This window comes from Trachemys scripta, chromosome 24 (assembly GCF_013100865.1).
Source record: "Trachemys scripta elegans isolate TJP31775 chromosome 24, CAS_Tse_1.0, whole genome shotgun sequence".
NCBI lineage: Eukaryota > Metazoa > Chordata > Testudines > Emydidae > Trachemys > Trachemys scripta.
Genome location: NC_048321.1, coordinates 7550423 through 7610681, shown reverse-complemented (window position 1 = coordinate 7610681; position 60259 = coordinate 7550423). Strand labels below are relative to the sequence as shown.

Genomic DNA, 60259 nt, shown 5'->3' with positions numbered 1-60259 from the left:
CCCAATCTGAACATAAAGCCTGCAGAATCCACCACATCCCTTAGCAAGAGGACCCGCTGCTGTTTTGCAATGACATGTGATGCATCATTCATGTCAGCTGAGATTATGAATGGTAAAGCGGGATCAAGAAAGAGCTGGTAGGACAGGCCTTCTGTCTGAGCACTGGGGCTGCTACTCCATCGATTTCTGCTTTTCTTGAAGGGCCAGATCTTTAGAAGCCCACGGGCTGTGCCATCTAATAATAACAGGTAATCAATAAAAGGGGCTCTCCCTAGCCACTGAGGCTGCCCATGTGCCCATTTGAATCACAGACTGCTCTTTTCAAACTCTCATCACGCTACTTATTAAAACTTCAATCTCGTCACTAAAGCGTCCGGTGCCTTTTTCAGCTGGTGAGATGCTGCAGCTCAACGTAGTGTGGCTGAGAGGGGACTTTGCAAATCCCGCAGGCCAGGTTCTGCCCTCACTTGTGCCCGTGTAAATCTGTGGCAGTCCGTGGAGTTGCGCCGGCTTCACAATGGTGTCCCGGGCAGCAGAATCGGGCCCTGTACATTTCATTTAGTAGCGGGACTAAACTTGCTGCACGTCACGAGTGCCAATAAAAAAATGAATGACGAAGGGCCTCGACCTGAGCTCATTTTACCCACAAGGCAGCAGGAGGGGGCCCTCTGTCTGAACAGACTTAAAACTGGGGTCTTGAACAGCGGCAGAGGGTGCCCAGTACACTGTCAGCAAGTGGAGAGGAGTTATCTCCAGTGCCTTGTGGATGACAAAATTCCTATAGACTGTTTAAAGGCCTGGTCCTGTTGGTGCTGAGGCCCCTGCTGTGATGTGCTGAGGTCAAACGTAGGTGAGTGCTTGCAGAGTGCTTCGGAATCCTGAAAGCACCCTACAGCTGGAAGTTAGTGTTGCGGGAGGGTGATGATTGGTCCTTTCTGTAGGCGGGGCCATGCTGGGGAGACACTGACCCACATCCTCAAAGGTGTTTAAGCTCCTAGCTTCCATTGAAATCAATGGGCGTTAGGTACCTACAGACCTTTGCGGATCTGGGCCCCTGTGCTTATATAGCTTTATGATTTCTATGGGCTTGTCTGCACTACAACAGGAGCCTCTTACAATGAGTCTGGGGGGCCTAATTCTCATTTGCACTAAACCCCTTTACCAGAGCTTAATTTCTGCCAGGGCTGAGTCCCGTCTCCTCTAGGCCTGGCAGTGCGTCGCCCCGGCATCTCTGAGCTCGCTGCATCCGTTCCGAATGTAAAAAAATGACTTGAGTCCCGGCACCGAATGGCTTGATCCCCGGCACCTCTTTCATTACGAATGAAGCGCTGCCCTGGTAGTGTCAAGGGGCCCATAAGTGGGCCTAACTCATTCACTGCCAGAACTGTGTAAAGGGACCCAAATGTAACGGAGACTAATCGTACGAGATATAGACCCAGCCTGCTGTCCTGACTCAGGAAAAACTCCTGCTGACGCTGAATTTTGCCGGCATGTAGGATTTTGCCCAACGATCACGCTGCCCCTGGTCTGGTTTTGAAGGCGTGATCTAACGCACAACCAGCCAAGGAATGACCCTAAAGGAACTGCGGTTTTAATATCAGAAGCAGAGTACAGTATCACAGAGATGTTATCATTATCACAGGCAGCAGCAGCTAAGTAACCCTGGCTGCTTTCAGCCAGCGGCAGGTTTGGTGTGTGTACAGAGGATGTACAGCCCGGGGGGGTCCAGGCTGGGCTGCGAGAGCCAGTGCTGAAATGTCACCTAGGCCGGGCGTCTGTGACACAGAGTGTGCAGCGCCCGCCTTTTGACGAGTTTTGTTTTGTTCAAAGAGCGAGGTCCATTTCATGGGAAACGCGCTGTTGCTCTTACAGTGGGGTGAGGTAGGAAACCGCACAGACACAGGCAGTGAGCTCAGGCAACTTGTTTACACCTTTGAAAAACAAAATATATATAACGCGTATCTAAAAATATAAACGAGATATGCTCACGCCACCCTACCGCCGCCAGCCCGTGCAAGAGGCCTCCGCATTGTCACTACGTCCCTCTGTGCCGCGCTGGTGGCGCAAAGGAGCCTGAAATGAGCGTATATCTAATTAACCCGCATTTTAAGGCCCCTTTACACGGTCCGAGTGATGCAAAAGGACCTTGTTGTAAATGGCGATCGACCCCTACAAGTGGCCCAGCATGGATTTCTCGCATGGGGAGGGGCAAACCTGCACCCACCCATGTTTTAGAGCAAGCAGGAATTAATTGAGGGACATCTTCTGGCCAGATGATGTCAGTGGTCCCTCCTGGCCTAATGATCTATGAATCCACGTTCTAGCTTGGTTCCTTAAGCCCACTGTGGAGAGCTCAGCACAATCTTATAACCGTGCCAGTGAGAATATTTTCTGCACTGATAGCCGAATGATCAGGTATGGTGACAGGGATAAGCTACAGTTTTCATGTGTGGATTGACCACGCACCGAGCCAGATCTCCTGCGGCTGTCAACCGGTGGAGTTAGGCCAGGCTCTGACCCTCCGTCGTCGACCAGAATGTCTGTTGTGAAAGGCGATATCTGGTAAAGAAGTGGATTGTCCTGTCCACGTCAGTGATTCAACGTGCGTGAGGAGAGAGAGGCCCCTCCAAGTGCCGTATGGCTGTGCTAGTCGTTAAGCTTGTCACTTGGCTCGGCCCTGCGTAGGGAGAGTTACAGGGGGTTACCAGTGTTGGAGGTGAGGAAGGCTGCGGTCAAAATGGATCAGGCTGTGACTCTGAGCAGCAAGGTCATGGGGTGACTTCCTGAAGGGGCCGACTGATTAAAGAAACAGCAGATCAGCTATCCAGAACAATTCCTGCAGTGCGTGAGCAGCTTGGGCCGCTCTCCAATGCAGGAGGTTAGGTCAATAGTGGGGCTAGAAGTGAAAACCGGGCAGAGGCTCTGGTGCTGCTGATGACAACATTCTGAGCTGTGAATGTGAAAACGCACGGCCGCCAGATGCCATGCGTCAGAGCCCACTGCACTGCACAGCCCAGCTGCAGACCCCACGTTGGCAATGACCGTGTGAGAACAGCTGAGCTACTCCTGTTCCCAGAGTCCAGACATGCACTGTGAGTGCTGCATAGTCGTTCTGCATGACCAGCACATGCAGTAAGTGCTCTCGGATGGCCGCTCCCCTCCCCACGGGTAGCAGGCCGGGGCTGCATCCATGGATGAGCAGGAGACAGGCAGACCCCGGAGCAGAATTCAGTATGTAGAGGAGCTCCAGCTATGAATGTCACCTGCGTGTGTGATGCCCAAACAGACTGGTCCAGGGGATACTTACCCCCATGCATGATTTGCCAACTAACTGCAAGGAAAATGGAGCTAAGGGGCCAGGCCCCCAGCTGGTGTAAATTCTCATTGCTCCATTGACTTCCATAGAACTATGCTGATTTACGCCAGCTGGGGATCTGGCCCCTTGACTCCAATGGAACGATGGCAATTTGCACCAGCTGGGAATTTGGTCCCTTGACTACAGTGGAGCGGCACCGATTTTCAACAACTGGGGATCTAGCCCCATTGATTTCAGTGGAGCAATGCTGATTTACACCCGCTGGGGATCTGGCCCGTTGACTCCAAAGGAGCTCTGGCTGATTTTCACCAGCTAAGGATCCGTTCCAGTCTTTATTCTTGACCAAGTACATTAGTGAAAAACTGCAGCAAACCAAACGTATTTTGCTAGTTGGAAAATCTACACTCAGAAGCTGTGAGTCTGTGGGTTAAACAAACCACAAATACGTTACAGCTAAAGTCTCAGTAAACAACAAACTTCCGGCTGCTTTGACCTTTCTGACCACTACTGCTTTCTCATGCTTTGCAGAGAGAGCTCTGCAGCGTGGTTTAGTCTTTTCGATCATTCATCTGAGAATTTAAATCTTGGGGGGGGGGAGAGGGGATTCTGCCATCTATTTTCACAAATGCTGTAGCCCCCTGAAGAGTTAAAAATTAACTTGAATTTAGTGTTAGGCCTGATCTAAACCCTTAGATCTGAAGCTCTGTGAGCAGTGTATTGAGGAAGTTCTGATTTAGATCCTGGCTTGTGTGATGCTGCCCCCACCCGAGTGGGTTGCAAGCAGCAAGAATCAAACCTCGGGACCTCTGGCACTGAAATCATGAGCATCTACTGTAGGAGCTAAAAGATACAGTTTTACTACCGAAAGTTGGAGTAGGGCCATCAACCTCTATATGTGGCCCAACCACCACTAGGGGGCGGAAGAGCACACTTATAGTCGGACTCATTTCAACGTATAGTATTGTATTGTCCAATACATTCCCCTAAATTAGGATGTCCTTTAACTGGACCAGTGTAGCATCGTGATAGCGAATGCAACATCAGGTGCTGACATGGGACAGTTTTAGCAACACTTCCGCTTACTGGGCATGCAGTTAGAATCATAGAATATCAGGGTTGGAAGGGACCTCAGGAGGTCATCTAGTCCAACCCCCTGCTCAAAGCAGGACCAATCGCCAACTAAATCATCCCAGCCAGGGCTTTGTCAAGCCTGACCTTAAAAACCTCTAAGGAAGGAGAGTCCACCACCTCCCTAGGTAACCCATTCCAGTGCCTCACCACCCTCCTGGTGATAAATTTTTCCTAATATCCAACCTAAACCTCCCCCACTGCAACTTGAGACCATTACTCAAGTTAGCTAGAGAGGCCAGTTCGAAATTCCAGAGATGTAACACAGACAAAGATATAAAGAATAAGAAGAAAGACCAAGTGCCTGGAATAGCATTTTTGTTCAATCTGGTGTTTCATTTCGTGTCAAGTCTTTCCAGAATGTTTCTCTCCCCCAACAGCTTCTTCTCCTGGGGCCTGTTTCACCATCATCCTGCAGTTTGTGCCATCAGAGTGTGTGAAAACTCTTTGATTGCGCTCACTTTGCACTGGGGTATCTGATTGCACAAGGGGCAGGGCAACCGTACATCGGATCCTTACTGGGGAAAGCTGGTCAGTTGGTGCAAGAGGGCTGTCCTCCAGCTGTCTGAGTTGAGAAGCCTGGGTTGTATTATTTTCCCCTCTACTCCAAGGGTGAGTCCAGTCTGGGTTTAAATATTCGCACTTCCCTGGACAGCCCATAAAATGGATTAACATTTAATAGGAGTTCAGCGTTCTCTCATTGTAAGTGGGGCCCGTACGAACTGATAGGTGATTTCCAGTCAGGGAACAGGTAGATGGCAAGGACAAGCAGCCAAAGGGGAATTGTGGGAAGACACTGGAGGACTAGGAGCACTCAGGAGTTGAGTTGCTGCCCTAGCCTGTGTCCACATTACAGAGTGGTCATGTTAGCAGATGACAAAGTTGTGCTCAGTCGGACATTAGCCTGTACCCCCAGCTGGGCCAGCCAGCGCATGTCACTAGCATCGCCACACGGGAGAAAGGGTTCTTTGTGTGTGGACGGGGGTTGAGTTAACAATCGAGTTATAACACAAGTGAACTTTGCAGTGAAGACAGGCATGGCGGGGTGCACTACCCATTGAAGGAACTGTCTGGAGAGGACTGCTGAAGTCAGGCTGGGTACAAGGATCCCCCCTACCCTACCTTGCCCTGGGGGTGGGCTATTTACACAGGAAGAGGAAATTGAGCAGGAAGGAGGGGACTACAAGTTATGCAGGCTGTAGCTTCTCTTAGGTCCTGGGAACCAGCCTGGATGGGCCCAGAGACGTTGTTTGCTGACTCTTAAGTTTAGAAGCTGTGAACCAGGGCCTTGTGAAATGTATTCAGGCTGCTCCTTCCCTGAGACCTTCTTAAAGGGGGCGTGTTTGTTTTGGCTTCCCCTAGCTTGGATCCTTTACAACAAGGCTGAGACTTTGCAGCACGGCTTTAAAATTAATCTAATCCCAGTAATTATAGCTTAAGGCTACTATTATGTCACGGAGGTCACGGAATCCATGACTTCCAGAGACCTCCAGGAGTGACATTTTCTGCCCCAGGGCTGGAGCTGTCAGCAGCTCCTAGCCAGTGGACGGCAGGGGGACCCCGGAGCTCCCAGTCGCCATGGACAGCGGGGATCTCTGCAGTGGCCCAGCCGTCACCGACGGGAAGGGGACCCCACAGCGGCTCAGATGCACTGGGTGGCAGGGGTTCCAGAGGCTGCAGGTGCTGGACCCTCCTCCCTCCCCATTTTGTCAGGGATATTTTTAGTAAAAGTCACGGACAGGTCACAGGCTTCCGTGAATTTACTAAAACTATCTGCGACCAAATCTGAGCCTTAATTATGAGATTATCTTAATTAAAGATGTGTGGCCAAATCCCAGCCAGGCTTTTGAAGCAAGCGTGGCTAAAACGCAAGGTCACAATGATACGCGACACATAGAGACCCCACGCCAGTAGTTCTGTGGCTTTGCAGGCGTGTGTTGTATATGACACACAACCACATAACAAACCCATGGGAATTACTAGTGGTACAGCAAGAGGGTAAAGGCCGGCTGGCTGAGTTCCCAGCAGTAGTTCAAGACTGAAAGAAAAAGAGGTTAATTTACAGGCAGGGCCGGATCCCCAGCTGGTGTGAACTGAGAGCAATGGAGCTATGACAACTTATACCAGCTGGGCATCTAACCATCCCATTTCTGAACCAGTTTAACTAAATCAGGGGAAACGACTGTGTTAAATCTATGCAAGCCCCAGTGTGTACACAGTTACAAATGGTGTTTATTGGCATTGCTTGTACAGGAACAATATAACTAACCCCAATACCTTTGAATTAGCTGTAAAGCCGCGTCCCTACACGGGGTTTACGCTAATGTAACTAACTTGGTTTTGCTCGATTGGTGCAGAGATTGAGCCCAGACGAGACCTGGGAGCCAGGAAGGATTCAACTCATCCCATTCGGATCAGCAGTCAGTTTGCCAGTTCAGATCCCCCTGTACCAGGTAGGTCAGGATTTTTCACTCTTCCCTCTCGCTGGTCGCTCCATCGTGCTCCGGCCACGCTGCCTCGAATCAAAATCCAGCTGACAGTACACAAGCCCATCCTGCACGGTGACAGTCAGGAAAATTAACCCCCCGTCCTGTATTGGTATCAACTGTGACAGGACTGACCATCAAAATGAGCTTACCCTCCCCAGGCCTTATTAAAAACTCCCTCTTCCGCCTCTGCCTTCCCTATCGATGGTGTTTTGTCAAATTGGAAACTGTCCCTGGAGTCTAACTTTAAGAAGTTGGTTAGTGACAAACTTTGCTCTGACAGGGCCTTTCCTGTGCAAATTTCAAAGAGCTTTAAAATATTATTTCTCTCTCTTTATGGTCCTTATCTGGCCCCCCATTATTCTAATATCTGAGCACCTCGATTATTAATGTCTTTATTCCCGCCCCCTTGTGGGGCAGGGTTATTTTCCCCATTTTACAGAGGGGAACTGAGCCACACCGAGGCTAAGTGACTTGCCCAATGTCACATGGGGAATCTGTAGCGGAATTGACACCAGGTCTCCCAAGTCCCAGGTTAGTACCCTACCCATTGGGCCATCTTTCCTCTCTCTGTTAAGGGCTAATGACCTGCTCATATCATGAGACAGACTCTGCCCTGAAGATCTTATAACTGGAACCAATTAATAAAACCTCCCAGAATTCCCCTGCTTCTCCCTATTTTGCAGATGGGGAAACTGAGGCACGGAGCCATTTGGGGACTTGCCCAACATCACACACAGAGTTGAGATAGAGCCCAGTTCCCTCCCCCACCCCCATTCTGCTACTTTTGCCATTAAAGCCACTTTATGGATCAATCCATCTAGGCCCCTAAGTGAATGGGAGCATTGAAATGTCTGAGACGGGCAGCGACAGAGACAGTTGGTAACACGCCATACCTGGTGCTCCTCTGGGGCTGGCGGTGCTGAGCTGCAGGCCTGGAATCCTGAGACAGAAAGAGACATTTGTAAGGTCCTGTTCCATTGGCATTTCCCCAAAAGGAGCATACAGACTCATGGGGTCCCCGCGCCCAGCACAGGGCAAACAGACAGATGGTTATATTCAGAGATTTAGCACCGATAAACTTGACAAACTATGGACCAGGAATAACTTGATCAAAAGCACCTAAGGGACCAAGGACCGGATCCTCAGAAAGATTTAGGTGCCTAACTCCCATTGGGACCTACATCCTTTAGGTGCTTTTGAAAACGTTGTCCTGGGGAGAGCTGGTCTCATTGAAAGTCATTGGGACTTGGGCCAGGTCTACACTAAAGACTTCTGCCAGCCTCGCTGTCGGGCAGGGGTACAAAGAGCTGTGCTGGCAGACGGCCCAGTGTAGACTCAGTTGTATCAACAAAACTGCACTTTTCCCGGTGTAGCTTTTCTTGCGTGGGGGAGCTGGAATAATCGGTCCTGGTAAAAGCACAGCTTTGCTGGTATCAGCTGTGTCTCCACTAGGGACGCTTTGCCATAGGGATGTGACTGCACCAGTAAAGCCTTCCAAGTGGAGACCTGGACTAAGTCCCAATGCTCACAAGGGCTAGATTTTCAAAGGTGTTTATGCAGATAGGTGCCTATTGGGATTTCTGAAAGCACTGCAGCAGGTGAGGTGCCAAACTCCCATGGAGGTCAATGGGATTTAGGTGCCTGGGTGCGTTTGCAAATCCCACGAGGCGCCTCTCTGTGTCTCTAGGTGCCTAAAGACCGTTGAAAATCTGGCCCTCGGTCACTTTTGAAAACATTCCCCTCCACCCACAGCAGCTCCATGGGTCCATCGCCTCCCTTCGTCGCCAAAATCAAACCTTTCTCCAGAGGCGGGAAACAACTTCCAGAGGTCGGGCCTGATTCGGTTTGCCCTGCACCCTGTGCAGTCAGCGGCACTGATCGGAGTCGATCAGCACTGCTTTGATCCGGTAGCGTTTCAAACCCGCCTTGCACAGTGTTACATGACCATCCCAGGGGCCCAAATCCCCCCCCACCTTTACACCCGCATGTAATTTCAGTGACTTTAGCGGGGTTGACCGGATTCACAGCAGGGGAGTGAGCGGAGAATCAGACAAGCTGCAGGGCAGTGGAGAATCAGACCCTCGGAAAACAAAGCTACTGAGATCAGGCAGCGTGACAAATAGAATCATAGAACTATAGGCCTGGAAGGGATCTCGAGAGGTCATCTAATCCAGTCCCCTGCACTCGTGGCAGGAGTAAGTATTATCTAGACCATCCCTGACAGGCGTTTGTCTAATATACAGTGTGTTCAGTCATCCCAGGAGCGAATAATGCCCTGGGGTGAAGCATGGGAATGGGACTTCGCTCTGCAGGAGTTTCTGGGATGAACTGTGGTCATTACCTCGAGTGGAAGGGCAGCAAATCCAAACAAGGCTCAGAGACACCATCAACAGCACCAGGGCTCCCCCTACTGCCAGGGGAACGGCGTACTGAAAGCATCCATCGTCAAAGCCTGGGGAGGAAGCAGACACAACTGACTCACTTGAGTAGAGACGGTCATGACTGCACAGCGTGTACGGAGCTGGGCAGGACACGGTTTGCCAGTCCCCTGAATATTCTCCAGACATTGAAAAATGTTCCCGTCCCAAATCGGGAGAAAAAGTCGATATCTCAAAGTTCTGTGACCCAAAAATCCAAAACAAACAAAGGAACGAACACTGGGTTTGGGTCACTGAGAATATTTTGTTTCAATTTTGACCTTTTCTTCTTAACCTATTTTTAGTCTGAATTTACAAAAACGTCTCCACAAAAAGGTTTCACCTGAAAAACTGAAACTTTCCAGTTCAGCAACGTAGAAAGAGACATTTCCACGATTTTGAAGCTTTCCTCCAAAAGTTTGTCAAGACGAGAGGTTCGTCCAAACTGACCCTGTCTCCTGAACTGTTTTGGTTTTGACAAACTGACACTTCTTGGCACAAGAAGATTAATTGAAAAATTCCCCACCTCTGCAGAACAAGCCAGCAGGAGCCTTCGATCCATTTCACTCTCCCTTTTCATTAGGCCAATGAATAATATTCCCTTGGGTCAGTGATTTAGCCTGTTCCCAAAACCTACTCTGCAGTTTCTGCCACTCCTCTCCCTTCTGTGCCCCAGGAGAGCACCTCTCCCAGGGATATTTGGTACTATTTCACCGTGGAACCTACCTCACACATGGGCTTTTTGTGCACATTGGTTCAGACCACTACAGACTTTTGCCGACCTAACTACTCCCGTCGAGATGTGAAGAGGTGTGATCCCTCACTGACGGGTGCTCCTACTGTAGGCTTTTACCAGTGCCACCTATTTCCCTCGTGGGAGTGGCTTTGCTAGACCAGTACAAAGCACAGCTTTCCTGGTGTAGCTGCACCCACATCGGAAGCACTTTGCCAGTATCCTATCCTATCTCCTAGAACTCAAAGGGACCTTGAAAAGTCATCAAGTCCAGCCCCCTGCCTTCACTAGCAGGACCAAGTACTGATTTTGCCCCAGATCCCTAAGTGGCCCCCTCAAAGATTGAACTCACAACCCTGGGTTTACGCAGACCAATGCTCAAACCACTGAGCTATCCCGTATAGCAAACTGCTATTTCGACACCAGTAAAGCACTCCTAGTGTAGACATGGCCTCAGAAAGAAGAGTGGCGTTTTCTTTCCCTGCCTCTTCTTTCCCTTCTCAAAGTTCCTTGCAAGTCTCTCTGCACCTAATTAACTGAAAGGTTCATACATTCCAGCTTTCCGTGATGACAAAATATTTATTTTTTTAATTTATCATTTCAAAGCAGCTTTGACTGAGAGCGCGTCCCATGGCTATAGCTTAGATCTTACTCCCCTCTAACTCCAGAAGCAAATATCAAATCACTCACGTTCAATATACCTGGCACTTTTCTTCACACTGTTGCCAGAAGAGTTGAATTTGACTTCACAGGTGAGAATTTTCGCACTGGTCCAGGCGTCCTTCGGGATGCTAATGTGACTTATGAGCATTAAGGATCCATCCTTTGCTTTCAGTGATCGCATTAGTGCTTGTTCCTGCCAATCCCCAGAAATATTCCAGGAAATTTGGACTGGGTTGGAAACTCCATGAACAAGGCAAGCCAGATCAACCGTCCCAGTGGAAATAAGACCAGGGAGAGATGGAGCCAGAAGCAAAACCCAGCTGCTGGTGGTGTAGCTGTCTGAGCAGAATAAAGCAGAGAATTTATTGTTCCATCCTGTGTCTGACTCACAACAGACCTACCATCTGTTTATTATCTAATTAAGGGCACCGATTTTACTTTGTTACAATTGTACACTTCCACTGAAATCAATACAATTACACGGGTGTAACTGACCGGATTTTAGGAATGTTCATCTCATGAGATGGGGATTGATTCAAAGTAAAACATTCTGCAAAAAGAAAAGGATAAATTTGGCTAAATGCATTCATGGCTGTTAGGTCAAAAGCATCCCCAGTCTGGCAGCTATAAATAGTGATGAGAGTAAAACTAAAATGCTTTGAGATCTACTGGTGGAAAGCACTAGGTATGTGCTAGGTGGGTTTATTATTCTTTAAAATAAACCCTGTCATCTTTGACCACTGAACATTTTTAATTGAATCCCCCAAAACTGCAAAATCGGCTTCTTAGCAGCTCTGTTTAGTTGTCATTTTTCAGCTTAGTTTCCCCTTTTCAGCCATTTCAGCTTTGAAAATGGTATTATGTTGTTCCATTTTCCAGGGTTTTTTTTAACATCTCAGCATTGCCGATCACTTTTCCCCTTGCATTACACCATTATCTTTCCTTACCTCCAACAATCAGTGTGGATCCATTGCCGAAAATCAGATAGCTGCTGGTTTTAACAGCACAGTAATAGTCACCAGACTCGTTCTGCTGGACGTTGTAGATTTCCAGTGTCATGCCGTGTGTCTCGGGTTTGCAGGCAAACTTACTTACATTTTGATCATCTAAGCATTTCTTGATGCAGGTGGGCCCCTCGCCTTCTCTTCTCCTGTACCAATAAACCGAAATGCCACCTCCTTCCAGTTTTTCTTTGGAAGAACAGGGGATCTTTGCCGTAGCACTAATTCCGACAAACAGGAATTGCTGAGTCGGGTACAGAGATAACTGTGCTCCCAACACTGCAGAGATAAAAGAGGGTATAGTGATTAACCTCCATTCGTCCTCGGCTACAAAATAAACTGGACACTTAGAATTCAAATGAATTAATCTTCATAAGGTTCATGCTCTGTAACGGTGCCTTGTTAGAGATCATGCTAAGACTATATCAGAGCATGGGGATCTCTTAAGTTCTCTGAGTCTATAATAGGAGATGTTCCGTTTTCTCAATTCTAAAGGTAAATGCTCTAAGAAATGCTGAAGGATTTTACCCATGGAAGACAAGAGCAGGTATCTGACAAGCGGCATGTCTGTAGGAGTAAATAATTACCGTCCTGCAACCCCAGCTCAAGGGCTGCTGTCTACTAGACTTCAAAAGAGTCCAATAACATGGGCAGTGAACGCCTCCCTGGGGGATGGGCTGTGGTGGTGATAGGTACCACTGGCAAGTATTTGCACAGAAATCACGCTGGATGGGGCATGTCTGGTATTTCCAAGAGTAGATTGCCCCATTATTTGAAGGTGCTGGATAATTTCTGCTAGCTCCAAATTGCCCTCCTGGTTTTTAATAACGATCAGCAGCAACTGGGACCTAGCCAGGATGACCAGACAGCAAGTGTGAAAAATCGAGACAGGGGGTGGGGGGAAATAGGAGCCCATATTAAAAAAAAAAAAAGCCCCAAATATTGGGACTGTCCCTATAAAATAGGGACATCTGGTCACCCTAGACCTAGCACACGATGTCTTTCTAACACTGCAGCATGTTGATTCTCCCAGACACACACATACGCACACACACACCACCCATTACAAATATGTCTTTTGCTCACATCAGATCCATAACTTCGAAGTGCCTAGAACTGAAACCGGCTCTGGGAGGAGGCAGACGGTGGGGGCTGAGGACCCAAAGAGACGGACTATCCCATTGGAACCATCACCCACCTTGTCTGGTTCTCATTGGTGTTAAATGAGCAGAAGCCGTGATGGCCCCACGCTGCTGTCTGCTCGTTTTAGGCCCTGAACCTGTACTGAGAGTTGCCTGGGTAAATCTCTGTTTGCACAGAACCCCATTAAAATCATGGGAGTCCACCTGGGTGCAGGAGTCTGACCAGGCGGTTTTCAGGGCAGGATCAGGGCCTTAGTTTGTGTGTCCAGCATGAAGTTATTGCTTGTGTTATGCTGACGTAAGGTCAGAGGATCCTGGTTCCTTCAGACTCACGGAAACAGCACAGGGGCGCTGAATGTCCATCACCACCCTGATTGACCTACTCCTAGTGCCATCACTTATGCCAACGCAAAATGGTTGCCCCGCTTTATTTGACTGGAATGGTAGGGTTCTGCACCATGTCGCCTGGGGACAAAGGACTGCACGTGCTGGGGACTGAGGCCCAAGAGGGGGGTGTCGTGAGTGAGGCTGGGTGAAATTTTTCATCCAAAACTTCTGGCTGGTGAACAATGCTGATTCAGTGACACCGAACGTTCGGCAAATTTGTGCCTGTTTTGCCAAATGGTTTTGATGGAAAACAAACAAAGACATTCAGAAAAACTCGAAACGTTTTGCTTTTTCGGTTCAAAAACGACTTTGTCCCTTTTTGCGTGAATTTTATTTTTAAAAAAATCAAAAATGTATAAAAGTGGTCGGAAACAAAATATTTCATTCCACCCACAATGATTTTTTTTTTTTAACTTTTTGATTTGCAGAAAATTTTGAAACATTTTGTGTTTAGTTTGGCTTGAAACAATTTTTTTCCCCATATTTGCCAGTGAACTGGGAAATCTGTTAGACTTCCCGCTCTAGTTCTGAGCCTATTCCACCAAGCAAACAGCTGAAAATGAACCGGCTTTGCAAAATTGCTTAGCTCAGGCCCAGAATTGCTTGGGTTGCTTTGACTATGATGTAGATGAAAAAAGGAATGACATTTTACTCATCCATCAAAAAATAATGACTGGCTTCTGGTGGAAAGCAGTTGGAATTTTGCCAGCCTGTAATAAACAAAGAAATACAGCAGTGACTATTGTAGTAACACACAGGGGTTCCAGCTGAGATTCCATCGTGCCAGACGCAGCACAGACACACAATGAAACAGTCCCTGTCTTAGATACTCGTCTGGCCCCAATTACCGTAGTATCTGAGCATCTCACAGTTCTTCATGTAGGGATCTTTACAACCCACTTGTGGGGGAGGGCAGTGCTATTATCCCCATTGTACAGATGGGGAAACTGAGGTATCGCACGACTAAGCGATTTTTCCAAAGACACCCAGCAGGTCAGTAGCAGAGCTTGGAATAGATCCCAGGTCTCCTGAGTCCTTATACAGTGCCTGGCCTACTAGATAATGCTGCTGCTCCATGTGACGCTTTCTGAAGGAACAGCGGGACCAAGGAAGCATAGCCATCCTTATCTGGTTCGTTTGCATCATCTGGGATTTTATGCCCCCAGTTCCACAGGCTGCATTATTTCAGAAGTGGAAATGGAAAGAATGTGTATTGTCTTGAATTGGATTTCGGAAGGATTTGACGATGCAGGCTATAAAAAGCCCTGACGGTGCAGTGGTGCTTTTTACTGGCCTCATTTCAATAGAAATGCAACAAGCGAAGCCACATCACAGAGTCTGTGGTCTTGGACAAAAGGGTGAGTCAGAGACGGTCAAGGTGAGAATTCAAAGAGCCGATGTCTCCGCACGCTGAATGGAAAAAAAGATGCGGCCAGTTCTGTCTCATTTCCTTCCTGGTCTCGCCTTCAATGAGAACTCAAAATAGGATGCCCAACGTTGGGGGAGTTTTTGAAATACCGCAGGCTGGGTCTGCGCTGACGGGGGAACTTAAAGGAAATGCAAGGGTAAGAGTGAGCGCTGCAGAGCTGGGCTGATGTCACCTATACGACAGGATGCGTTTGTATAGCATCCCTCAGCGTGGTCTCAGAGGGCTTTGCAAAATGATCTCTCTACTGCAAATGAGAGCCAACAGGGAGTGTACGGTCTCAGAGGGCAGGGAACAGGTCCGGAGCCTTTCCCGTCTAAGGCCTTGTCTAGAGCTGGCTGGGGATGTTCCAACGAAAAGATTTTTCTGTGGAAAATGCTGATTTGTCCAAACCGAAGCTGTTCACGGGAAAAGTTTGGTTTCAACGAATCTCCCAGTTAGAAACGTGGGAGGAAAGAACAGTTTTGAAACTGTCCGAACATTTTGACGTTTTCTAAATGAAGAGTTTCATTTTTCAGTTCAAAGTCACTTTTTGTTTCAAAATTTCAGTTGATTTATACGAGAGAAAAGGTCAAAGCGGGGGAGGGGGGGAAGGACAAAATTGAAATTTCTATTGACCCAATATGAAAAAAAATTCAGATATTAGTTTGCAATTTTTTTTTTTGAGATTTCAAGTTTTCATCCCAATTCCGGGTGGGGAAAAAAATGTCAAAAATCTTGAAAACTCTCACAGCATGGGAAAAACATTTCCCACCGAGTTCTAACCTTGTCTACAAACCAAAGCTGTGTTGCTTTAACTATACCAGTATAGTTAGATCAGTACAACTCCCCTTGTCTCGATGTAGTTATACTGATATAAAACTGCTGATCACACTATAGCTCCTTTCCATATGGAAAGGGAAATTAGCTATCTTGATACAAGGCGTCTTTATACCGGTCTAACTGTACACACACTGTGGGCTGTACTGGCATAACTATTCTGGTAAGAAATCACTGCTAACCAACATATTTATACCAGTGTAACTTTTAAATGTAGACCAGGCCTACGTCAGAGGTTCAAATCCAGTTGTCATTTTGATGGCCTACGCAAAACATTGTAGGACTCAAACTAAAACTGCTCAGAGCCTGCACCTGTCCACTTGGCATTTACTTGTTTGTAGTCAGGGCAATGAAACCAAGACATGGAAACAGAACTCCCATCTCCCTCCAGCTATGGGCCCTGCAGCTCAGGGTTGAGACTGAGTGGGGGAAGTTTGCCATGCTGTTGTATGGACTGACAATCAGAAGACTCCAATTTCCAAGGCTGTCAAATTCTCTCTTCTTAGCAGCACTAAAGTCACTTTTTAAATTAAAAATGGAAAGCAGCAGAGAGTAAATGCATCTTGAATTTAATTCTAAAAGCTGCAATGCACTGACAGCTCAGAGGGAGTCGGCAACTCCAATGCAAAGGTCTCCTGCAGCCCCATTGATCCATCCCGGTATAGAGTCGGGGCACATTAATGGCCATAGACAGCCTCAGCTCTGTGCATGAAACTCCCTCTGACATGAATGGGGTCTGGGTTATAGAAGTACAGGTATTTGATCCTACAGACACTAGGGCAAAGGTATTCCTTTGAACTCAATAGTGTTAGACACCCAAAACCCTTTAGAGGAGCTGGGCCTACGAACATATAATGATGAATTAATAAACCAGGCTGTGAATATGAACGAAGGCTGATTTTTAGAAATGCTTTTCAGCTCACGTTCACTTCATTTGGAGACGTGGATGCGCTGAAAAACAGGTCCTAAGGAGTTTAAAACCAGAAAGAACTAATACTTCCCTTCTCCTGGGGCTTTCATCTTTAAAGTGCATTCCCTTTCATCTTCTATTAGACTGTTTCACTTTTTGCCCCCTGCCTTTTACATATGTGTTGTTTTTAAATTCAGTAGGCAGGTTGCTGGCTCATCTGGTGTTTAAGCAAGGCTGGAGCTCAGCGCCCTGAAATGTTTGTTCGTTTCAACCACAAGCTGCGATCATTGGTGGGTTAGTTATTTTTTATTCAGAGGGTTAATTGGATTGCCAATTCTGGGCGCTGCAATGAAATGTGATTCTACCACAGTGACACCTTGTGGCTGAATGGAAATTTAAGCCGGGCGACTGCTAACGAAAAATCCAGGGAGCCATACAGACCCCATTAAAAATATTGCCAATCCCAAGCATTCAAAAATCATGTCAGGTCAGGCTCCTCAAAATCACGCATTGGCTTAAAAATCATGAGATTTTAAACAAGAACCACTGTGGGGTTCTTTTCATGTGCTTTCTGGTGTCGTAGCCTTTAGGGTTCATATTTTCACATTTCAGACATGAGAGTGAGAAACTTATTTTTGTAAAAAAAAAAATGAAAGATGAAATTCTCACATAGTAACTTGATTCTAGGAGCTGGGGCTTTAAGAAAAGCACCCATTAGGCTCTGCAAGAAATATAAATAATCACACATTATTAGTTATTATTAGTTGTGTAGTGGCAGCACCTAGGGGCTCCCATCTGGGGTCAGGACTCCACTGTGCTAGGTGCTGTACAAACACAGAACCAAAAAAAAAAAAGAGCTCCAGCAAGCTCATTAGAAGGATTTTGTCTCACACCCATTTGTCTCCATGCTGTGCCTCGAGCTGGTGAATACTGTTTAAGGGTGTGTGGATTTTTTGGGGGGGGAGGAATGACTCTCCCCAAAACCCTGGACTTGGGGGGCGTTCAGCCCCAGATCCAAAGTTTGCACCTTGAGTTTTCTGTGCATTTTTCACTAAGACATTAGCAAAACCCCTGCCCAGTCCAGTCCAGCCCTGCCCTGCTCTGCTCTGCCTTGCCAGCCCAAGCCCAGTCCTGCCCTGCTCGCAGGACGCAGCATTCTGGGCATGCTCCGCTCTGAGCATCCGCGCGCCCACGCGGCCTCTGGCGCCTGTGGCCACGCCCATATAAAACTACAACTCCCGCCATGCCGTGGGGCGGGGCGGTTGAGCGGTGCCGGCGACAACCTAGCCCGGGGGGCACGCGCCCCGCCTCGCCCATTGGTCAGCCAGGCCACGTCAATCCGCTGGAGGCGGGGCCCACTGCCGGGCTTTGTCGTCCCCTGCTCGGCTTCCGTAGCGGGAGGGAACGCAGGTGCAGCCGCCGGCGGCTCCTAGCCAGGGGTAGCTGTGGGGCGGCCTGACCCCAACTCTCCCGGGCCCCAGAGCCTGTCCCCCCCCCCCCCCCCCGCCCCCGTCCTGGGCCCCAGAACCTGACGCCCCCTCCCCACCCCCCCCAGCCATGGGGGCCACCGTGTTCTTCGGCTGTACGTTCGTGGCCTTCGGCCCGGCCTTCTCCCTCTTCCTGCTCACTGTGGCCGGGGACCCGCTCCGGGTCATCATCCTGGTGGCGGGGTGAGTCTGGGGCTGGGGACAGCCTCCCCCCCCCGGGGGAGAGCTGCCTGGGGGGAGGGGGGTTGGTAAGAGGGACTTCTCGTGTGGGGGCCCAGTACTGGGGGTGGAGCTGGGGGCTGAGGGGGCTCCCCCATGGAAGATGCTAGGGCTGGGTGAATCAAGGGGGGACCCTTGGTGAGGAGGTGCAGGGAACCCCCCCGCCCACATGATCCACCTGGTGGTGGGGTGGGTCCATACTGGACATCCCCTTTGGGGTAGGGGCTGGACTTGTCTGGGGTCCCAGTCAGGGTGTGTGTTGAGGTGGAGGTGCTAGAGACCCCTGTGGGGGATCTGGGTCCCCAGGAGCTGGGGGGGACCCCTTGGGTGATCATACTGGCAGCTGGGGGTGGGGGCTCATTGGGATAGGGGGTTGCTAGGGACCCCATCAGGTTGATCGTCCTGCGGGGTGGAGAACTTGTAGGGGTGATCACATGTGGGAGGTCGGGGGCGAGATGAAGGTTGCCTCTCTCTCTGGGTTAGCCTGGGGGTTGCCTGCGGGCCCTTGGGAAGTCTTGTTTGTATTGTCTCTGGGTGACAGACCTGGGCTAGGCTGAGTCTCCCCCATTCCAGGCAGAGTGAGACTTTAACTTTCTAGCACCTTTTGGAAAGTGGAAAACTAACCCTGCATTTCCTGGCTTCTCACCTTTTCTTTTCTGCCTTTCGGACGTAACTCTGAACATTCTTGGGAGGATTAAGTTGCCCCCCACGTCTCCGGGTTTCCCAGCAATTTGAGTTCCCGGACTTCAACTCTCGTGTTCCAGACGGGACACAATGGCCACACGGCTGCAACCTTATCTGCACCTTAGCCATGTAATCTGTGTACCAACCGTACAGGCTGGGTGAGACATCTCCGATTGGTGCCAAACAGCAGCTACGGAGCAAGCGTGGTCCGGATTTAATCCACCTTTGCTCAAATCTTTGCGACTCTAAAGTCCACGCAGTGCTCAGTGTTTGCACTGTACTACTGTGCAGGATCTCTTTGGGGTGGGGGTTCGCATTGCTTGGCTGCTTTAGCTGCTGTGCGGTGTTGTATGTTGTGCTCTTAAAGAGCCGGTTACGTGTGTCTCTCGGCTGCAGGCTGACCCTGTAATACAATGTCCCACGGTGAGTCTCTGGCAGCTGGGATTGAACATTGAACCTCTGGGTAGAAAACCATGAGGCTCTACTGCCTGAATTAAAAGACCCACATTGGAACAGGCTTATAAATGGCCCTGCCACCACGAGGGGGTGATAGAGCGCCCCACCAAGTGGGTGGGGGTTACGGGCGCCACTTGACAAATGGACATTTATTATTTGCAAAAAACTATATTGAAACCTTCCTTAAGACCCCCCCCCTCCCCCCCCAGTATTTGCTCCTCTGTGTTGACTGTTGCAGGGTTGCAGCTACCAGTCAATCAGTAACAACACCTGGTGATGCCCATGAGTCAGAAGCAGCGTGAGGTGTTTGCTGCTGATGGAAGGGAGTTGGAGCAGCCCAGATCGATGGTTGTAGTGGTCCATTTCTCACCACAAGGATGGGCCTAGGAAGAAGACTCATGTTCTTGAACCTTCCCCATTTAACAGAGAGGAAGTGCTTTGCCCAGAGTTGCTGAGTGAGTCAGTGTCAGCTCTAGGAGTAGAACCTAGGCCAAACACTTCCTTCTTACCCCCTGCCTGGGAGAAGCATGTCTCACACCAGCATGATCAAGTGTGGTCTGAGATGATAAAACTTCCCTTACTGAGCGCATGACCCACAGGGAGACTGCTGCAGTGACAACACATGTCTTCGCTTGTTTCCCATTTCTCTCTCTCTCTCTGACAGGGCGTTTTTCTGGCTAGTGTCCCTGCTGCTGGCCTCTTTGGTCTGGTTCATTTCCGTGCACCTCAGCAATCGGGAGGACTCCAGGCTGCAATATGGCCTCCTCGTCTTTGGGGCCGCGGTGTCGGTGCTGCTGCAGGAGGCGTTTCGATTTGCCTACTTCAAGCTACTCAAGTAAGAGCACCCCTCTAGGAGCAGACTGTTTCCCCCTGTGTGAAATGGGGCCCATGAGGCTGCCCTCCTGGGTGAGATCTGCTGATGAAAAGCACTAGAAAAGAACTAGGCATTATTATTAGAAACCGTGGGTGGCACCTGATCGTCGAACCCACTCCCAAGTGTGTTGCCCCCGTCTCTTGTAGATACGATCAATTAGCTGCCCTTTTTCTCTGCCACTTGCTTGATCAATACCACCTCCCCCTGTATGCCGCCAGCCCCCCTTCCAGTGCATCTCCTGCTTCAAACCCATGGGCCGTTCTCTTCTTCCTCTGCCCCCCAGGAAAGCCGACGAAGGCTTGGCGACGCTCAGTGAGGATGGGCAGTCTCCCATCTCCCTCAAGCAGATGGCCTATGGTGAGTAAACTGCTGGGCAAGAGCGTGTGCTTCCCCTCCCCCCGCGTAAATGACTGACCCCTCCACGCCCCGTTTCGGCCGTGCCCTGCAGCAGGTCTAGGGTGCCCAGATACCACGGTGATGGGGGTGATATAAGAATTGGAACAGAACAGCCGGGCGCTGCTGACTCTGTGTTGCAGTCGCTGGCTGGCAGTCACGCTTCCCTCTGTTAACTTCTGCCACTTGCCAGGAGCCTTGGCGTGCACTTAAGATGCATCTTCCTCCCCTCTCTGCCCCAGAACGCATTGGGCACAGCCCTGCGATGCGCTGAATTCTCCAGGCATGTCCGGATGCTAAGTCTGTCTCCTCGCCTCCTGGGAGAGCAGGGGTAATGTGCAAGATGCCGGGGAACTCCCCCGCGCTTGTCAAAGGAGTCCAAAGCTCATTGTGGTGCTTCGCGCAGCCACTGGTAACTTCAGCGCTGTTGGTCAATATCCTCTTCCTCCTCCTAGTATCGGGGCTATCCTTCGGGATCATCAGCGGGGTCTTCTCGGTCATTAACATCCTGGCGGACTCCATAGGCCCGGGCATCGTGGGGATCCACGGGGATTCGCCTTATTACTTCATCACGTCAGGTAAGGCAGGAGCCCCTGTGCGCTTGGGAATGATGGGGCCCGCTCCTGTCCTGATGTTTATTGGGTTGGGCTCAGAGCCCAGGTCAAACGCAGCAGGGGGAACCAGCTTTCCCTCCGGCTGTAGAAGATCAGATGCACCCAGAACCAGAGGAGACTGTTGGGGCGTGATGCAAGGCTGCCCCGTCCCTTCCTGTCCTCCAAGAGCTAAATAGATCACCACAGCACAATCCATCTTGGGCGGCAGTGCTATCTACTGGGTAGAACAGGAAACTGGGAGGCTAGAGCGCCATTGTTAATCCTGGCCCCGTTGAAGTAAACGGTACACCTCCTTTTGACTTCAGTGGGGTTCTAGACATGGCTCTGCCACTGATCATTGTGTGACCTTAGGCCCTCACTAAAAATGTGGCTCCCTGCTGGTGGGACTCTGAATCTAGCAAGTGTCTTGAGAGCCCTGGATCAAAGGGACTAGAAGAGGGTTATCATTACGTAGCCGGGAGGAACCGCTTGTGGCTACAGCTGTGAATCCTTCTTCCAAATGAGATGTGACACCTAGGCCCTCATTGTTTAGGGTCGCTAATGATCCCCATAAAGACCGGGATGTTAGCCTCAAATTTATCCCCTTTCCCAACTTCAGATTCCACTGGAGAAACGATTCCCACCTCCTCCTATAAAAGTTTATTGTTGGGATGGCTGCAGGGCTCCACTCCAGAGGTGGCTGCATTTCAGTAGCCATGCACAAACCGGTCTGCAAAATGCTTCGGGATCCTCCACGTGGAAAGGTGTTATAGAAGTGGGGAGATTGTGGTAACATGTTGCTGTTGTGAAGGTTTAGGGTGCTGACACCACACTGGTCTGACCCCCACCTCTCTCCCGCCTCCTAGCATTCCTGACCATGGCCGTCGTCTTCCTACACACATTCTGGGGGGTGATCTTCTTTGACGCCTGCGAGAGGCGGCGGTATTGGTCCCTGGCGCTGGTAGTGGCCAGTCACCTCATCACGTCCGGGTTGGTGAGTGGGGCTGAAGTCGTGCTGGATAGAGAGAGGTGATCGGATCCGACAGGGATGGCCGGCAGTGTGGGGATGGCTGGCTGGCACTGCCCTGGGCTTTGGGGGGAGGATGGGAGCCGGGGGGAGGATGGGAGCCGGGGGGAGTGGGAAATGGGATAGTCCGGGTTGCAGCAAGTGCTACAGAGTACACTTGTCTTCTGAAATGTCACAAAAGCTCATTCAGGGCTAGTCGCTCCCTGTTCTGACCCTCCCCCTGCGGCAGCTGATCCTGACGTGCTTGTGAGGAGATGGGGCTGGAGGGGGCTTAAGCAGTGTTAGTAAAGGACTTAGGGATCCCGAAAGCCCCTTGCAAGGGGCTCTGTATTATCCACTAAGCTCTGCATGATGAAACTGCTGGGCAGAAGTTGCAGCAGGGATCAGCATCACTCCGCTTGGGGGAGCGGATGCTGCCCATCTCCCCCGCCCCCAAAGACTTAGATGTGACGGCGTGGAGCAGAGTGCCTGGACCGGGGGCAGTCGCTGGGACCGGGTGCCAGGGCTCTGCAGGCAGACGGAAGGCGGTGGCACTTCTGACCTCGCTCTCCCTCCATCTCTCCTAGACGTTCCTGAATCCCTGGTACCAAGCCAGCCTCATCCCCATTTACATCATCACCATCTCCATGGGCGTCTGGGCCTTCTTCACGGCCGGCGGCTCCTTGCACAACGTCCTCGCCTGCCTTTCCTGTAAGGATCTAGCCGGGGGGAGTGGGGGCAGCAAGACCACATTCGCTGAAAGTGCTGGATGGTGGCACTAATCCACTCAGGAGACTCCCTTGGCCTAAGGGTGCTGTGGGGGGCAGTGGCGGGCAGTGGCGGGCAGTGGCACATGGATAGCAGCCACTCCCAGCTGGCTGGGTGCACACAACGCCCACCTAATGACCCGCTCCAGAACAATTGGCTCGAAATGATGCAAGCCTCTGTGACCCTGATCCTGCTTGGCCTGCAGGGGGAGGGGGAAGCGAGTGGGATGGGATTAGCCAGGGATTTCCACTAGATCCGGGACTGCTCCACCCCTGATGTCTGGTGGGGGAGGGCTATTCCCCCCGGAGCGCAGGCTCTCTTGTGGTGGAGACTCCCAGCCAGGCGCTGCTCCATCACTAACCGTCTAAACCCAGTGATGGGGAAACAGCCCTGGTAGGTCCAAGTCATCCCCCAGCCCCACGAGCCAATAGAGAACACGCAGCCACAGCCCTGGCCCTGCGAGACATTCGCTCTCGGTTGGCTGCTCAGTCCTTGCTCTCGCAGCTGAGACCCCCAGCAAAGAGACTGGTGTGGGCCACGGACGTCCACCATGGAGCAACCTCCCCTGCTAGGGCACAGACTGCAGCTAATCGCAAGCCTCCTGCGGAAGCTGGATTCGAACCTGTGAGCCAGAGGTAGAAGGGTATGAAACCTTTAAGCCACCCAAGCTGCTTCATGTGTTCTCCATTGCTGTCTGGCTCAGCCAGGCCCCCCGCTGCCGGGGACTGCCTGAGTTACTGACCTTTGCCCTTCCCTTGCAGGTAAACAGGAGGAAGACAACCGAGTGATGGTGTACTCTGCGCTGCAGGTCCCCGTCGAGGACTGAGCCCCTCCTCAGGCCGGCACCTGCCTGCCAGAGACATCCAGGGAAAACCAATACCCCAAGTGCCCTGTTCTCTGCAGCTGGGAGCAGCCTGGGCCACCCCCTCCCCCATGGCAGGAGCTGGGGCACAGGACTCGGAGCCTGTCAGAGCACTCACCCTGCTCATGGGGCTGGACTGCTGCGCTGGTGGAGGCGTGGCTGGGATTGCGAGGCTGAGTCCTGTGGGGACCTGGCGGTCTCTGTGCTGTGGATTCAAGGGCCTGGGGCACCGCCGGACTTTTTCCCTCCTGTCAGCTGCAAAGGACTGAAGCTCTGACCGGGCCTCTCGGACTCGAACCTGCCCAGAATCGGTCTCATGGCGGGTCTTGCAAACTCTGCCACCCCCTCCCTGTACGAACGCGCTGCCCACTTCAGAGGCGAATTGTCCTGCGGCTCCTCTGTCTGACTGGGGCTGCAGCAGAGGGGCTGGAAAGGCCTGTCCGGTAGCACTGACGCCCGTCCCTTTTGAAATGGTCCTTTATTGGCATCTATTTCTCTGGATCTCTATTCATACCGTAGGGTCTGGGTTCGCGCTTCGGTTGGTGGAGCAGCGAGCCCATCTGGCTGCCTGCCCCGGGGCCACGAAGGGCCCTCTGAGCCGTGCCCCAGGGTTTGTGGTAGTGAGGACACCTGTGGCTTTTCTGTGTTTGCTGCGGCGCCAGTGTGACCGGCTCAGCTGGGAACTCGCCTGCCGGCAAAGGTTGGCCTGTTTTGGGGAAGGCTCAGCTGGAACGGAACTCTAAAAGGATGGGGTGCGCTCCCCCCCTTGAGGTGCAACCAACCCTGCTAACTTCCGTCAAGTGACAGCTGGGTGAGGGCGCCCCCTGCAGGGTTAGTGAGCCCAAGATCCCTGGGTGATGGTCTAGAAACTCTTCAGCATTCTGTCCTTGGGCTCCTCCCCAGCAAGGCACGCATGTGTCTCAGCCTGAGACCTGCCTCGTTGCAGCGTAGCCTGGCAGGGGGGCTGAGCGTTAACGGGGCTGCCCCCCCACGAGAGAGCTGTGCTCCTAGCTACGCATGGGAAGCATCTGGGAAAAAGGTAGGCATGCATCCTGTGTCGCTCCCAGGCACCCCCTACTGGGAGGTCATGCAGCAGCCACGCGGGGGGGTGCAGCGTGCAAGTCATGCCCCAGAATGGAGGGGAAGGTTCTGATTTAGGGGGCGCTGCTGCAGAACGGCTTGCTGGTATTGCTGGCTCTGCAAGGGTTAATCTGCTGTAGCAGGCACTACCCGGCTATTGGCAATACCATGCGGCAGCTCGTCTCCAGAGAACCAGATGCTTCTGGTGCTGTGGAAGAGGGCCGAACGGTGCTGCTTTGTTCAGGGGCTAAAAGGGTTGCCTCGCAAACCTCACCCCCAGAGACTCCCTGAGGGTGGAGAGCAGCGACCGGCCGGCTGCTGTCTGCTACAAGAAGTTGAAAATCTCAGTGTGTGTGTTTGTTTTTTCCCCTAAGTTTGGGAGAAGATTCACTACATGTCTGTAAAATGGGGATTTTTTAAAATTATTTTTTTGATTCAGAGTAAAATCCTTTTAATAGAGACGCTGTGATGACTAATAAAGCCTTCTTTTGTAATGGGACGGGAGTGAGACCTGGTGGTTCCTTCTGGCCATGTCTGGGGTAAATCCACTTATTTTAGGGGGGCGGAGGGGAGATTGTATCCCTCCTTAGGGAATCTCCATTAAGGGCCACCCACTGTCATAGCAGTTGGGATCAGGGCCCTGCACAGCCGCTCTGTGAGATATAGGGTGTCTCGATCTTTAGGCGTTTGTCCTGATACTTTGCGGCACTCCGCCTTTTTTTTTTTGGTCTGCCGGCGACCCCCCTCACCCCCATGTGTCCCGATATTTTCTTCCTCTCATCTGGTCACCCTAGTGAGATAGGCCCTGCCCTGAAGAGCTCCCAGTCTAAATAAATTGGGGGAGGAGAGGAAACTGAGGCACAGAGTTGAAGTGATTTGCCCAAGATCATGTGGCAGGTCGGTGGCAGAGTTGGGAATAGAACCCAACTCTCCTGCATCCCTGTCTAGTGCCCTACCCCTAAGCCATGCTGCACGTGCTGAGAGACCCCTTGCGACACACTCAGCCGAGCCTCGGAGCGTTGCGAAAACGCACTTTCATCTCAGATTGTGAAATCTCTCCCATCAGCCTGGCTACGTCCTCAGTGCAGTGTCTTGGAACCGGGCTACTTGTGATTCTTACCAAGTTCCTTCTCTCGCCTCTTCCAGCTAAGCCTTACGTGCTAAACTCCTTAACCCTTGCACCATCCCTGGGCAGAAAATATTACTCCAAGTGTAGGTGCTGCTAAGTGGGCAGCCCTGTTGGCGATAGGGGCGGGAGTAGAACTCTCTCTTTAACTGGCTTTCTGTGGCACAGACTTGATCTTTATTCTCTCTTTCTGCTTTCCCAGCTTCCTGTGGTGCAGAACTTACTCATCAAATAGCCGAGAAGCAGGGTTTGGTAGTGCCCAGCCACCAGCAGGGGGCGCACGGGGCTTTGGCAAGTTCACGCCAGTCCTACAGCACAGGAGACAGCTGCCTCTCCTAAGTAACAGGCTGTGGTTTGTCTGCAGCAATGTTTCTGCCATGGTGACTGGGTTTTGGGCATCTGCCTCTAAGTGCGTTCTGGGTTGTCGGCAGCTGTTAGCAAGAACTAATGGGTGACGTTTCCGTGCCTTGGTTTCCCCGTCACCGAAATAGAGACTCATCACACTGGCAGGGTCGGTGGGGGTTCAGATCTGGGGACTGAGGGTGCTAGAAAAACAGCAAGGCAATGTGTTCATGAAACCAGGTGCGGCGTAAATTCTAGTGTGCACCAGCTTGTCCTGTGTGGACCCTGCTGGCATGCGCTAAACATTCCCTAGAACGCGCTAATGTAGCCCCCTTTCAAACAGTCCTACCTTAACGTGCACTAGGGAACTTTTAGTGCACGGCGGCCCGGTTTAGGGTGTGAAATGCTGGTGTACGTTGGAATTTACACCCCAGCTGGGGTGGGTTAATGTACCATACAGACAAGTCCAGAGAGATGCGAAGCAGTCCTTGCTGGAGCTGCGGGGGGCTGCAAGTTCCGTTTCACAAAGGATTTTTGAGATTTCTAAATCTGGCTTTGTGCCACTTTGGAAGTTTTCAGTTTTTGTTCCAAATTCTCCACGCAGGGAAACTCTGGGAACTTCGGTGCTGAAAACCTCTTGATTTTGACTTCTTGATTTTGTGTTGGGTTAGAGAATATAAGGCAACATTTTAAAAAACTATGGCAAGTTGTTTCCCAAAACAAAATTAAACGTTTTGTTCCAAAAATGTCACCCTGGGCCACTTCACCACCGTTGGTCCTACTTGCTTTGTCTGAAACACAATTCTGGCGGAATGGCCGGATTTTTGCAAAGGGTTCAGGTTTTGATAGAATTGCATCCCCCCCCGCAGGATGGTTTGTCAAAGCTTCTCCAACTAGCTCTGTTTAACCCTGTTTCACTGGCTTAGCTGGGTCCTAGCAGCTTAGCGAGTGAGAAATCAGGACTGGGAGTTCTAGGGTGAGCTCTGTAGGTCTGCACCCCTGACAGCTCAGCTGTACCCAAAAACCTCCCTCCCCAGGGCTGTGGGGTAAGTCCAGGCTGCACCTGAAGGTCCCAGAGTGAACAAAAGCCCCAACTCTATTTTGTTTTCGCTTTAGAGCGGCTGTCTTCCCAGCCTCCTTCCTAATACTCTGGATTTCATGTGAATCTCTATCTCCCCAGCCTGTGTGGGAAGAGCGATCCTTCTCTTTAACAGATGGGGAAACTGAGGGACAGAGAAGCAAAGAGACTTGCCTTAAAACCCCACAGTAAGTCAGTGACAGAGGAGGGAAGAGAACCCAGGAGTCCTGGCTTCCGGTCACTCCTACCTTAAGAGTCCGGGCGCCTGTTTCTCCCACCATCACTCTCAATCCTGGCAACCTATTTGGTTCAAAACCAGCTGGGGCGCTGGTGCCAGCTCCGCCATCCTCAATTATCCACAGAGCAGCAGCAGAGATGGCGCAGTGGGACTATGTCTATGCTGGTAATTTTAAATGCTAGGACAAGACGCAGCCCAAAACACAGGCCTGTGTTAAGCTCCGTGCTGGTGCAGGGATGGGCTTTTGATTTCGATCTTGCTGGCCACCAGGAGGTCCTCTGGCCTCTGAAATGGATTTGCCAGGAAGAGGAGGAGGGTGGCAAATTGGGCCTGTGGGGGCCTGGTGAGAGCCCCTGGTTGCTACCTGGCTGGTGTTTCTGTTGCTTTGTTGATTGCAATGTGCCTTTTTTTGTCATTCACTTGCAGGCTGTGCGACCACCCAGCGATCTTCCCTCTTCCCCCTGCTGGGCCAAGCCCCACTCCATCACTCCAGTCAGTGGCAGGCTCCGAGCTGCTGCAGTTTTATCTAGTGATGCCAGGCTGGGACAAAAGGCTGCTGAGTGATGTTTCCCAGGATGAGTGTGGGGGGTGCGGGTCGGGGGTTCTGCCACTGAGGGACTGGCCCTTTAAGGGGAGATAGCTCCAGCCCCACCTCCTCCCCATGTGCACAAAATGAGCACCCTGCCAGGTGGGTGGTGAGGCGAGCTCAGGCTGTGGGGAGGTAAAACAGGAGCCTGGGAGGAAAGAAGGGAAATTGCAGGTAGGAAGCCCTGGGAATTGCTAGAGAGCAGGTGGAGAAGACGCTGGACATGGAGCCCCTCTCCCTAGCTGCCAGGCAAGGGGTGGGTGGGGTGGAAGACCGCTAGGAAGGCTGGCCTATGGAGAGCAGCAGGAGACAGGACCGTCAAATTGTGGAAGTCAACGAATGGCTACGCAGGTGGTGTCGGAGAGAAGGCTTTGGATTCTTTGCCCATGGGATGGTGGTCCGAGGAGTGCTAGGCAGAGATGGGCTCCACCTAACGAAGAGAGGGAAGAGCATCTTCGCCAGCAGGCTGGCTGACCTAGTGAGGAGGGCTTTAAACTAGGTTCACCGGGGGCAGGAGACCAAAGCCCTGAGGGAAGTGGGATACAGGGAGGAAGCACGAGCAGGAGAGCGCAAGAGAGGAGGACTCCTGCCTCACGCTGAGAAAGCGGGAAGATCATTGAGTTATCTGAAGCGCCTATACACAAATGCAAGAAGCCTGGGAAACGAGCAGGGAGAACTGGAAGTCCTGGCACAGTCAAGGAATTATGATGGGATTGGAACAACACAGACTTGGTGGGATAACTCACATGACTGATGTTCTATGATTCCTCTGCGTGAGTGTCTTGATTTTTTGGGGCGGCTAAAAAAATCCTCCCTTGATTGCCAGTAGGAAGAGTGGGGCCAGCTGGAGACCCCAAGCCACTGGAGCAGCCCGGCTCTCCCCCTAGGGGGACTCATCCCTTTCCTATTTGGCATCACGTGCCTTACAGCTTAAGGGGCCATTAGATCCTCTCGGCCGCCCCCCTGCCTAGCACAGGCTGGTAAGTTTCTCCCAGGGACCCTGTTCGCTCTGCCCCACGTGCGCCTTGCCATGGGCATTGGCGCCAGCACTGGCTGTGGTGCTAGCAGCCGGTAACCCAGGCTACTGTTGGCACAGCGCTTTGGAGAGGCCAGGGGCTGGGGTCCTTGGTTACAAAGCAGCCCAGGAGTTCTGCAGTGCCCACCTTGGCAGGTGCGGGGGGCATTTGAGGAGCTGCCAACAGGGCTTGTGCAAGGTTCACTGATCTATCCCTCCACCCCCTCCCCTCAGCCTCATGTTTGGATACCAAATCCTGGTTACCCAGGAGCTTCTCTCTTCAGGGGATCAGACCAGCCCCTGGTTCAGGCTGGTGTGATCCTCCTAGGCTCCAACCACCCCAGCTGCACAGCAAAGGGTGGCTCAGAGAGGGGTGATGGAGAGTGGGTTGTGCCCCAGGCAGGGAAAGGGGGCTGCAGGGACCCCCTGGCCAACCACCCTGTGCTGCTGGACAGGGCAGCACTTAGGAACAATGGGTAAATAGGCAGGCCTGGCTGTGGAGCGGCCCAGCCGGGCCAGGGTGAGGAGAGACTGCCCCGTATGCTGAAAAGGGAGTAATTCCTCCTCCCTCCCTGAGGATCTCTAAGCACCTTGCAGCTTTAAGGGATGAACAGTGGGATGTAAGTTAGTTTTAACCCTTTCTTGGAGAGGGGGAAGCTCTGACAGCAACAGCTGGAGCGACTTGGCCAGGTTCACCAAGCAAGTCCATGGAGGAGCCATGACTAGAACCCAGGAGTCCTGACACCCTCTTCTAACCAGCAATCCGTACGCCACAGGTTGAACCCTGGAGTCCTGGTTCGATTCCCTGAATTCTGTTCTAACCAGTTGCTGCTACTCCGCTCCTAAGGTAGGTTTTCTATTCCTGGGATCATCCTAGTCACCCTTCTCAACACCTGTTCCAGTTTGAAGTCATCTGTCTTAAACAGGGGAGACCAGAACTGCGCGCACTGTTCCGGATCCTTTCCTCGGAGAAGATTGTGCTGGGATTTCAAGGAACACGGTCGCTTGCTTTTATTTTTTAACAAGGGTTTTCATCCAGGAGCGTTTTTTTCAGGATCCATTTGCCTTTGATGAATCTCTTCCCTGCCGGAGGGGAAACAGACTCATTCTGGGCCTGCGTGAAGAACAACCGGGGCTGCAAACATTGCTGCCAAATTTCTTGGTAAAAGTTCAGGTCTCTGCGAGGGCTTGTCTGTGGGGTGAGTAATTCCAGAACAGAATCCATTTTGGATTAAGCCAATTCAGAATAAGGCACTCTTATTCTGGTTTAAGGGCGTCCTCACATGGAGTTAACCAGGAATAGTTAATCCGCTTTCAATTCAGACCCACCCTCATTCCGGATTAGCTTTTGTGTGTAGACAAGCCCTGATGCTCAGAGAGGCTTGCATCCAACTCCTAGAAATGCTGGCACCTTCCAAATGGCTGGTTAGGGACAGCCTCCAGGAAGGATGGTCCAGTGGTTAGGGAGATAAACCCAGATCTCCTAGGCTAATTCCTGGTTCTCCCACTGGCCGTGTGTGACCTTTCCTGGCCTAGGTCCTCAAAGTAAATTAGGCTCCCAACGGTCTTTGAAATCAGTAGAATTTAGGAGCCTCAATTTGAGGATCAGGGCCTGAGTTCACACTGCCGTGTGCAGCGGTGGAGAACGGGGTGCCCCGGAGCTATGCTGGTCCCGCTGAGGAGCTGGCCCTGAATCCCAGCAGAGCAAAGCGAATCGGGGCTCTTCCGTGGTAGGCCTGAGAAGGCGTTTTATTTCCAGTTAGAACCACTGTGTCCAGACCAGCATCGGGGGAACAACCCTGCCTGCCCCGAACTGCTACGTTTGCTAGCAGGCTGCAAAGCACCAGAGATGCTACCTCTCCCCGGTGCATTGACAGCCCGGGGGCAGGGACATAGATGGGAGTGGCACAGGGCGAGGGCTGCTGGATTCGCTCAGCCTGGGGAGGTTAGAGCCGCGAGCTGCAGTGTCAGGGAAGACAGCGTCCTTGTGCCATGCACCACACCCGCTCTGCATTGCAACACGCCAGCATCAGGGAGAATGGCAGTGTGTCACGCATGGTGCCCTCACGCCGCATTGCTGCTTTGCCAGGCTGTGCTGGGGGGTTCATTGCGGGCATGATGGTTGACACCCAATTAAACCACAGAGCAGGTACAGCCCAGGTAAGCAGCACAGCAAACTCCCCTCCCCAGCCCCCACTGCCCTGCTCATGGGCCTTGGCCTTGAGGCAGAGGTACACTGGGGTGGAGGGGTTAATATGCAAGACCTCTGGGCTGCTGGCAAGGGGTCCGGTTAGTACCAGCCCTGCTGGTGGGTTGGTGTGACGGGGGCTTGTGTTGTGCTGTGTGACGGGGACTGGGCTGAGACCCACTGACTCGTCTCACAGAAGCCACCCAGCAGGCAGCCAATGGGAACAGCTGTGAATCACTCCCAGCCCCAGGCAGGATGGGCCCCGGTGCCTGCGGGGGCGGCTGTGTGTGCCCTCCCCAGGCTGGGTGGGAGGTAACCCCCTAAGGGAAACCTCCTGAGGCTGCATGGGCGTTACTCCTACAGCTAGACTGCCTAGCGCGTCTCCAGGCCTGCCGGCCCCTGGGGTGTCTGTGTCGCTGCCCCACGGGGGCCGAGGCAGAGGAGTCGGGGCAAGTTGTGGGGTTCAGGGGCGGTGGCTGTCGCCTGACACTGCGCGGCTGGAAGAGGATTTGAACACAACGTCCTTTTGCTCCCGGATCCTCTTCGTTCTGGCTCAGGAAGAAGAGACAAGCAGAAATGGTAAGGTAACCCCCAAATCCTATAGGGGCTGTGTGCCCGTTCCACCCCCATAGCAACCCCAAATCTTATAGGGGCTATGCACCTACTCCCCCCATAGTGACCCCAATTCCCCAGGGACTATGTGCCCGCTCCCCCTGCGGCTACCCTGTTCTTGCAGCTGGTCACCTAGGCTGCGCCCTTGCTGCGATCAGCTCTGGTTAATAACTGGGGAGCTGGGCGGGGGTGCGGGACACCCTAATTCAGGGGATCTGAGTTGTGGGATGTCTGCACAGCCTGGGGACATGGGGTGCCGGGGACCCCACTAGTGTAAATCCGCATCACTTCATTGGCTCCAGTGGAGCTACAGCTGATTCTCCCCTATTGGCGCCAATGGAGTGACACCCATTTACACTAGCTGGGGATCTGCCCCCATTGGCGCCAAGGGAGTGACACCCATTTACACCAGCTGGGGCTCTGCCCCCATTGGCGCCAAGGGAGTGACACCCATTTACACCAGCTGGGGCTCTGGCCGGGGGTCTTTGCCAGGCACTGTCCTGCTCTGCCGACAGAGGCTGCTGGAGCCTGGCTGGGATCTGGAAGCTACAGGTGTTTAAGGGTCTCTGCCCTTCGGCAGCTCCCGCCCCCTCCTCTCCCCTCAGCCTGACACACACACCCACCCACATGGGGCAGGGGAGCTGAGACAGCACCATCAGGGACAGGGCTATAACTGGGCTCAGGCCCGTGGTCCGCGCCCCACTCACCGTATTCTCTTCACCACAAAGTGGATGGTGAGAAAGATGCTGAGACAGCCGAAGAGGGTCCCAAAAACGATGGCAACGATTTCACCTGCCCGAGGAAGGAAAGGGGAGGGTAAGGGCTGCGCTTGGGGAGGGGGCTCTCTGAGGCAAGAGTGCGAGCAGGGGATGGAGTGACCTGAGGGTCCCAGTCATTCCCAGTGACAGCACATTCCAGTGGCTCCCAGCTGCACTTTCCTGGGTCCCCAGGCTTTTGCCCAGCTGAGAGTCACTGTTCCCTATCGCCGATGAGTGGCAGATGTGCTCTGCTGAGGACTGTTGGAATTGCATGCTATCCCTTTAAGAAAGAGGGGTGTAGGGGAGGGGGGCATTCCTGCTGGCAGTAGCAGCAAGTGGAGTCAGTCTGGACAGAGCCAGCTTAGGGGGGGGTCGTTGTGCCTCAAGGAGCAGCCTGTTTTCTCTCTCTCTGTTTTGGGGTTCTTGCGTGTTATCCAAAGTCTCTGTGCGTCTGCCGTGACCATACACCATGGGCCCCTCCTAGCCCCACTATGCATAACAGAGAGGGCCATACCTGCAGAGTAGGCTGAGGGACCTGCAAGAGAAGAGAGAGGCAGATGTTGACGATCTCTAACGCCCCATGTGGGCCCAGGCCAGGCTCTGGTCCTGTGGTAGATTCTGACAAACACGTGGCCTCCTGTCACCTCCCAGTTGTCGTCCTGCTGCCACAGCATGGTGACAATGGGGCTAGAACTCAGACCCTCCTGACCCAAAATCCTAGCCCACTGTCTCTATCGGAGGGTCCCCAGGCGCTGTGTGCAGTACAGGCCTCATGAAATGCAGGTGAGCAGTTCTAATTCCCTCCAGCAGAGGGCAGCGGTGCCACACGGCCAGTTCATTAGCGTATTCTCCTGTGTGGCATAGTCTAGTCGAATGACTCCAGCCAGGAAGATAGAAGCCCTAATGCTACCACCAGCCCTTTGGCTCTGGGGTTAGAGCCCAGTGTGTTTGGAGCTGGATTCTACCTGGATATAGCTTGGGGCATCGCTCCATAAACTGGTTGCTGCAATTGGGCTGGGGTCTGGGGGGGTAGGTAGCAGCCGAAGTCTTAATGAGAGGGTGACGTCCTGTGGAGAGAAACAGGAGTCAGATCCCCCAGACCAGCTGAAATCTAAGGGGGGCCCTATTCTCCCCTCACCAGGCCCTGCAGCTACCCCCCAGCTGGGCCCGATGCACTCACCCACGGGGAAGGAGGAGAACACCACCCTCTGGTTCAGCGGCTGAGGGGCTCGGTAATTGTCCACCAGAGGCACAGGCAAGGAGTTGGCAGCTTTGGTAGAGTACAGCCCCCCCTGCAGCCTCTCCAGCTGGAAGAGAATGGAGCTGTGAGGAGATTGCCCCCCTCAAAGTCCTGGGGTGCCCCCACACATGCACAGTATGGGGAAGAGATGCCCCCCAAGTCCTGGATTGCCCCCTACACACAGCATGGTGAAGAGATGTCCTCCCCCGCCCTGGGACCACCTTTCACACTCTCCACAGCTCAGTGAAGAGACGATCCCGACCCCCTTAGCTCTAGTCTAGTCTCTGGGGTGTCTCTCCTCCCCGCCCCCCCCAGCTGTACGTGACTCATGGCATTGGGGCAATTTGAATGCTAATGGGGCAGCTGGTTTAGAACCCCTGAGCCCCATGGGCATCCTGCCCAAACAACGGCGAGTACCTGGGAGGCGGAAATCCGCACCCGCTGGTGGAAGACGGTCCAGAGCACGTTCTGGGAACAGGGCGGCGTGGTCAGGGAGCCGTTATAGCGGAAATAGTGGCCTAGCTGCCCGGGCAGCAGCTCATGAACGTTGAAGGGCGGGATGGAGACTTTCTGACCTGCAGGGGTGCCGGAGGGGACCGTGTTAGGGACGCAAATTTGGGGGCCAACATTTGGAGCTTTGTTCTCCACCCTTCTTCCCCCTTCCTTCCACACGCACTTGGCACAGGTGCCAACGGCCCCACGAGGCTCAGGGAGGGTGGGGTCTCTTCTCCTGGCCACCAAAGCCCTAAAGGGGTCGTGTCTGCTGCCTGAGTGAGTGCCTAGAACGTTGGGTGGTTTTTGATGCAGATCCCGGTGCTCCCCCTCCTACGGTGACCAGACAGCAAGTATGAAAAATCGGGACAGGGGGTGGGGGGTAATAGGAGCCTATAAAAGTAAAAGACCCAAAAATCAGGACTGTCCCTATAAAATCGGGACATCTGGTCACCCTACCCCCTCCATCCCCTGATCAGCACCCCGCCCAGCGTGAAGAGCGAATAAGGAGGGGTGTTAAATCCCACCCAATTGCACATGCTGCTTTCAGCCCCAGCTCCTTCTCTGCAGCAGTAGCCCAGCGCTGGGTCTAGACCCACTCCTAGACTCAGGATATTACCCTTCGAGCCAGGCGGCTGGTTAAAGCAGGAGACATGTTTCAGTGCGGAGAACGTCCTGTGTAGGCTTGCTGGATTGTTCCTGATGGGGACGGGAATATACAGACCCCCATGCTGGCTGGGAAAGGGTTAATGAGAAACTGTGAGCTTAGTCAGCCCCACCTGTTACACCTGGGTGAGGTGTCAAGCCTGGAGGGAGGGGTTGGAAGAGGAAAAGCCCAGCCCAGGAATGGCTGACTGGAGCAGTGTCTTGTGCTAGTCCCTTGAAAGGAGACCTGGAGCTACCCGGAGGTTGCTAGACACCAGCAGAGCCTTCCTTGGGCAGGTAGGCCTGGCACGGGACTGCCAGGGTGCTTTGTTCCCTGGGACTGCTGCGTTTTCCTTTTGGGGTCTGCGGAGGGGCGTGCCCGGAGAGGGGCTGGTGGAAAGGCCGAGAGGCAGGCTGGGCTAGGACGTAGGCCAGGGAGGAAGCCAAGGGTCTGAGCAGACAGACCATAGCTGTTTATTACAGGGTCTCTGGGTGGGAAGGGAACCAGGTGGAGAAGGAGGGCCTGGGTTTCCAAGGGAGGTGGCAGGGAGGCACTGGTGGGAAGAGGTGCAAAGGACTGTTAAGTCTGAAGACCCAACACAGCAGCTGGGAATCAGCTCACCTTGGAAAGGCTGGGACCATGTGTGACCTGGCCAGAGGGCCGAGTCAGGGGATGGTGGCCACTGCAGGGTTGGGATGGTATCAGCTGGGGAAACACTCTGCGATGTCATGCCCACCTGTGAGGGGGCGCGCTGGCAGTGAGTTACCCTTCTACACAATCTAGGCTCTGTCCAGTCTAGCTGAAAGACCAGGGCTGGCATTATCAAAGGCGCCTAGAGGAGGAGACACCCAGCTCTCATCCCAACCTAGCCATGGATCTCACGCCCTGTCCCAGAGGAGGCTATCCGCTTGCCAAAAACAAGCTGGAGAGGTGAATTATTACAACTTACAGGTGCCTTTGCGGGGAGAAAATACCAGGCACCAGAGGGCTCTTTAATCTAGCAGAGCGAGATTTCCTTGGCTGGAAACTGACACTGGACAAATTCAAAGCCGAAACAAGGCATAAATCTTTATTAGTGCGGGTGGTTAACCGTTGGAACAAACTGCCCAGGGAAGCGGGGAATTTCTCCGTCTCTTGATGGCTGCAGCTGAAGACTAAATGCCCCTCTGGAGCAGACCAGAAGTGTGTTTAGCCCAGTATCCGGGATAACGGAGGAGATTCACTGGCCTGTGTGATACAGGAACTCAGCCTGGATGGTCTAAGGGGCCCTTCTGGTCATAAAATCTAGGAGTCTGTGCCAGGATCTAATGACTCTCTCTGCTAGGAAATGTGCCCTGACATCTACCCTGTACTGTCCTCTGCTCAGTCTCATCCCATCCGCTTAGCTTCACCCTCGCCGCCCCAAACAATTCCTTTCCCGGTACCACAGCCAGGCCCCACACCCCGCCTGGGAACTGATGGCCTCACCTGCATACTGGATGTTCTTCAGCCGATCGAAGATGTTGTCATAGGCAGGGTTGGCCACGTCGCCGACCTGATGGAAGGAATGGAGAACAAGAGGCTGTAGGTTAGCACTGAGCCCCTGGAGGGAAGCTCACAATCGATGCCAAGGCTGGATGGCCCAGTTATATGGCTGGTTGAGTGGGGGCCTGCCCCGTTCTGTTCTATTTGGGGTCTTAGAACCACCTCGGCACGGCAGTCTCTGAGCATCTGCCAGTCCTCAGGGCCGGTGCTACCATTAAGGCAAACTAGGCGGTTGCCTAGGGCGCCAAGATTTGGGGGCACCAAAAAGCAGTGCCCCCGATTTTTTTTTACAGCTTTCCTGGGCTGAGCTGCCGGTGGCGCGCTGACACGTGCGGCTCTGACTTCCTCTCCCAGCGCAGCGGCCGCTCCGCTTCTCCCGCCTCCCAGGCTTGCGGCGCCAATCAGCTGTTTGGCACCGCAAGCCTGGGAGGGGAGGAGAATTAGAGCAGGGGCGGCGTGCTCGGGGAGGAGGTGAAGCAGAGGTGAGCTGGGGTGGGTAGCTGCCGCACAGCTCCCCGGGGGGGGGGAGCTGCGGGGGGGGGGGCGCCTGAGGGCAGGGGCGGGGGGGCGGGGAGCTGCCGCAGGGCTGGGGGGGGCGCAAGGTGGAAGTTTTGCCTAGGGCGCAAAACTTTCTTGCACCAGCCCTGCCAGTCCTGGACTGAGCTGCGTGACTCGCATTTGTCCCATGGGGTTCTTTCTCTTGCACGCTCTGTCCAGGGGAAGAGGTGTATGTGCGGTGGAATGGTTTGATTTGGTAGGATTGCTTTTTTAAATGACCCAGCGCTGGCTGCTGGGTGCCTACGTTACATCAGGTAGGAGGGGCGCACCTTGCACTTGGAGCCGGGACGGGGGAAGTTGGTGATGGTCTGTAGTCTCCAGGGGTCTGGCCCCTGAGAAAGCTTGTCTGTCGCCTATACAAGCTTTACCCCGTTCCCCGCAGGCTGGCTGCATTGTAGGACCCACCAGGGCTGCCCTGCCTCAGTGGGTCACGGGCAGGGAGCTCACCTCGATGAGGATGCCCAGCACGGCCAGGCTGTCCGCCCGCTGCTTGGCCTCGCTGATGTTGGCGTAGCTCTCTGAGTTGTAATGCACAATGTGCAGCTGTGGGGAGAGGGGGGGCATATTCTTAAAGGCGCAGTCTCTGGGGGCCCCCTTCCCTCTCACAGCCATTAGCAAATGTATCCACGCACCAACCACTCCCGGGGTGAACAGAGGCACAGGGAAGGGAAGGGACTTGCCTACGGTCGTCCCGGGGGGGCTCAGTGGGAGAGGGGGTAAATGCACTGTGCTAGCCCCACCAGGGCTGATCGTATTGGCGGCTGGAGGCTGGGTTCAGACTCTCCCCAAGCGTTAAGCAGTTTAGTGCTAAGCACTGGTGGCTTCCGGAAGGTAGAACAGGACCTTTCTTCTCCTCCTAATCCCCCCCGCCTCCACCGATCCCTCTAATCGCCCAGCCCCAGTGCAGCAGTTCCAGGTACAATCTCCCCGGCCACGGCTCCAACGGGAGACCTGGCTGGGTGGGGATTATCCACCAGATGGTACCAGCACAGAGGGAGTAACTGGTTCCTCCTCCATCCCCAATTAAAACCCTTTGGCTTTAGGGGAGGTCTCGCAGCCTGGGGGGAGGGTGGGACCTGGTAACCCCATAGATTTCAGTGGAGCTGCACCCGGGGTAGCTTTGGCCCCAATTGCCCAGCTGGTCTGGCTAAGAAGGGAGAGGATAATAGGGCACTGAGAAAACTGCCCTCTGGCCCCCCAACCCTGGGGCAGGAGCACACTCACCTCGGCAGGGAAAGCCTCCCCGTTCACCTGATGCTCTGACCCGCCAGTCTGCCCCCTGCTGCCCCAGTGGAAGTGCAGCTGGACGGCCGCATAGGTCTGCGGAAGCCCCCGGAGGAACATGGACGGGGGCAGGGACATCTCCACTGCGGGGACAGACGCCCAGGGGATGTTAGTGCACGGCACGGAGTCTCCCAACCCTGTACATCCTAGGGCCCTTGCTGCCGATGCCCGCTGGGAGGCTCTGGCCGGCGGGGAGCAGAGATGAGGCCGTGCTGGGCCGTCTCCATCCCACTAGGAACGCTAGGGCGTGCGGTGCAGGGAAAGGCGTCCTTATCACCGGTGCAGACCTTTGGGATCTGGGCAAGGAGCCAGAAGGTGCAGGAGAGGCCCCCCTCATGCATCCCGCATCGCCAACCCCCTGTGTTCAAACAGGACGAGTCCGTGGCCTCAGAATGCCAAAGCCGGCCCCACGACAGCAGGAGATATGACCCAAACAATCAGGGGCAGGGTCTTTTCCTGCCTTCTGATCCCTGGGAGCACTGGGGTCAGCTTCTCAAGCTGGTCTCCAGAACTAGGTGGGCTAGAAACTATTCGCCAAAGCTGAGAGTCTCGCATCTCGCCCTGCCTCCAACGCTGAATATCCCAATACTTGCCAGACAGGTACAAGTGCTGGCAACGCTGTGACACTCCTTCCGCCCTCCCTGACCCCTGCACCGCTACGCCCCAGAGATACACACAAACACCTCCCTACGCACACACAAACACACTCCACTTTCCTCAACACTCCACACAAACACATGCACCTCCCCACACTCGCACGCCACACACACACCACCCTGTCACACAAGCACGCGCCCTCCCATGGGCCCACTCCACACAAACACATGCCCTTCACACACACTGCCCTCTCTACATCAACACCCTGTCAACACACAATCTCCACACACACCCTTCTCTGTGCACACACTCTGTCATACACACTCCCCTCCCTACACACACATCACACAAACATCCTATCATACCCCCACACACACATACACACATGCTCCCCTTTCCACATACACCCCCAGTCACAACTAGATGCCAACACCCCCCCCAACACACCACCTCTCTCACTCGCCCCTGCTCCAGGCTGGGGGTGATGCACTGGGCTGCGAGGGGCTGAGCAGTGGGGCTGGGAGACCCTGCCATGCCCCGTGTGCACTGATTTGGGTTCCTCTTTCTCCAGAGGGCTGTCCCTCCCCACTGCCCATCCTGGAGGGGCAGGGGAAGCTCTGCCAAGGGGGTTCGCTGCACTGGGCTCTGTGACGTCTAGTGCCTGGCGGGCGAGTTTGCCCCACTTTGGGACTGGGGCCGGCTGGTCTGCAGTGCATGACCCTCACCCGGCACTCCCAGGCAGAGGAGGGGGCTCTTGTGCCAGCAGCAGGGAGGGGGATGGAAAAGGCTGGCAAGGGGAGGGCGCAGGCAGGCCTGGGGGTGTGAAGGAGGAGACTGTTGCTCTGAGCAGTGAGATTGTGCGGAGGGGCACGGAGAAGGCACAGAGAGTGCTCTCGAGGCTCCTAGGGAGAAACAGGAGGGTCCCAGCCCACCTGGTGATGCCCCTCCGTTCCTGGGGTAACACCCGCCCTGCCCCAACTGCAGCCTCACCTGTGTGCCCGTTGTTGAGGAGGGTGAAGGCCCCATTCCCAGGGCTCCGGTATCCCTGGGGCTCGATAGGCGGCAGTGCCGGGTCGTGCTGCACAGACTTGGTCTGGATATCAATGGGGGACTGGGCCTGCCCCCCGCAGTCCGGGTAGTCATTTGACCAGTGCGCCTGGCCGTGGGGGCCTGAAAACAGAGAGTGCAGGGGGGGGGTCAAGCCCCTTGGGGAGGGGGAGGGGAGGTGTCTCTACCAGCTAGATTTGTGCGTGGGCCAGTTCTGGCCCCGGCAGCGCGATTTCACACCCCGCCCTCGGTACGACGCGCCATACACAGCTGTGGCCGTGACAACGCTCAGCATTTCAGCAGCGCCTCCCATCTGGGGAATCTCAAAGCCCCCCAGGAGCTGCAGCTGGACGGGACAATCCCCGTTCCATGGGGGAAGAATGAGGGCGCGGAGAGGGGACGTGACTTGCTCCTTGGGTCACGCAGCAGCAGTAAGTTGGATACCCCAGCAGGCCTGACGCCCAGTCCCCTACTCTAATCACCAGATTCCTTTCCCGCCCCCGCCCCTGAGCTGGGCCTTGAAGCCAGGAGTCCTGGCTCCCATTTTCCTGCCGTAACCCCTGGATCGCGCAATCTCCCCTGCGTAGCACCAAGCTCTTACAGCCATGCCTCACTTCACTCGTGCAAGGACCAGTCCTATGTCAGGAGAAAGGCTGGCTTTGCGGCTAGGCACAGGGACGCGGGCAACGGGGTTCAGTCCTGACTACCACAGAGCGTAACATGGGGAGAATGATGCTTTCCAAAGGGCGGGGCCATGAGGTGCTTGGCAGATGCTCGGACAGGAGACCGATAAAACGCTCAGTAGAGACAAGCTCTAGCCAGGGTTTCTATAGGCAGTTTGGATTTAGACGTGAAGCTCTTTGGTGCCTCTCTTTGGTTTGGCACCAAGACCATTTCCAGTGGCTGCATCAGTCACAATAATCTGCTTCGTATGGCTGTGTTTTTCCCGACGGGCCAGATTTCCCTAGGCGCTCTGGAGCAGAAGTTCAGAACCGCTCAGCACCCTCCGTTGGATTCGGATTTCCAGGAGCTTTCAGCTCCCACCGTGACATGCCCAGCTGGGTTTTCAAAGACCTCAACAGCTGATAAGCACCCTGATCGCTTAGGAAAATCTGGTCTCATTATGGGTGCAGAGCACTTACAAATTCTGGCCTGTGTGGCAAAATCACCTGGACTCAGCTATCTACCAGGGGAATTAGGTGCCTAAAGACCTTTGAGGAGCTGGACGCGAGAGCCCTGGTTAGAAGTTCTCTTTCTGTTCAGGAAAATGCCAAAAATCAAAATAACCGTGAATAAGTGGTTATAATAACGCACGTCACTGTCTAGGCTATGCCTGTTTCACTTTTCCCGTGAGTGTCCCGATCTGGCAGGGCTGGACCCAGCCTAATTATGCCGCTTTTAAAAGGCGACTCTGCCTCACCCAGGCCACTACAAGGCAAATCGGGTTTTCTCCAGCGCTGGCTGAATGAGGAGGCTTTTGTATGAAGGACCCAGCTTGGGAAGGGAGGCCAGAGCCCCACAGTTATTTGCATCTGAATGTAATCTCTGCTATGGTAATTAGTTTGCTGGAAACATTTTCCAACCGGGGAAGCACAGATAAAGCTGTTTGCTTTTCCTGCCACTGCGCCATTGTTCTTCCACTGGCCCTGGACCTGAAGTTACCCAGAAAACAAAGAACCTCCAAATCAGCTATACCCACAAAATACAGGCATTCTCGGTGCCCCGTCTGGCTGTTGCTAGGAGCTCCCAGAAGCCTCTGGGCCTAGGGCGCTCCACATCCATGCCTGCCACGTAAAAAAAGCACAGGTGTCTCATACGTGGCTTGGGTCTGCTGGGGCAAATGGGCTTGCTGGCTCAGCCGAAGTCCCCTCCCTGCCCCCCTCCCCTCCACCGCTGGGTAACAGGCAGGCCTCCGAGCGCGGGTTCAAACGAGTTCCTGCTGCTGCCCTTTCCAGGTTCCTGCACAAAGCTGTGCTTTCAGGGCCCGAGCTTAGGTGGGGATTACGTACGATGGGATCAGCCGTGCCCAGCTGGCTCTGGGCTGCACTTTCAGATAGGTGCTGGCTCTGTGCTAATTGGATTTGTTAGGCTTGGAGGCAGTTAGCTGGCGATCTGGATGGTGGATCTAGCACTGTTACGTAAGGGCCCCGGGAACACAATGGGGCCATTCTAGCATAGGAACTTGTTGGGGGAGAATCTAGGAGGCCTAACACTCCCGCAAAGCCAGGGGTCAAGGGCTAAAGCACTGGGTAAGGACTGGGGTCTGGGGTACAGTGGTTAGAGCAGGGGACCGGGAGTCAGGACCCCTGGAGACCTGTCCTGCTGTGGAAGAGATGAATCACTCCCCTGCTGTAACTACAAGGCCATGCTCCCTTCTAAAGCCTGGGATAGAGTCCAGGAGTTCTGTGTCATTGTGCACCTGCTCTAACCACTAGACCACATTGTCCTCCCAGAGCTGGGGACAGAACTCCGGAGTCCTGAAGCCCCAGGCCTCCCTGCTCCAACCCTCCCCTTCCCAATGCTGAGAAAAAAAAAACAAGGAATCTTGACTCCCAGCCACCCTGCTCTAACCACTAGACCACATTGTGCTCTCAGAACAGGGGACAGAACCCAGGCGTCCAGTTCTCCCTCTGCAGGATACGCACAACACCCACAGAGGCCAGTAGGAATCAGACCGCTGAGTTCTGTTCCTGGCTCTGGGAAATGGTGAGGCCTATTGGTTAGAGCAGGGTCTAGGAGCCAGGACTCCTGAGTTCTTTTCTCAGCTGTGGAAGGGGGGTGGGGTCTAGTGGTTAGAGCACACAGTGAGCCAGGACTCCTGAGTTTTCGTCTCCGCTCTGGAAGAGGGTGGTGTACAGTGGTTAGAGGAGGAGGCTGGGAGCAAGGATCTCTGGGTTCTATTCCTGGGTCTACCGCTAAGTCATTCCCTTTCCCCCTGTGTAAATGGAAGTAATGTGTGTCCCCCCCCACCCTCCCGCATGGGGTGCTGGGTTTAATCACTGAGGCTTTGCAAAGCACTCGAAGCTCCTTGGCTGGAAAGGACCAGGGACAGGCCAAGAGACGCTCTGCAGCGCCCCCTGATTGGCCAGGCCTCCTTGCTCTGAGCATCTCATGAGCAGGTGGCGTCTGTGGGGAGACCCCAGCTCTCTGCCAGGCTGGCAGCACAAATAGTGCACTCAACCCCCAGTAGGAGGAGGGGCAACATCAATCACCATCCATTGCCACCTGCTAGCCAGCGTGGGCATGGTGTTGGCAGGAAGGCGTTGCAGCCTGCCTCGCTGAGCTAGCAGAAGGGAACTGGGGCCTGGAAGAGGAGGAACTGAATGGGAGAAAGCCCAGAATAAAATCCTCTTCCAACCTTACCTTTATATGTCCAGTGGGAACCTGCAAAGCAAGCAAACAAAAGCGCTTCGTCAGCATAACTAACACTGAGTCTGCCTCAATATCCCCTCCCACCTGTAAGCCTTAAAGACCCCTGAGCATTTCCCCCAGGGTCCAGGACAAATCCAACCCCTTGCCTTTACATCCTGCCACCCGTGTGGTCTCAATCAGTATCCTCCTTCACTCCCTCTTCTGAATGAGATTCCATGCGGCTGTTAAAGAACTGCCAGGTTCCACCCCAGAAGTGGCTGCCTTTCCGTGTGGGGAAATAATTCCCCCAAAGAGCTTTGGGATCAAACGTGTTGCGCCAACATCTATTGAAGTCAAAAGAGGGTGGCTTTCAATGGGGCGATGGACCAGACCCTATTGTTGCCCAGGTTTTGTTCTCCTTTTCTCTTTGAAGTGCCCTGCCTTGCTTAACTGCTCCTCTAACAGCAGGCTGGGAAGAGGTCACCCTGCTCCCGGTGCAGGATGAGCAAACAGTCAAACCCTGGCTAGCACGTTCGGCCCTGCTCCTGTGACGGCTGCTCTTTTTGGCCAACACGCTAGGGATCGAAGGGGACATAGGCGCCGACTCCGTGGGTGCAGCCCTGGAGCACCCATGGGGAAAAATCAGCAGGTGCTCCGCACCCACCGGCAGCCAAGCTCTCCCTATCCTCGCCTCCTTCCCCCTGCAGCGCGCTGCATCCCTGCTCCTCCCAGCGCTTCCCGCCCCCTGCTGCCTAGCAGCTGCTTGGTGGCGCTTAGGACTTCCCAGGAGGGAAGGGGAGGATCGGGGACGCGGCGCACTCAGAAGAGGGGCGGAGAAGAGGCAGGGCAGGGGCGGGGACTTGGGGGAAGGGGGTGGAATGGGGGCGAGGACTTTGAGGAAGGGGTGGAATGGGGCGGGGCGAGGGTGATGCCGGGGCGGGGCCAGGGGCGGGAGGGGGTCGAGCACCCACCGGGCAGAGGGGAAGTCGGCGTCCCTGGAACGGGGCACCTCTGGAGCTACAAGCATGAGCGCAAAACCCCAACCTTTCCTAGCTGGGGCTATAATTCCGGGCTTTCGTAAGACACATTCACCTGGGGGTGGCACTTGCCTTCAGCCCCATCCCTGAGCCGCTTTCTCCCACTACCCCTAAAACTCTTGCGCCCAAACAAAAAGGACATGGTCAGAAAAGGAGAAACTGAAGCTGAAACGGAGCCAGGGGCTAGGCGAGATTAGTGGCTGTCTTGTTAAAAGGGCAGCAGGTCCCGGTGGCAGAGACTTGAGCTAAAATTAACCCCCCAGCTTGGCAAACACATTTAAAGAGACATTTGGGGGCAGAGAGAACCATGGGCTCCTTTGTGCTTTTCCACTCCAGGGCCAAAGATTCAAAGGGACCCATTCTCTGCCTGCCCTGCACCTTGGGACAGTCTCTGCCAGCAGCCCCCAGCTGCTCATTCTAATTCACTAGCACTTTGCACTGGTGCAAAGGCCACCACGAGGGGCAGGGCAGTGGAGAACCGGGCTCAGCGTCTGCGCTCCGCTCTCAACTTGTACTGGCCGCTGTTGGAAATAAACTTTATGGGGTTAATCTAATTCCTAATCCTCTCTTAATGCTAACCAGGGACAGCTGGACCCCTTTGCCGCCCAGTCAAACCACACGCATGTCTTCTCGTTGGGGTGAATCTTCACCTCCCAGACAGAGGCCTCCCCCAGAAATACCCACGTAAATTATAAGGATCAGAGTCAGAAACTGTGAAGGCAGAAGGGCCCATTAGATCACCTGGTCTGACGTCCTGTGTAAGCCAAGCCGGCGAATTCCTCCCAGTTCCCCTGTGTTGAGCCCAGTAACTTGTGTTTGACTCAAGGTCTTCCAGAGAGGCCTCCCGTTGTGCTATAAAGACCTCAAGACCTGGAGAATCCACCACTTCCCCAGGCGGTTTGTTCCACTGGTTAATCCCCCTCTCTGGTAAAAAATAAGTCTGCCCTGCTTCGAATGGGAATTGGTCTGACTTCCGCTTCCCGCCATTGGTTCTTGAGCTGCGTTTCTCAGCTACATTAAGAGTATCCAGTGTTTTCTCCCCGTGAAAGTACTTCTACACCATCATCAAGTCACCTCTCGATTTCCTTTCTGATACACTCAACCGATTGAGCTGCTCGAGTCTTTCGCTGTCAGATATTTTTTTCCAGCCCTCAATTTTTGTGTGTGTTGCTCTTCTCTGCCCCTGCTCCGATGTTTCAACATCCTTTCTAAAGTGCAGACCCCAGAACTGGACGCAGCGTTCCAGCGTCGGTCTCACCAGTGGCGACGTAAAGCAGTACAATCCCCTCTCCTTCTCCCATTGTGACTAACATTGCCTACTGCCTTACACCCCAAGCAGCCTGGCTGATTTCAGTGGGCTCGCTTGCGGGGTAAGAGGGGCACCGGCTGGCCTGGTACTAGCATGCGAGCTGATGAGATGACATTTCTTCGCAGGAATTAGCGCGTCGCAACCCTTTCGGGCCCAGCCGTGACGGTACAGTGTTGACGTTCATGTGCGTCTCCAGCGGTGCTCAGATAGTAGAACCGCTTGTTTGCAGAGCCCAGCTCTGGGACGAGAGGTGGCAATGCTTCGCAAGCCTATTACTTTTGTTTGTTGCGTCTCCTTTTGTGCATGATGGGTTAAATTCTGTTTACATGGGTGTAAATCCAGAGTAATGCTACTGAAGATGGTGGAGCAACTCCAGATTTAACCCGGGGTAATTTAGAGCAGAATCTGGCCTAAGTTTTAAAGCAGTCAAATGAAACAAACAATACATCTCTGCTCTGTTAGGTGTTTTGCCTGTAACGCCAGTGAGAGCAGGCTCGGGCCCTATGTGGCTCGATATGTGGCATTTGTTTGCCTTAGTACTGTTTTGCTACAGACCTGTCAGGAGCGTTCCCCTGCACAAACCCAACGCTCCAAGGCTTGTGAAAAGTCAGGCCATTAGGAAAAGGGATTCCCAGGCTTGGGCTAATGAGACCGATCTGGGGCCTGATCCGAAGCCCATGGAAATCTTTCCATTGGCTTGCAGCAAGTTTTGGATCGGGCTCTCGATGAAAAGATTCCAGGGGGAACTGTCCAAATGAAAACCAGAGAGTCCCCGGCCACAGTCGCTGGGAACAGTCCCGTCCTCTGGGACTTGGCGAGTTCCTTTTCATGCTAAAATCAGGTTTATTTAAAGGTCTGGCTGAAAATTGGGGTTTGAATCAACGAAAATGATTGTCGCGCGTGTCTGCTTTCCCTTGACATTTTTTTTATTTTTCTTCGGAAAACTGAAAATATTTGGCCAAAACCCATTGGGGTTTTTTTTCCCTCAACACTCCCCCCCACCCCACCCACAACACACACACACTTACTTTGGGGGCAATTTTCAGCTGAAATTTTTCAACGAAAAGTCAAAACTTTCCATGGGAAAATCCCAAGCATTTTCTGTCCAGCTGTCCTTATTACCTGTTTTCATAAAGTCTACTACTCTGCCCGCTTGCTGCATCTGCCCTCGCACCGTTTTAGCTACTGATCACTGTTGAGCAAAGAATAGAATTCATCTACCCGACATATCACGTCTACTCTCTATAACATAATCCCAGGGTTAGCTCCACCCAGCAGTGAAAAACCCTCAGGATCCTAATCCATTGATACAAAGAGATTTCAGCATTGACACCCCCAACGGCCTTATGTTTTTAAATAATATCTTAAAATCTTTACGCAGCCCGTTGAGCTTGGCCTGAGTCAGGCCATCTGCACAGTGTCCGGTTACCGTTCTTTACGGCCCGCTATGCTCAATAAATGAATCATCCGGATTGCGGATTGAAAGGTGAATTGCGGAGCCCAGGAAATGACCAAAAAAAGAAGAACAGGAGTACTTGTGGCACCTTAGAGACTAACAAATTTAAACTTGTTATGACCATATCACAGCAATTTTGGATTCGCACAACTTCCCTTTAGGGTCAGTTTTCTAAAGACTCCAACGTTTCAAGCATCATAGAGCAGCCCCCGAAAGCCCATAAATCCGGGTGAATTACACATACAGGACACACTCAACCTCACTGACACCAAAAAGGGTCACAGCCCTGGATGCATATTCATTACAGCGAACATCCCCTTGATCATGCAGAACTTCAGTCACCCAAGCCCACGCAGCAACCTCCATGACATTTAGGTCTTGGTATCGGCCACCGGCCCCGATCCTGGAAAGTGCTGTGTCCAGAAGGCTCAGCTCTTATCATGATGGGGATATGGCTGCTGGAATAAGGGACTGCGATTTCCTAAAGGGCCTTGGGGTGTAGAGATAAACCTGTGGCCGATATTTACATTTTTGGTGGCATTTTACAGCTCACCGAGTCTGGGTTATATTTTTAAAGCACAATCACCGGGGATAAATCAACCGGCTCCTGCAGTGTCTGTGTAAGTCAACAGGAGTCGGGCACAAATACTGAAGGAGATTTAGAGCCTTCGACAGCCAGCGAAGAAATCCGCAATAAGTAACCTCGGAAGAAATGCCCCTGCGAAATGCATTAGGATTAAGGGGGTGCCTCAAATTCTGCCTTTAAAGAGAGCTTTGGCATGCCAACGGTTAGCCTGCTTGTTGAACACTTTCTCTCAACACCTTCTCGGCTTTAACCCCTGCTCTGAAGGATACTTGCTTCAATTTAGCACACAGCTCAGTCGGGGATCCCAGCATAGGTGCTGGAACTAGGGGTGCTGTCGCACCCCCTGGCTTGCAGGGGTTTCCAATATATCCAGGGTTTACAGTTTGGTTCAAGGGCTCTCAGCACCCCCACTATAAAAATTGCTCCAGCGCCCTTGATCCCAGCGTAATGTCTTTGGAGCAGGGACCTGAGGGCTCGATCCTGCGCCCACTGATGTTGATGATGCAGGATCAGGCCTGGAGGGAATAACTAGTAACCCAGGCTCTTTGCAGAAATTCTACGGGGTACTTGTAAGCGGAGTTTGTTCACGTCTGTGACTGGCTGGAAAGCATCACAAAGCATTTGGTGTGCCATTTGTTTAGGAAATTGGTTTCTAAAGCAGACAAAAGAAAAGGCTGAGTGGCCCATGGGAGTTGGAACAGTAGCTCCATTGTGGACACAAGAAAGGAACAGAGTGCTGCACTCTTTGGGGGTTCCACAAAAAAAATCCAGCCACCCCCCCCACACACACCCCCTCCGCTGTAGCACCCAGAGCCAGCCAGTAGCACCCAGAGCTGTGGCAAGGCTGAGTTGAGCCCGACATCCATGTCTTTATAAGCAATGCAACTTACCATGATTTGCAGCCAGGGCATGGGAAAAACCCTGCAGGAGGATTAAAGCGAGAAGCATCTTCCAAAGCACAGAGTTGTGGCAGGTGATTTTGGGGGGGAGGAAAAAAGTTGATTTGGGGGGGGATAATAAATATGCCCCAGAGAGGATCCCACCCTTCTCTTCCTCAGCTGGAGGGGAAAGGCGCAGACTATCCACTTGACTTCAGAACACAGACCTCATGCCACTCACGATTGCCTGTGCGACAGGGGCGAGCAGTTTTTAAGGTGGCTCCGGGAGGCGGCTCCAGTCCAGCCCTGGATGATGTTCTCAGCTCCTTAAATACTTTGTCCCAACAATGTTTGTGTTGTGGGACTTCACACGAGGAATCTGGCCAGGCTCCGAGCCCAGGCCAGTCAAATCGCTTTGCGAATTTGTTTTCTTTCAGCTGGATTAAAAACAAAACAAAACAACCCACCCCAAGAATTCAGAGGCAGATTTATCAAGGCAGGAAGGGCACATGCAGCGTTTGGATACAAGTGGCTCCTACCTAAAAGATCCCAGCTAGCAAGGATCTTTACAGAGCATCCCGCAGCCAACGGGCCCAGTTGTCCATTCTACAGCACCCAGCGACCTAGTGTCAGTGGTCACATAGGGACAAGAATGTGCTCCTCTCTAGAAAGGAAAGCTGGAGCGGTGATTAGGATGCTAGTTTAGGGACTTGGAAAACCCAGGTCCAATTCCCTAGTCCGCTGCATTCTCCCTGGGTGACCTAGAGCAAGTCACAGAGTCGTGCTGTGCCTCGGTTTCCCCACCTGTACAAGGGGGATAGCAGCCCTGCCCTGCCTCCCAGGTGGCTAACAGCCTTATAGAGACTGTGATGGGCTCAGATCTTACAGTGATGGGGTGTAAGCCCCACCCGTGTAAACAAAGGGTTAACAAGAGTCTTCAAGCTGCGTTAGCCCACCTGGCTATCCCGGGAGGGTGTGTGGTAAGGCTGAATTTGTTATTGCAGCCAGCTGGGCCTTCTTCAGGATGGAAGGGAGTGAAAGCTACAGAGGAAGGAGCCAGGACTCCGAGGGGATTAGGGTTCCCTCGCTCTGGGAAAGGGACAATAGGGTAGCTGGATGAGAGAAGACAGGCCCTGGGAAAGGGCCCAGGCTCCAAGGCCGTTATCCTGTAACCAGAGCAGGGAGCTGAGGAGAGCCCAGCAGGACCCAGTGCTCAAGCCCGGATGGTCGGAGGTTGGTTTGTTTTGTTTGGGGTTTTGACGTGGGGAACCCGCTGCTCTGAGAGAAGGGTGGAACTGCAGAGGAGCCGAGGCTGGGAAGGTGCAGTGTTGATAACTGGAGTTGTGTGGGACACTGTTTGCACGAGACATCAACGCTCTGCAAGGGGTGAGACTTTAGAGAGACCAGGCTGGAGGGCAGAGTCTCAAGAAGAGGCAGAACACCACAGGGCTGGACTGGCTGGGGGGTGCTAGGTGCGGAGAGCCTGCCATGTGATGCCCAACCACAAGGGGGTGCACTAGCAGTGAGTCCACTCAATGCAGGGCCATATAAAGTACCAAACAGACAGATCATTTACTTTACCCATCACTGAAATGCAGCCTCCTCTGGGGCGGAGTGTTATAGTTTAACAGGACACAGCAACAAGACACAGCAGCTCAGGAGTTAAACATTATCTGTAAGAAGCTGCCTGAGGGGAGTTTCAAGTGGGCAGGGTGGAATGACCGGAGTTAGACTGGGACAAAATTCTAGGTCGTTTAAATCAATGCAGACTGAGCAGGTTGGACTGTCTGTGTGGGAAGCTGTGGGGCTCAGTATCATCTGGAAGGGTAGGGTGCTGTGATAGCTGTGGGGGGTAGGTTGTGACATTGCTCAAAGAGGGGCAGAGTTAAGGGCGTGGGGTGGGGTGAACCTTACTTCTGAATTTCCTGATTTCAGAGGTTTGAGTGGTAGGTGAACTCGGCCTGCTAGAAGGACACAGTGCAGCAAGGGGCAGCCTTAACTCTGCATTAATGAATCCTTTTGGCAGTGAATTTTGAGTTCTCCTTCCGCACTCAGATCTGCAGTGAGGAAGAGGGGACAGGAGAGGACGATAGAAGGGAGCCCAGCCACTGATACCCTGGAACATGCCTGTTACTGAGCAATAGGTCAGGGGGCTAAGGCAAGGGCCCAGCCTTTCACTTCTGACTCTGGTCCCCAGTGGATTCACACTAAAAAAATAAAAGGTGCGCACACAGAAGTGTTGGTTCTATCCCCAGCCTCTGCCCAGGCAGACCAGCAGGGGGCGCTGCAAGTCAGGATAAAGGAAGGAGCTGGATGGCTAGCGGGATTGAAGCTTGTTCACTGAAACCAATTCTGCCCGTGAGTGACAGAAAGTCGATATTGTCTGATCTCTGTTCCCTGGCTCACCGGAAATGGTTCATTGGGCTCACTCCAGTTTCCTGCTGGATCGGGACCCACCTCTCACCAACTGCTGTCAGGGGTCAGAGAAGGAAACTGGGAGCCAGGACTGCTGGGGTCTCTTCCCAGGGTAACCCCATGGCAGCCTCACTTTTCTGTGCCTCAGTGGACTGATCTGCTGAATGGGTCCACTCACAATACTAGGACTGCAGGGCATCTCAATGAATTCACCTTTGCCAACCGCTATTACAGCCGTGGGTAACTGCAGCTTCCGGATAAGGTGAGGCTATTTTAGTAACTAAACCCTTCGCTCCAGGGAATCAAGATGATGTCCCTAGACCCAAAGCAAAGGACACAGCGCGTGCTATTACTGCCCGGCTTTATGCTCCTGTTCCCTTCCTGCTGAGCGCTCGGCATGGCTGCAGCTCATAGAAACTCCGGCCTGCAGAAGCTGCTGGGTAGCTGATATTTTCTCAGGCCGTTGCAAGACGACAGAAGCGAGGGCGTCATGCTCCTGCGTAATGCTGGCGCAGTCCTTGCTCCTGGAGCACCGTGCCAACTTGGCTTCAGATCGACTGTGCGGTTCCTTGGGGAGCCATTGGGCCCCACTCGCTGGGCAGCAGGGGGAGTGCTGCCTCGCTAAGCAGACCAGTAAAGAGTTCACCAGGTAAAACTGGCTTGGGTACGTGCAGTCCTCTGAACGATTTAGCGCTGGAATGTGCAGACACAGCCATCCAGCCCCTAGGAGCCACGGTAGGGTGACCAGACAGCAAGTGTGAAAAATCAGGACAGGGGGTGGGGGGGTAATAGGAGCCTATATAAGAAAAGGACCCAAAAATCGGGACTGTCCGTATAAAATCGGGACATCTGGTCACTCTAAGCCACGGTGACTGGCGCTCAGGAGAGCGGATGGGTGGATACAACAGATGTAGGGTTTTCAAACCTTTTCATAACATGGACCATATTTGAATAGCAAGATTATCTGTTGGGCACTCTCGCTGGCCATCTGCCACCGGGAGACGGGCCCCTTCGAGAAGGAAGGGGACCAGTTCACCTGGGACTAGTTAGTTGCCTCTTGATGGAGTCTGAGAGAAGGCACCCGGTAAGACCCGGGCAGTAGATGAGAGTGGGAGCAGGAAGGAGCAACCGGGAGCTGATGAGGGCTGCCGGAGTCCTGAGAGAGAGATAGGAGCTGCTGGAGAAGAGACCTAGTCCAGACAGCTGATGAGAGAGTGCTGTGGCACCAGAAGAGAGTTCCTGGAGAGCTGTCCAGAGCAAGGCAGCCCTGGCAAGGAGATGGCTGGTGCAAAGGGGGAACCAGCGCAGGCTGAGCTCACGAACAAGAGGGTTGACTCTAGAGAGAGGTTCCCGTGACCTGCAGGCAGAGGGACCAGGGGAGTGGAAGCCCTGAGTTGAGGGCTGCTGGAGAAGAGCACAAGAATCCCGGAGAATTGCCAAAGGCGTGGAGACCCTGGAGTAGGGGCACCGGAGCGGGAGAAGAGGGATTATGGACTCTCGGATGGGCAGCCTGGAGATAGGCCCTGGAGGACTGCTCCATCCTAACCTGCCTTATTCCTGAGGGGTTGGAGAATTGGCTTCCTGAAGGTCAAAACTGCAGTAATTATGCCTGGAAGGGTTTGAATTAGACTCTGCGAGGGCGGGGGATGGGGATGACCGTTGGTCTGATCTGCGGTGGAGAAGGTGGGCAACTTGGCCTAGAGAGGATGTAGGGGAAACTGAGGCAGAACTTGAACGGACTGCTATGATCAGTCACAGGAAGGCACCCTGATGGGGTGAGCCTTCCCACTGGCCATCACATGACCCCCACTTCCTCTCCCACTGGCCATCACATGACTCCACTTTCCACCCCATTGGTCTTTTTTTAGACACTCATTTGGGCCCCACCTGAGCCCCTCATAATGCATTTATTGTCACAACCCCTCTGGGAGGCAGGGGAGGGTTGTTATCCCCACTGTACAGACAGGCAACAAAGCCCCGGAGAGACCCTGCATGGGAGTGTAATTCCCAGCACGGGTAGATGGCTACGTGCCTAAAAATAGCGGCGTTGCCACGGCAGCACGGGCCACGTTCAACCCCTGCCCAACCCTCTGGGCACGTAGTCTGGCAGCTAGTGCCCCAAGGTCACACGGGATCTTTTGGCGAGGTGGGGGTGGGGGGAGAGAAGCGGGAGCTGAACCAGTGTCTCCAACTCCCATAGCCATGCCTAGTGCTCTAACCACTGGACCATCCTTTCTTTCCAAGAACCTGTCTCCCCTTCTATTCGCTGCCCCGTGGACCCTCCTCAGCCTGTTTCATTCCAACACATAGGAGGCACTTTCCATCTAGAAAAGAAGATCAGATGTTTCAATCAGTGCTAAGAAGCAGTTGCCCTTAAGGATTTAAAATAATAATAATAATAATAGAGTAGAAAAGAACACGTGGGTAGCCGTGGTGGATAATCGGCACGCTGGCTACTGATGTCATGAAATCACGGGGAACCATTTTTAAATTATATGTAAAATAGCCAAGGAGTCACCCTGGCTCTCCTCACCAACTGTGTCTTAGGGAAGGAACTTTCCCAATCCCACGTTGATTGCAACAGCTGTGTTTTGATTTCAATTGGGTTGTACTGCCCCCTGTTGGTCAGCGGACTGGACGTCGAAATAATAAAAGATGTAGGGGGAGAAATGGGATTTGGAGTCTAGACACAACAGGGACCAAATTCCTTTCCATGGCTTATTAAGGGGGCAGAATACAGTCTTGTGGCCAAACTACAGGCGGAGGAGGCAGGAGGGCGGGCCTGGAAGTTCGACCATGGGCACAATGTGGATGAGGCAGTGCTGGCCTGCACTTCCAAGGAGCTGTGAGATCAACAGAACTGTGATTGCTTAGCTTCCCTGCAGGGCAGGCGTTGCTCCCCAGTTGCCCCTGCTGCAGAAGGGGGGCGGGGTAATACCCACTGCCCTGCTCAGTTGCTTGCAAAGTGCACTGAGATCTCCATTTGGAAGGGGCTAGAGGTGCCATAAAGCATGACTAGTCATACACCAGGCCACCTGGGTACTGCTTGTAAACGTGACATTGCCATTGAATGGGTGTGTGTCTAGTGGGGTCCCCCAGGGACCGGTCCCTGGGGTTCTTGGCCCGCCGCTGCTTCACATTTTCATTATTGACATAGATGGAAACATAAAATCCTCCCTTATAAAGTTTGCAAATGACACCAAAATTGAGGAGCGGGGTATAATGAGGAGGATAGGACAGGTCATTGATTCAGAGTGATCGGGATTGCTTGGTAAACTGGGCGCAAGTAAACAATACGCATTTGAATTCAGCTAAGTGTCAACGTGTGCATGTGGGAACAAAGAATGCACCCCATACTTAGAGGCTGGGGGACTCTGTCCTGGGTAGCCGGGACTCTGAAAAGGATTTAGGGGTTGTGGGGGATAATCAGCTGACCATGAGCGCCCAGTGAGACACTGTGGCCAAAGGACTCATGCAATCCTGGGATGTATAAACGGGGGAATCTTGAGTAGGAGCAGAGAGGTTATTTTACCGCTGTATTGGGCACTGGTGCGACCGCAGCTGGGATCCTGTGTCCAGTTCTGGTGCCCGCAGTTCAAGGAGAATGCTGATAAATTGGAGAGGGGTCAGAGAAGACCCATGAGACTGATTACAGCATTAGAAATCCTGCCTTAAAGAGCTCAATCTATCGACCTTAACAAAGAGACCTTTAAGGGGCGAGTTGATCACAGTCAGAAGAATCCACATGAGGACCAGATATTTAGTAATGGCTCTTCAATCTAGCAGAGAAAGGTCTGACACGAGCCAGTGGCCTGACGCTTGACAAACTCAGGCTGGAAATGAGGCGCACGTTTTTCACACACAGGGTAATTGACACTGGAACAATTTCCGACGAGTCCCAGCGGTTTCTCCATCCCAGGCCAATTTTAAATCAAGACTGGATGTTTTTCTACAAGATCTGCTCTAGGAATTCCTTTGGAGCAATCCTCTGGCCTTGGAATCTATGAGTCGACTCCAGCTCTGCCACTGACCTGCTGAGCGACTTGGGCACGTCACTTCCTCTCCATGTTCCAGTTTCCCCTCCCACTCTTTGCCTGTCCCGTCTATTCAGGCTGGCAGCACTTTGGGGCAGGGCCTGTCTCGCACTCCGTGACTGTGCGGTGCCTGGCAGAACCAGTCTCAGTCAGGGCTTTGAAGGGCCAGCACAATCATTATAAGAGCATTAGTAGGCCATCTCCTGCTAGCGCTGGCCAGGCTCAACCCCGCTTTGCTTTTTGAGTCGTGACAAATCCCTTCTCTGGAAAGAATGGGAAGCTGTAGGTTCCCTGTTGGGGGAGGAGACTTCCTTCCCACTCTCTACCAGCCCCCACTGGGTGGGTCTAACCCCAGTTAGCACTACCTCAGGGAGCAATGGGGCCTAGTGTTTAGAGCACTGGAGTGGGCTTCAGAACACTTAGGTTCTCGCCCCAGCTCTGACACTAGCCTGCTAGGTGATACCGGGCAAGTCACTTCCTCTGCCTCAGTTTCCCCATCTGCAAAATGGGGGTGATGATACTGACCTCCTTTGTCAAGCACTTTGAGATCTGCTGATGCAAAGAGGTGGCGTTACAACACATGTGCATAAAGTGGGCCATCACCTCCCTCAGCTTCCGGGATTTACTCACCTGTCCGCCCTGCATTGACGTCATTACACGCCCAAATGTAAACCTAGATTCCCCACCGCCTGGCTCATGCTCCGAGCATTCCCTCCTCCCTTCTGCAGAGGTGGCACTTTCACTAGCACAAGCCGCAGTCTCCTGCCTGCTCAGAGATGCTGATTTTTAATTTGGCTTCCACCCCTGTGAATTTAGTGCTGGAGAAAGCTGCTGGTTAAGATCCCCGGTGCCTGACAGCTTAGCCAGCCAGCAGGTACTGGTGCAGCTGTGGCCAGGCAAGAATCCCCTATCCACTGCCCCTTCCCAATGGGACTCAACCTGCCTCTGGAGAGATGCCCTCTAGGGGTGAGGAGGAGAGCTCTATCTCATCGGCCTCTTTTCTGAGGCTGCCAATTAGAGCTAATTGTGGTGGCATCATTAAGAACTGGGTCGAGACCTACTAAACTCATTCCAGACAGATCACCAACCCGCTGCTACCGACAGGACCTTGGGTGTGAGCTGCGCACCCGGCATCCGTCTTGTTTATATTCACCAACGCTACCAGAGGCTTCACCCAGGGCTGGGGCCACAATGCACTGGGCCCAGAGCCCCCACATAGCAAGCGACTGCCCCGCCCCCAGAGAGCTCACAATTGAAATAGACAAAGAAGGGGAGGCAGAGGGGAAGTGCCCAAGGTCCCCCAGTGGGTCAGTAGCAGAACCCACGTTTCCCAGCTCCTAGTCCAGTGTCCTAGCCACGTGACTAGACCATGCTGTCTCCTGCCCACCTGTCCACTCTCTCCCCAATCATCTAGTCCCCATGTTCCACCCTAATGGGCGTACCGCAGCTTCCAGCCAAGGGATGGGGACACTACTACTCTGTGTCTGGGATGGGGGCCTCCTGGAAGACACTGCGGGTAAGCCAATGCCATGCTTCAGGGCCTACAGGGGTCAGGAAGGAATCTCCTCTCCTTGTGGCACGCCATGGCTGGAGGGAGTGGGATTCTATGTTCTTTGGGGGCAGACACCATCTTTTTGCTCTGTGTTTGTGCAGCGCCTAGCACATGGGGTTCTGGTCCGTAACTGGGACTCCTAGGTGCTCTGGTAATACACATAATAAGGAAGTATCAGGTACTGACCACTGTCAAAGCCAAGGTGTTGGGCTTAATGGACCAAAGGTCTGCTCCAGTAGGGCAGATCCTGCTGCCTTTTCACCTTCAATCAGACGCAGGATTCTTCTTCACTTCCTGTCCTAAACTGTTGTGGGACATTACTCTGAGCGGTTGAACAACTGCCTGGGTTCCACCCAGGGCCGGCTCTGGCTTTTTTGCCCTAGGCAAAAAAGCCACCCGCCGCACACACACACACACACACACACACACCCCGCGCGGCAGGGGAGGGTGCCGAGCCCGGCCGCAGGCCCGCAATCCCCGACTGCGCCGAAGTGCTGGGAGCAGGGCGGAGAGCCCGGCTGGGGTTCTCCGCTCTCCCTGGCGGCCACAGCGCCGTGGGGAGGGCGGAGAGCCCCCGGTGGCCAGAGCGCTGGTGGGAGGGCGGCGAGCCCGCTGCGGCTCCACTCTCCCCGGCTGCCGGAGCGCCGCGGGGAGGGCGGCGAGCCCAGTCGCGGCCCCACTCTCGGGCCGGAGCACCTCACCGCGCCGCCCCCCTCCAGGCGCCGCCCCAAGCACATGCTTGGTGGGCTGGTGCCTGGAGCCGGCCCTGGTTCCACCCCAGAGACAGCTGCATTTCGACCACCCTTGGGATGCAGCAGCACGACTGTAGATACAGACTGTCCAGGGCTCTGGGAGTCTTTAGAAAGGTACTTCATAAAAGGCGAGACTCTTCTTATTATGTTGTCCTTGGCTTTGTTTCTACACATTTTCTCCACAGCTCTGAATATCCATTTAAGCTTGAACTCAAACCTGGGCAGCTCCGCCTCTGCCCCTTGCCCGGCATTGGCCCCGGTTCCCAGTGACTCTAATCCTGGGCTTGGGACGCCGTCATGCCTCTTTTCGCAAGCTCCCTTAGCAGTTCAGCAAGTTAGAGCAGCTTCAGGGCTGCTCCAATTTCCACTCTGCTCCCTATGCCCCCTGGGAGGCAGAGAACAGTGCAGAGTGCTCCAGCCACACCCCGCCTCCAGGGTTGGGAGCAGGGCGGGTGCAGAGTGTAGAGGTCTTAGGGCACGTCTTCACTGGCCACGTTAACATGGCTTGTGTAGTCGCGGCGTAGCGACTCCACGGGGGGCGTAGCTCGCAGCGCCGGTGCACTGTCTACACTGGGGCTTTACGGCGTTGAAACTTGCAGTGCACGGGGGGGAGAGGGGGGGGTTCACCCCCCTGAGTGAGAAAGTTGCAGCGCTGTAAAGTGCCAGTGTACACAAGCCCTTAGAATCGGGCCCTTTTCCTTAGCTGGGTTTGTTGTGCCCCAAGCACCGTCAGTGCTAAGCAGACACATAAGGAAATAATAATACTACAATGAATAACAATTAATAACATCACTGATCCTTCGTGAATAATGGACAACGGTCCCCAGAACATCCCAGTATCACGCTGCTGCCGCGTTAATCCAATGCCCTGATGCCTAGGACCTGTCAGATCTGTGGTGTTTTGCTCCCACCGTCCCCCTTCCAAACCCAGGGCCTCTCGGCAGAGCGGGGCACCCTAGGGCTCGCCCAGCCTTTGACCTGGCCCCTTGCTCCTGCAGCAGCCAGGAACTGCTCCACCCCCACCAGGGCCCATGGGTGACGTCAGAGCAGTGAGGTGCCATGGCTCCAGCAGGCGGGAGGCGGCAGGCCCAGGGCTGAGCTAAACACGCTGGATTCTCTGTCACTTGAAGTCTTTAAGCCATGATTTGAGGACGTCAGTAAGTCAGCCAGAGGCCAGGGGTCTATTACAGGAGCTGGGTGGGGGAGGTTCTGCAGCCTGTGACGCGCAGGAGGTCAGACTAGATGATCACGACGGTCCCTTCTGGCCGTAAAGTCTACGTGTGTGGCGCAGAGCAGCCGGGGAGCGAGCCCGAGCGCGCCCACGCTCCCGCGCCCGCTCTCTGTTATGTAACCAGCTGGCCGGGGAACAGAGCACGCAGCTCCATCTGCCAATCACACGCCGCTGGAGGAGGCCGCGGCCCAGTGGGCGGGGGAGAGAGCCCATTCAAGGCTTGCGCTCTGGTTACTCACGCTGTCTGCTGACAGCTCTGCCGCATGCCAGGCCATGTGAGCGCCTTGCCATTGCCTCCCCCTCCCCCCAAGGCCTTCTTTGAAAAAATCTGCTCAGTGTTTGCTTTAAAAAAAAAACAAACACCCAGGCCTGAGACACGTTCCCCTCCCCACACACACACTTTTTGCAGGGATTCCTGCCCTTGTCCCTGGGACAATCGCCACCTCGGCCCATCAGGACTGAGTTTGCCGGGCGTTTTCTCACCGAATGCGCTGTAGGAAGCGGGAGGGGAGCGCTGGCTCTGGGGAGAGGCGGCACAGCTCAGGGGTGCGGAGAGGTAACCGGGAAGGAATCCTTAGGGACAGGCTGGCAGCTAGGAGAAGCATTGGACCCTTTCCTCCCTTCTGGGGCAGTTTGCTTTCAATTCCTTCCCTGGCTGGGGTTTTTGGCTAACTTCTCGGGGGTCTGTGCGGAGGGTGCAAAGCGAGTGTAAAATCCTCCCGGTCTGAGCTGCTCGGTAAAGGAAGGCATCCGGTGAGAGGGAATTGGGATCCTGGGCGCTTGTGGTGTCTGGAAAAGAAGGGGATTTTTCCCGGCGATTTCCTTTGCTCTAGCAAGTCTCATCTGACCATCAGTTGGACCTCTGATGAGCGGTGCCACTAACTGTTGGGGGTTTTGGGGCACAGACACCCCCAAACATCTCTGCAGCAAACGCCATTAAACTCTGGTCAGGTTAGCGGAGCCATAATTCAGGCCTGATGACGGATGCTCAGCTCCCCAAACGTCAGCTGAAGTGTTCATGGGCTGGTGCAGTGGTTAGAGCACCAGTGCAGGAGTTGAGAGACCTGGTTTCAAGTCCCTGCTCTGCCACAGGCTGCCTGGGTGACCCTGGGCAAATCACTTAGCCTTCCTGTGCCTCAGTTTCCCCCCACAGGGACAATGGGGATAATAGCCCTGCCCTGCCCCGCAGGCTGTGATGAGGATATACCTTAACGATTATGAAGTGCTCCGATACTACAGTGATGGGGTAAGAAAAGAACCTCAGACAGAGCGAGCCTGCAAAATCAGGCCCTTAGTAACTAACACACGTGGCTGAGTCAGGACTCCTGGGTTCCCTGGGACCTGGGTAAGCTGCTAAGTCCTGCAGCCCTTGCTCCCCTAATTTAGTGCCATGGGAGTTAGATGTGTGAAAAGCGCCGGATCAGCCTAGCAAGGCTCAGTGCCTCGGTTTCCCCATTTTGTAAAAGCGGAGAAC

The 60259-nt window shown here is 53.6% G+C and overlaps 3 protein-coding genes across 7 annotated transcripts; 1 reads left to right on the top strand and 2 right to left on the bottom strand.

Moving 5' to 3' along the window:
• Window positions 1–6576: 6576 nt before the first annotated feature.
• LOC117869682 (immunoglobulin kappa light chain-like) lies at window positions 6577–18919 on the bottom strand. Of its 2 annotated transcripts, none has more exons than XM_034756725.1 (6): window positions 18784–18919; window positions 11694–12026; window positions 10774–11085; window positions 9275–9385; window positions 7827–7873; window positions 6577–6998 (listed from the first exon to the last, which is right to left on the bottom strand). In XM_034756725.1, exons 1-6 carry the CDS (start codon window positions 18818–18820, stop codon window positions 6903–6905), a joined length of 936 nt encoding a protein of 311 aa, XP_034612616.1. In that variant the 5' UTR covers window positions 18821–18919; the 3' UTR covers window positions 6577–6902. The 2 variants fall into 2 exon arrangements, with proteins under 2 accessions (XP_034612616.1, XP_034612617.1); XM_034756726.1 differs by lacking the exon at window positions 18784–18919 and adding an exon at window positions 12276–12357.
• APH1A (aph-1 homolog A, gamma-secretase subunit) lies at window positions 17931–25314 on the top strand. 2 transcript variants are annotated; one of them, XM_034756727.1, is made up of 7 exons: window positions 17931–18101; window positions 19942–20112; window positions 20435–20508; window positions 21000–21122; window positions 22004–22131; window positions 22731–22854; window positions 23673–25314. In XM_034756727.1, the coding sequence occupies exons 1-7, from the start codon at window positions 17989–17991 to the stop codon at window positions 23735–23737; spliced, it is 798 nt and encodes a 265-aa protein (XP_034612618.1). In that variant the 5' UTR covers window positions 17931–17988; the 3' UTR covers window positions 23738–25314. The 2 variants fall into 2 exon arrangements, with proteins under 2 accessions (XP_034612618.1, XP_034612619.1); XM_034756728.1 differs by lacking the exon at window positions 17931–18101 and adding an exon at window positions 18898–18979.
• Window positions 25315–30234: 4920 nt separating this feature from the next.
• On the bottom strand, window positions 30235–49020 carry CA14 (carbonic anhydrase 14). Of its 3 annotated transcripts, XM_034756913.1 has the most exons (12): window positions 48814–49020; window positions 43548–43568; window positions 40128–40307; window positions 38481–38623; window positions 37704–37799; window positions 36642–36708; window positions 34454–34611; window positions 33977–34103; window positions 33762–33863; window positions 33311–33331; window positions 32746–32830; window positions 30235–31974 (listed from the first exon to the last, which is right to left on the bottom strand). In XM_034756913.1, exons 1-12 carry the CDS (start codon window positions 48869–48871, stop codon window positions 31890–31892), a joined length of 1143 nt encoding a protein of 380 aa, XP_034612804.1. In that variant the 5' UTR covers window positions 48872–49020; the 3' UTR covers window positions 30235–31889. The 3 variants fall into 3 exon arrangements, with proteins under 3 accessions (XP_034612804.1, XP_034612805.1, XP_034612806.1); XM_034756914.1 differs by lacking the exon at window positions 33762–33863; XM_034756915.1 differs by lacking the exon at window positions 33977–34103.
• Window positions 49021–60259: the final 11239 nt, after the last annotated feature.

Bases quoted from the DNA above. Each gene is read 5' to 3' on its own strand.
- APH1A (XM_034756727.1), top strand. From the start codon at position 17,989: ATGGGGGCCACCGTGTTCTTCGGCTGTACGTTCGTGGCCTTCGGCCCG. The intron at 20,113-20,434 runs GTAAGAGCACCC...TCTGCCCCCCAG, and splicing joins GCCTACTTCAAGCTACTCAA to GAAAGCCGACGAAGGCTTGG. The intron at 22,855-23,672 runs GTAAGGATCTAG...CTTCCCTTGCAG, and splicing joins CGTCCTCGCCTGCCTTTCCT to GTAAACAGGAGGAAGACAAC.
- LOC117869682 (XM_034756725.1), bottom strand. From the start codon at position 18,820: ATGTTCAGAGTTACGTCCGAAAGGCAGAAAAGAAAAG. The intron at 11,086-11,693 runs GTAAGGAAAGAT...TATTCTGCTCAG, and splicing joins ATCCACACTGATTGTTGGAG to ACAGCTACACCACCAGCAGC. The intron at 7,874-9,274 runs GTAATGACCACA...TTTCTGTCTCAG, and splicing joins TTGCTGCCCTTCCACTCGAG to GATTCCAGGCCTGCAGCTCA.
- CA14 (XM_034756913.1), bottom strand. From the start codon at position 48,871: ATGCTTCTCGCTTTAATCCTCCTGCAGGGTTTTTCCCATGCCCTGGCT. The intron at 40,308-43,547 runs GTAAGGTTGGAA...CTCTGTTTTCAG, and splicing joins TTCCCACTGGACATATAAAG to GCCCCCACGGCCAGGCGCAC. The intron at 31,975-32,745 runs GTGAGTGGGGCG...TTCCTGAGCCAG, and splicing joins TTTGTGGTGAAGAGAATACG to AACGAAGAGGATCCGGGAGC.